The 67374-nt window shown below is 31.5% G+C and overlaps 2 protein-coding genes across 3 annotated transcripts; one reads left to right on the plus strand and one right to left on the minus strand.

The window, feature by feature from the left end:
• The first annotated feature begins 6934 nt into the window (after positions 1–6934).
• LOC145592496 (protein NLP4-like) lies at positions 6935–12929 on the plus strand. Of its 2 annotated transcripts, none has more exons than XM_081648964.1 (6): positions 6935–7446; positions 8272–9346; positions 9771–9821; positions 9903–10467; positions 10791–11150; positions 11945–12929. In XM_081648964.1, the coding sequence occupies exons 2-6, from the start codon at positions 8438–8440 to the stop codon at positions 12820–12822; spliced, it is 2763 nt and encodes a 920-aa protein (XP_081505090.1). In that variant the 5' UTR covers positions 6935–7446; positions 8272–8437; the 3' UTR covers positions 12823–12929. The 2 variants fall into 2 exon arrangements, with proteins under 2 accessions (XP_081505090.1, XP_081505091.1); XM_081648965.1 differs by having other exon boundaries at positions 8275–9346.
• A 1371-nt stretch (positions 12930–14300) lies between these two features.
• On the minus strand, positions 14301–41156 carry LOC145592497 (uncharacterized). Its single transcript, XM_081648967.1, has 39 exons — positions 40801–41156; positions 39380–39465; positions 38843–38942; positions 38491–38598; positions 37753–37869; positions 37003–37153; positions 35484–35731; positions 35157–35342; positions 34855–34931; positions 34618–34735; positions 33146–33229; positions 31976–32071; positions 31755–31856; positions 30135–30203; positions 29678–29773; positions 29493–29600; positions 27214–27327; positions 26983–27066; positions 26085–26213; positions 25057–25255; positions 24813–24953; positions 24671–24714; positions 24056–24139; positions 23769–23837; positions 23550–23626; positions 20221–20290; positions 19918–20067; positions 19638–19703; positions 19379–19523; positions 19154–19218; positions 18984–19049; positions 18649–18742; positions 17089–17125; positions 16918–16975; positions 16701–16811; positions 16540–16607; positions 15414–15480; positions 15258–15326; positions 14301–14710 (listed from the first exon to the last, which is right to left on the minus strand). Exons 1-39 carry the CDS (start codon positions 40843–40845, stop codon positions 14627–14629), a joined length of 3882 nt encoding a protein of 1293 aa, XP_081505093.1. The 5' UTR covers positions 40846–41156; the 3' UTR covers positions 14301–14626.
• Between the last annotated feature and the right edge of the window lie 26218 nt (positions 41157–67374).

Consider the following 67374-nt stretch of genomic DNA (forward strand, 5'->3'; position numbering starts at 1 on the left):
AGTTTTTGTTTTCATGTGCGCGCCAAGTAGCCAACGAACCCTCCGCGCATTCTACTTGGTTACGGGTTGTGCCGGATCACAAGTCGTACTCCTTCCGTGTTTTAATAAGTGTTATACTTATTAAAGTCGGCCGTATTTTATTAAGTGTTACACTTTCTTTTTGGCAAAAAAATACATTTAAATATTATATCTCTCCCCTCTCATGGTCTCCACCCAAATCCACTACTATTTTTTTATTATATCTTTCCTCTCGCATTCATTGTAAAACAACTACAACATGTACTTACATACTATCACCGTTTAAATTATTTGCAAAAATTTGATATGAATTGAGTAAAAACGACTAATCATTGTAAAACAAAAGTATACAAGTTATGTTAAATTATGTAAATTCGGTGAAGTCGGATTGTATCGGATCAAGTTCTATCCATTGACTATAAATATAACTAAGAAATTATATTGTAATGATACCTTTACATCGAGTATAGTATAAATAAAATTTGAAGGTTTTTTCAAGCAAAAAAAAAAAATTTTTAAAAATTACAATTTTTTTTTTATATACAGATATAAAACTCAAAAGTAATCACTGAGGGCTTGTTTGACATCGTTTTTTGTTTTTAATTTTCTGTTTTTTTTAAGCAAAAAGGCAAAATAGGAAACAAGAAAGAGGTGTTTATTTCCACTTTTTTTTTTTTTGTCAGTTTTCAAAATTATCATGATTTTAATAAGTTAAACTAATTTTTGTTTCATTATATGACATAAATCATATGGGTTTGAAAAACAAAAAAAAAAAAACAAAAAACAACAAACAGAAAATCACAGTGATACCAAAACGAACCATAAATAATACGAGTACTAAAATTTGAAAGTTAATATATTATAATAATACCATTTCCAGCGGATTGATATCAACACAATGTGGTTCGTGGAGGCGGATGTACATGCGCATGGTACATCCGTTCCAAAAAAAAAAAGTGAAAAGAACAATATATAGAGATTTAAAGAACATTTAGCTAAAATGAAAAGAACATTTAGTTAAAATGAAAAGAACATGTTATAGAATTGTAAAGATTAAAGAACATATATCTAAAGTTAAAAGAACATATTGTTAAAATGTAATGAACGTGATAATTTTTGAGCGTCTATTTTAAAAGATCATGAAGAATATAATAAAAGAACATAAGAGATATTGTTTCAAAAAAAAAAAAGAACATAAGAGATATAAAAAATTAACATAGAGCTATTAATAACAATGAACATAACACTATCTTATGAAGAACATCATCTTCAACCTTTGTCACAATATTCTCAAATTCAACATCCAGATTCATCAAATTTCAAAAAGGAAAATAAACAATGAATTTTATTATTACAAAATATTCTAATTCAAATCTAAAATAACACAATTAATGAAAAATAAATACAAAATTTCATTCAAAATTACCTTCGATCTTTGATTAACAGATCCACATATTCACCTTCATTAACAATCACTCCATTAACAAAACAATGATCAAAAGCACCATGAAACTCGATCTAAATGCGCAATCATAGTCTTCTATCAGTAGAATATCTTTTTCTCTATAAATTTTCTATTTCTCTCTCTAAGATTTTTATTCCTCTCTCTAAAGAATTCAAACAAGTGAAATCAAAATATGAAGAAATATACAAATTTCCAAATTGAGATTGGGAAATAATTACCAAAACTCTTCAATTATAGAACAAATAATTCATGTAAAGATTGAAAAGCTAGATGTTCTTTAAAAAAAAATACTATTATGTTCTTTATGTTTTTACTTGGTTGAATAAAAATAATATTCATTACATCATGTTCTTTATTAATATTACGAATGTTCTTTAGATATATATAGAGAACATGAAATCAGCTTTTTAAAAAATTAATATATTTAAGCCCCTGAAGTAAAATGACTAAAATCTATGATTTTTTTTAAATGCTTTTCTCTTATATATTAATGTTTTTACCACTTAACCCTTAAATCTTTGCCTCTGACAAACACTATTTAGGTGAAGACATTTTTTTTTTAAACAACGAAGGCGAAGACACTCTACTTTATGAATATGTTATCTCCTAGTTAAATCAAAATTAGTCAATCTTTGACAACTTTTAGAAGCCAACACAATCACAACCTCACAATAAACAAATAAAAATAGATTATCACTTTATTTAGAACGAATTATGTTTACCTATAGTGATCTAGTTATTTATTATGCTCCGGTATGGTTATCTAGTTAGTTGACATTGTTTTTCTAATCAACACTTCAAATTTTAAAAACCCAAATTGCATGCCATTATATACATGAACCTATGAGGAAATATAATTGTGTATATAAAAACAATGATATAAATTAAACCTAATATATATTATACATATGGTGGATTGACTCCCATCATGGATAAGCAAATCTCCCAAGGTTGACTTATAATTTGCTTTAAAACAATTTTTAATTAAGTTGTTTTTGAATTTTGTCTTGATTAAATCGTCATCCATAAAATTTTGAAAAAGCACAATCAAATGCACATTTAGTCACTATCCAATTTCTCATATATTCAATTAATGGCTAAGTTATCTAGTTATACATTCTTGTACCAAACGCAAAGGCAAAATATTAATCAATTTATAAAGAAGTAGTAGTAATTTGCATAACACTCACCATTTGTTACTATTGTTAGTGCTATGACGACAACCATTAATTCTTTTTTCTTTTGGCAACTTGCATGAGTTGCCATTATTTGACGTATTCGAGCATTAATATAAAATTTAAGCATCCCCTCAAAATAGTTAAATGATTAATTAATAAAACAACATAAAAAATAATACTAAATTTACTTGTTAAGTGCGTGGATGGTGATGGTAGGTGCAAGTGATACTTGAATATTCTATCACACCACACTTGGACTCCGTGTATCACACTTTCTGAGGTAATGAAATCATGCTCCTTATCTCCTAGTCTCTCTCGATTAGGGTATATCGAGTTGAGTTCTTTACGAGTAACTCGTACTCGTCTTGGTCAAAATTTATTTAAAACTACAATGAAATAAGGTGAGTGATCAAATAAAAAATGATTCTATAACATTTTTTTTTTAATTTTGAACAAGTTCTATAACATTATTTTAGATACCCTTTTAAACAAATCAAAATGAGTTAAGGAAATTACACTTTTAATAAAGACTTGTTATCTTCTTATTTCAAATTTATTACTTATTCTTGTGAGATTTGGACTAAATGTGATCAAACTAGATCATAAAAAATAAAATTAGAGTTATTATTTTTGTTCACTTAGGCACTTTTTTATGAACTGAAATTATTTTTACTGAAACAAAATTATATTTGCTGAACTTAAATTATTTTTTATGAATTGAAATTATTTTTATTGAAACAAAATTATATTTGCTGAACTTAAATTATTTTTACTGAACTTAAATTATTTTTGTTGAACTGAAATTATTTTACTGATTTTCTATTATGATTCTTCTTTAAGAAAACTGAATTTTACTGAATTATGATCAGCACTTTTTGTATTATAGTTATTGATAATTCAACATATTATTGGTTAAAGTTATGTATTGGCAAAAGTGTTGATCTAAGCATTAATTTTGAAACAAAACGAGTATTTTTAAAATGTGGTTAGAGTTCAGTCAAATTAGTACAACAGGCTAAACCACAAGAATTCATATCAAATCCTATATATTGAAGTTAAATCAAACATTTTATAACGAGCGAACAACGAAGAGACAAGTCTTAAAAACCACATGTATCATTATCCTATATAAAACCATACATTAAGTTTAATTACCAGAAAGAAAACATTTGTAACGATTCATTGAAATAAAAGAAGAGAGAAAACTAGAAAAGTGTATTCATAGCAAAGTTGCAAATATCAACACTTGGATTGAATAAAACGCGCGTGGAAGGGCTTTAGTGTTAGTAATTAGAGAGTACTTAGAAATTCTTAAACCACTAAATATTTATTTAATTATTATATTTATTAATTAATTAATAAAATTAATAGAATAAAAATGGAGACAGAGCATCTAAAAGAGGGGAAAAGGAAAGTGGTCACACCCCACTAATTCGTCTTTTAATGCAAATTGCCAAGCACATTGGCCCAGGCTTATGATTCCCTTTCATCCCCTCAATTTGCATAAATACTTTCTTTATTTTATTTTATTATTTCATTTTATTCACCAAAAAAAAAAAAAAAAAGTTGTTGTCAGATACTCGTCTAAAACGATACTTAAATATTCTATACTTGTAATTATATTCTTATTATTATATTTATACTATATGCTTCAATTATATGCTGACGTCGTGAGAGTTCTATATTATAGTCTTTTGATCTTCATTTCCTTTTAGGTTGTGTACCATGTATGTACATATAGAACTAAGAGCATGTTATTTAAATAGTTCAGATAATATTAGATGCGAAGAGTTCCGCTTATAAACAGAAAAATAAAGTTTTATTTTAGAAAAAAATAAAAATTAATTCATGATTTGACAACATTTTCCTTCATATTTTTTGGGTTTTTTTTTTTTTTTTTTTTTTTTTTTTTTTTTTTTTTTTGTGTGTTAAAATCCAAAAATTAGCATGGTAACTATATGCTATGAGTTCGAACAAGCACTCATAAAGCTAAATGTAAACTCCCTCTTCATGTTTCGTATTCTTTTTAATCAACTTATAAGAACCCATCCTATATTTGTAATAATCGTAAATATTAGTTGAGACCAAAAAATTGAGATCAAATTGGTATTTATCATTTATAAATATTAAAAAAAAAAAACAAAAAAACAAAATATAATTGACAAGACTAGCAAATCAAGTGGGCATGGACAAAATGTTTTAAAACTTTTTGCTCCCAAAGCAACGTCATCAATCACTCTTTTAAATCTTCAGATGCAAAATTCAATACCAAAATTAATTTTATATTACCACTATATTTTGATTTAATTTTATATTCACCTTTAATTAACAACTCTCATTACGTATACTATTAGAGTATTAGGAGTATATTTTTTTTGTCAGACCTTATTCTCTTCATCTGATTTTCACCGAACTTAACTTATTTTTGTTAAATTTAGGCCCTTTTCTTCACTTTATTCAATTAATATTTAGTAAAGACAATAAGTTCATTAATTAAAAAAAAAATTAAGTTCAATAAAAATCTTCAACTTTAAAGAATAAATATAATATAGAATCTATAAAAAAAAATAAGTTTTAATTAGTAAAATAATTTATGTTCTAAAAAATTGTAAATTTTGTAAAAATACATTAATTATAATAAAAATAGTACTATATCAGTTTAGTAAAAATAATTTCACTTAACAAAATAAGGTGAAGAGAATCATGCCTTTAATTATTTTTTCCTTGAATTAAATTATATTTATTGAGCTTAAGTTATTTTTACTAATTAAATTTACTTTGATTTATTTACACGCGTTATTAAGATTGTTCTTTGACGTTACCGATTTTAACTAATTGAAACTTATTTTTATTAAAGCTGAGCATGTATATATATATATATATATATATATATATATATATATATATATATATATATATATATATATATATATATAATTCTAATGACATATTGGCCTAGATGCTTGGTTGCTAAGATTGAAGGCTTGTGTACGATAGGTTGCCGTTTTAAATCCCCTACCCTATTTGTTGTTTATGTTGCTTTTTGATTCATTCAAACTCAAAACTTATTTTTTCTACAGAAGATTGGATTGCGCGAAAGACCGGAAATCAAAATTCAAGAACCAGAGATTGGGCTAGTTTTGCTTGGACAACATTCAAACTTAACAAGATTTAGAATTTTTTTTAATAATTTATATTACGTAATGGAAAAAAAGAAAAAATAAATATAAGGAAAATGATTGTTCATATAAACATGATTATTTAAATAACTATTTTAAACGTTTAATATTCCGTACAATTAAACAAAGGGACTGCGTACATAACACTCCCTCCATCCCATTATTTCGTATCTGTATTCCTTTTTAAGTGTCCTAAAATGTTGTGCTTATTTCTAAAAATAGCACATAATTATTACTTACTTTTTATATTTCACATACAAAATACACATATACCCAAAAAATCATTACTTACTTTTTCTCATTTTTCTCTTTTATTCTCTACTTTTTATTATTCATATACGGAGTACAATATTCTCTACTTTTTATCTTTCCAATGTAATATTTGACTACTTCCACCATTCTCTTTAATTACCGTGTTTTTTGAGAAATAGACACGAAATAATTGGACGGAAAGAGTACAAATTTAGTCGTAGCACATTAATTATAAAAAATAAACATCATGGAAATGTATTCAAAATTGTAAACAAGAAAACTGGTTCGATCATTAGATTTTTAAGGGTTTTGTACCAAACCGAATCAAAGACTGGTTAATTGATCAAAATCATCTTATGGGATAATAATTTTGGCACACTTTTAATTGATCTGGGCACATCGCTATGTGAGAGCACATTTTTCTATGCTCTTCTCACACGTAGTGTGCCAAAATCAATTTCCCATCTTAGGTATCGGATCATTTTTCTTTGGTTGGTCTATTTTTTAAACACCACTAAGGGCCTGTTCACATTTACTTAATTTCAATTCAGTTCAATTCAGCTCCAATCAGTTCAGTTCCATTCAGTTCAGTTAAGCTCCTAATTTCCCTCTCTCATAAAATATTCATTTCAGCTCAGTTCAGTTCAATTCAGTTCAGCTTAATTCAGTTCAGCTCCAATCAGTTCAGTTTAGTTCAGCTCAGTTCAATAAATATAAACAGGCCCTAAATATACGTGTAAAAGACAAATAAGACTTTTATATGGAGATGGATGGAAAGGCCATGATTCTCCCCTATCTCTTGCACAGTTGTACTTATACTTCCATTTGATTCATACAAACACACACCCCATATGGCATATGCACACATTCACACAAACACCAGTTGCACACCAGAGCAGTAGAGATACACCACAAAACTGAATTTTGTTTTCTGGTTGACTTTACAGCGTGAATCCCAAGAACCCCCCAAAAGGTGGGTCCCACCATCCTTCCCCATTGGAGCTTCTTCTACGGAGAATCTTCGCTCCTCCCAAACCAACCACACTTTCACAGGAATCATCTCTTCCTCCTTTTCTTTCCCTTCAAACAAACCACTTCACAAGAGATAGAAATTTTCTCTTTTTTTCACCTTTATTTACTCTTCATTTTGATTTGGCAAAAAGATAAAAAAGGGTCTTTAATTTTCTCTTTTTTTGGGTTGAAATTATAATTATTATACTCATTGTTGGGATTTTTTTAGTTATATAGCCAATATAGCTGGTGTTTTTGCCTCAACATATCTGACAATTTCTTGAGGCTACTTAAAAGAAAAGAAAGATTGTACCACATTTTTTTGGGCCTAGTTTTTTTTCAGGTATCTTTTCATTCCCTACTAATTTTAGTAACTTTTGCTGTTTGTATATTGCTTTTCGTTGAGCTCCTTTTGTTATGTTTTTCAACAACCTTAATTTGGGTCAAATTTGGTTTCATTGCCTATCTATTATGTTGTTGGATTGATATTTTCGGATGGTAACTAGCTTAGTTGGTCAAGTCATGTCATCGGAACAATACCCAAGAACTGAGATCAAATCCCGCTTGTCTTTGTTGATGGCTCTAAGTAACTCAAAATAAAAAGAAAAAAAAATGTGTTAATTTCTGATTCAATGATTTTAGCAAGATTGTAATGGGCTGCTACTTTTGTTAATACTTTTGTTCTTCTGCAAAGGCTTAACAAAGAAGCTGTCAAATAAAAAGTGTTGTTCATGCCAACCCAACTTTGAAAGATTCTGTAAAGATTGTATTTTTTTTTTTAAACTTATGTATCAGATTCTTGTGATATTTTTCCACCCTTAATTGTAAGTTGTTTTGGTCCAACTTGTTGGAAAATATTTCTGGGATTCTCAGATTTGGTGGGGTTTTTATTCCTTTGTGAATTTGATGGGTATTTTCATTTCTATTCTAAGTTATGTCATCAGCTAGCTTCTTTGACTGATGATGATATTGGATACAGAATGAACTTTTAAAGAAAGTTGTGACCAATCTCAAAGGAATGAATTGATTCTTGTTTTTTCTCAGTGGTTGAGTAATAACTAAGGATTTATTAATAAGTATTCGATTCCTATGATTGATTTTTATTTGATTCCTTTATGTGAAGTTCTTTAATTGGTAATAATTTTATTGGACAAATCTGGATTCTCAGCAGGCTAAGATAACATTATAATTTTCAAGGGACGACGAAATCTTGGAAATGCTTATCTCTTATTGAAGAACATCAGCTTCTGTTTCGAGTTAGTGAGTGGGGGTATATTTTGTTTGATAAGGCTTCTTGGAACTTTGTAGAAGAAGTGGGGTTTTTTTGCTGATAAATGGATGATGCAGTTTTTCATTCTAGTGTAGCAGTTGGAGCTCCATCAAGTTCTGCAATGGAACTTGATTATATGGATGAGCTCTTGTTAGAAGGATGTTGGTTTGAAGCATTTGATGGCTCTAATTTCTTTCAGCAAAATGCTTCGACTTCTAGTGCTATAATTGATTCTTCGTACCTATGGCCGATGCTGGAGGTGACAGATGAAAAATCGAGCATGAACTCATCACAGAAAAGTGGCCATCAAGTGAGGGAAACTTCCGAAATGGTTGATAATTCACCTCTAGTTGATACCCAAATGGGAGCTCTAGTCAGCATGTCCAATGGTCAGGGTTTAATTAATATTGCTAGTGATTCAAATCAGTTTGACAAGTTCTGTGATGAAGGTTCTGAGCTCAACAAACTGTTGTGGATCAAGCCAGGATTAAATAAAGCAGCATCTTCTGTAATGGAAAGGTTGTTTAAGGCTCTCGGCTACATAAAAGATTCAGCAAAAGGCAAGGATCTTCTCGTCCAAATATGGGTGCCGGTTGTTAGAGGAAGTACTCGTATTCTGACCACTGTTAATCAACCGTTCTCAATCAACTCCGGCAGCTCACAACTTGCTAGTTACAGAAACATTTCTACTAATTATGAGTTTGCTGCAGAGGAAGACTCCTGTGTGTCAGTGGGTTTGCCTGGCCGGGTTTTTTTGGGTAAAGTCCCTGAATGGACTCCTGATGTTCGATTCTTCAGGGTCGATGAGTACCCACGAGTTTCTTATGCTCAGCAGTGCGACGTGCGTGGGACACTTGCTCTCCCAGTTTTTGAGCAAGGTAGCAGGAACTGCTTGGGTGTTATTGAGGTTGTCATGACCACTCAGAAGGTCAACTATCGACCAGATCTTGAAAGTGTCTGCAGAGCTCTCGAGGTTTGTTGTCTCCATTTATCATCATTAATCTGCTGTTTCATTATGACTTTAATTTATTTGTGGCTTTTTAACCTGAGCAACTATGTTTTGGAAGGTGACTAGATTTCCTTATAAGAGTTGTCTTATAACTACTAGATACTATAATTTTTTTATTTTTCATCTTTTGTCAGAAATGTATCCTAAATTTGAGTAGTGTTCTGAATTGATTGTAAGCAACTTTTCAAAAGTTGATATAACTTGCAGTTTCTCTAAACCAGAAATTGTTGTTGTGAAATCAATATATTTTGTGATCTGTGTAAATAGTAACATAACCTGGATAATAAAAAGGTCACAAGTAGCTTAGCCTATTTCTTTCAACCCCTTCCCGGCCTCCCCCTTCTTGCTATGACGAATATGACTTTGACATTTTCCCTGTCCTTCTCAGGCTGTTGATCTTCGAAGTTGTTCCGAAATTCCAGGTCCTCAGAAATCAAAGGTAACTATTGTAAACTCTTTGGATGAAGTACAGTTGATTTTTGATAAATTATTTTAATGAGCAGAATTTTCTTCATATCAGGAGTTCTGCAGTTCATACCAAGCTGCCTTACCAGAGATCCTGGAGGTAATAAAATCTGCATGTAGTAGTCATGGGCTTCCCCTAGCCCAAACCTGGGTCCCATGCATCCAACAAGGCAAAGAGGGGTGCCGACACTCTGATGAGAACCTTTCCCGCTGTGTGTCCACTGTTGATTCAGCTTGCTTCGTTGCTAATCCTTATATGCAAGACTTCCATGAGGCTTGCTCGGAGCACCATTTATTTAAAGGCCAAGGTGTTGCTGGGAAGGCATTTATGACAAATCAACCATGCTTCTCAGAGGACATAACAACTTATTCTAAGACGGAGTATCCACTTTCACACCATGCTAGGATGTTTCGGCTTTGTGCTGCTGTTGCTATTCGTCTTAGGTGTATCTACACTGGCAATGCCGACTTTGTGGTGGAATTCTTCCTGCCAACTAATTGCAGGGATCCTGAAGAGCAAAAGAAAACACTTACTTCACTTTCAATCATAATACAGCGAGTTTGTAGGAGCTTGAGGGTTGTCAGTGACAAGGAGATAGAGCAAGAAACATCAATGCTGAGTAAGCCCATGTTTTTTAATTGATTTTTACGTGACTGAAATATGTTTTCTGATTAAGAAGGTTTTAATGTTTCAAACTGATATTTTTCTAGCCTTTAAAAAATTTTGCTGATTGTTGATTAAGCTGATCCTTTGACAAGCAATTTTTTTTGTTGATTCTCTAGTGTTTTGCAGTTTTCTAAATTTACTTCATATTAAATTAAATTTGACAATGAAAACATATTTTGTCGTTGAAAGTAATAGTTGACGTGAAAACTGACTTTTACTGAATTTATTGTCTGAAGGTGAAGAGAACACATCCTAACAAAGTAACTGTGATTTCAGATGATTCACTCCATAGGAATAAGGTGTTAAAGTTGGAAGATACTGTGTCAGCTTCGTCTCAGGAAGAGTCGTGTGGGACTGGTCTCCAGGAAAGAGAGAGAACTAGAAGTCTCTCAGTTCCTCAAGAAGATCAACAAAGGGAGGTTTTGGCTGGGAAAGTCTTGAATCAGCATCCGCCACAATCCTACATGAAGGGAAGTCCAGGCAGTCTAGATAATTCTGCAGTTGGTGATGGGAGTTTCTCAACTTCTGGAAAACCAGGGGACAAAAAGAGGGCCAAGGCAGAGAAAACTATTACATTGGAAGTTCTTCGTCAGCATTTTGCTGGCAGCCTAAAGGATGCTGCAAAGAGCATTGGAGGTATGCTGTTATTTCCTTCGAATTTGGATGGTTGAAACCCATTAATCGATTTTTCTAAAAATTTTGGCTGAAACAATCATGCATAAATATATTTATAATACAGGTTGATGAATTTGAATAACTAGGAGTACTATGTTGGGGGGAAATTCGAGCATTCTGAACACGAATTAGGCTCTTAGTGCTAGACTAGTTTTGAGGTGTAGGAGTGGACTCTAAGGATTAGGTCAGTCAGGTGTTGCATGCCTTGCTTGGGCAAAACGTTAGGATCTCTCCTGCATAGACAGATGATGTGGGCTTGTAAAGTAGTAAGCAAGAGGATGACAATTTGGCAATATTTCTAATTCTTAATAATTGACAAGAAAAAGATAAAAGAAGGAAATCAGATAAAAAATAAAACTATCAATTTGAAGAGTCAAATCACCATTGAAAGTACTTGAAGGATTAAACTATTAAGAAGCATACAGTCCTCCAACCTCTTCTTTCTCTTTTATTTACTCTCTTTGGATGAATTTCTAACAATCATAATATATACATAGAAACATGAGGGTTGGAAAATGTTTCTGCTAATTCTAAATGGAATTGTTTTATAAAAAATTCTTTGGATGTTGCAGAGTAGTGATGTTACAATGGTGTTTTTTTTCCCCATCAATCCATACTAGTTAGGGCTAAGAAATGGTATATTTGAATCTCCTTAAATCATGTTTGACGCTTGGATCCACCTTGAGGTCTTCATACATTGTCCGCTTAGAGCTTATATAAAATCTTAAAATCTAACTATTTTTCTTCTGTTGCAGTCTGTCCTACCACTTTGAAAAGGATATGTAGGCAGCATGGGATCAAGCGGTGGCCTTCCCGAAAGATAAAGAAGGTTGGTCACTCCTTACAGAAGCTTCAAGTTGTGATTGACTCAGTTCAGGGCACCTCTGGTGCTTTGCAAATTGGCTCATTCTATTCAAACTTCCCCGACTTGGCTTCCCCAAATTTCTCAAATACTAGCCCCTTTTCAAATTCTAAGCAAACTGATCCACCGCAACAAACAAAGGAGCTTGAGGGTACTGCTACATCAAAATCTCCCACGTCCTCCTGTAGCCAGAGTTCTAGCTCAAGCCAGTGCTGCTCATCCGGGACTCAGCAGCAGCCTTCTACAGGTAATAAAGCCTCTGGTAAGCAGGATCCTCAAGGAGGAATTACCTTACGTGAAGGTGCCTTAAAACGAACAAGAAGTGAAGCAGAGATTCTTCACACTCCTAGTCAAAATGCTGCAAACAATATATCAAGGTCCCTGAGCCAAAAATCTCTGATTGAGCTGCGTAATAATATTGATGATCGTCCGCCTCTTCCAAAATGCGGGGTCCAGATGATCCAAGTAGATGATTCTCTGAGGGTCAAAGTCACTTACGGAGAGGAGAAGATCAGATTTCGCATGCTTAGGAGTTGGGGGTTCAAATATTTAGTGCAGGAAGTAGTTAAGAGATTCCATATAGGTGACATGAGTGGTTATCAACTGAAATACTTAGATGATGACTCCGATTGGGTGTTGTTAACGTGTGATGCTGATTTGGAGGAATGTGTTGATATAAGTCAATCATCTCAGCGGCAAACTATCAGGCTCACTCTCCAAGTCTCTCATAGTCATTCAAGAAGTTCTGTTGCAAGCAACGGCCACTTATGACAGTTGCCACCCATGTAAGAAGTCGATGTATGTATTAGTGTTGAGGCTTTGGTAGCTTAATGTAGTTATTGGATGTCCAAAGAAACGAGATAAAAGCAAGACAAGCAGGGAAGGAAACCGTCTCATGAGAATTTTCGTTCTCAGGGTTGCTGCTGGAAGGAACGGCGAGTAGATGTTAAGCTGAATCACTATATTCTTGTAGCAATTTTTATCATTAGTCTGTAATATATGATACCTCATACATTCATAGCATAAGCATATAAAGCTTTATAGGTATGAAGGTCATACTTACCAAATTTGTTGTATCTTTGCCTGTATGTTTTTATTGAAGGCAATGAACCTTGATATGCTCTCAGCAAACTGTATCATAAGTTTCCTCAATTTTTCCCTATATTTTTTTTTTTATTTTTTTTTTATGAAAGTAGACTGTACCATATGTTTTATAGATTGTAAAGTAATGTTTGAAGTTTATGTAGAATGTATTCTATATACAAAATACATTACATTTTGTAGAATACTACAGTAAACAGCATGCATAATACTATAATAGTGATTGATATTATTAGTAAGGATGGAAAATAATTAGTGTATACTTATGGAGCATACACACATACGGAGTGTTTCATAGTACAATCTTTTATCTTACTCTTGTTTGAAAATCCTAGATCCGCCATTACCTTGAGTCCGTTAAGCTTATGGAGCATCACATGGCAACTATCATTATTAAGAATATAATTTCCTCTGTTCCAAATACCCACCTCCCAAGTTCCAACTCAAAAAGAGAATATCACTGATTAGTGATTAGTAGTAAGTGCCCAAGTGGGGGTAATTTAAGTGTTAATTAAGTGGTATGTTTAATTAGTGCTCTCATATGGCCACTTGATGTATAAAATTGTCACTGAACAACTGTTTTCGACATCAGTGATCTAGGGAACCTCTTTAATTATCATACTTTATGCTATCGTTACAAAATATCTAAGAAAATAAATTATTCTGAAAAGTTTATTTTGCAGCCGAAAGAGCCTCATTACCCCTAAGTGCAAAGCGTCACAAAAGGGTGGTAAGTGCACTATGTTAAAGATACTCAAAATTATTAAACCTCGCTATAACAAAATTACTCTTTCCTTTTCTTTTACAGAGTGTTATAACAACTAGTGCATGGCTCTGGCGACGCTAACTTTGAATATCAAATCGTATTATTTCTACTTTTTCTGAGCATTGTTCAATCATACTCCATTTGTTCCTTTTAATCTCTCTTTTGTCTGTTTTTAATGCATACATTTATTTGACTACGTTTCATACATTCATCTAATAAAATTGTGTGAATAATCAATGTTTCTCTTTTCAAATAAAAGATTCCAAATGAAAAAAATAAAAATAAATAAAAAATACTTCGTACAAAAGAATGAATGTTCAAAAAAACTTGTCTCGTTAGATCTATCAAATTAGGAAAGATAAAGTATAATATAACATTTGGATCTAACAACATATTCATTTCTTTAAATCAAGTCTTAGATAATTCCTGTACATTAACCTCATGTCAAAGGCAAATAATAGCCCATAAATTCATTGACAAACTAAAGAATGTGAGACAATACAAATAATGTGTCACTCTAGCCTATATACATAGATGAATCATAATCTATGCTCTCACTCCTCTATTCATCAAATTATGGTTCACTTTACAAGAAGCTGCTGTAAGGGTTAATGAAATCGCTGTATGGGTAAATGTGGTCTCAAAACTGATTTTCTTTTGTTCTATCAATTATTTTAGAGGGTAAAAAGAATGGGTTGAGTACTCAGCTTAGAACTGTGAAGATGTAGATGGCCGAGCATCTTCGTTCTCTAAGATGAGCCTTGAAGGCGGTCCAAACATGCTTAATAATACCTGCAAGCAATTTGCCAGTAGAAAATTCAAATAACTAGACTGTTGATATGAAAAATGCAAACTTAAGCCACTCTTTTGTGCAACAATCACATAGTTTTCAACTTTTTTGTTATATTATACCCAGCCACAAGATGATCCATTTAAACCTTCAAGATTATCAATGTAATTGACTCTTTTTCTACAGGAATTACTCTTTATGATTTTTAAAATGTGAAAAAGAGGCAAGCAGGCAAATTATCATGTAGACAGACAAGACTCTGAAAATTCAGAAAGGTTTTATGCTTAATAAGTCGCCATTGAACAATGTGTGATTTTGTTGTAAATTCCAACTTAATAAGAATATTTTATTACGATTATACTAAGCCCTTAGCAAAATCCTATATTCAACCCAGCCTCTAAGCAGTGATGATCTAAGGAAAATATTGTTGTGTATCTGATATTATTAAGCCAAGAATATAGATTTAATATCTAGCCATGTAGGAACAAGGACCATAAAACAGAAGAATATTGGCTTTTTAATAACAATATATTCAGGAAAACAACTCACAGGTAAAAATATTAGACCATGTAGAAAACCAAGGATGACTAGAGCAAGGTACATCTGAAAGTAATAGACCTGCAGAAATAGAAAGGTTTGTAGCATTAAAGCAAAGAGACTAAGCAAACTTTCATGATAAAGAGAAGCGAGTTCTGAAACAAATACCACAAAGACTTGTGATCTGGCGAATGCTAGAACAATAACACCAACTAACTTTGTTAATGTAATTCCACTGCAAGAATGAAAGCAAAACATTAGGAGATAGGACATTAGTTACTGTACTAAAGGAGATAAATCATAATACACATAATATCATAGCAAAACAAAGCAGAAAACAGAGTTTAACATGCTAGATTTTTTTCCCATCATATGGCATGGTTTTGCCAGGCAATGCAGGACCAGGAGCTAACTGATCTAAAGTTATCACCAGGGCTACCTAATACTTCAATCCCCGCTAAGGCGCTAACTACCCCTCCCCCCTTCCGCGGGAAATTTCATATTAGGAATGTGTGTATTATCGAACGCAAATACTCGTATGCTGGATCACGTTTGGGCTAACTTAACATAAGTAGTTAAGGTATTGCGATCTCATACTCATTTTACTTACCTAAGTGTGCTACGGATAACATATTAGACAGCCCAAGCTATTACTTATACACTATAGAAAGTAACGACATGTAAAAAATATTTACATTTCCCCCATGTAATTTTCTTATAGGAATGACCGAATGACAATTATATTATTTGCCAAAACTGTATGAAATAACCAATTTTCACAATTTAATCTTCACACTTTCCTTTTACATATGTCCCACTTTAATTGTCACACTTCGTTTATGGCATGGATCCACTGATATTTTACTATCTCCCTTTTCAAACTATCAAAAATTAAGGTCCCAAACTCTCATTCAATTGAAAAAATTCCTCCATTTTCTCTCATCAAATCTACTTTTCTATTAAAATATAGAGTGATAGACAAGACACCAACTTATTGCATAATATTAAGAGCAAAGCTTGGTATGACTATTGAATTGGGACAGAGAAAGTACCACTATATATCTTGTTATTCATGTTTTTTTTTTTTATTCATTTATTTTATTTAAATCAGCCATAACAGCCTCTCATTCACACAAACATGACCACCACGCCTGAAACATTCTAACATCATATACTTAGCAACAGCCAGTACTAACATATACGATATATGTCCCACCAAACCGCCATTGTATTCAAAGAACAGAAACAGTGAAAAATATGGGATCAAGGCAGCTTATATATTAGATGTAAAAACCTGAATACAGAAGCCCCCATTGTACCCAAAGCCTCCTTCATACGTTGATCCCTATCGCCACCGCTTACCTGTATGAAGAAGCAGCCAGAAGGGCCATCAGAAACTCCACATCAAGGAGACATTATAGATAATAAGATAATGAGAATGAAAGAGATATTAACCATGAAAGCGTGAGTTATGTGCACACAGAACTCAACAGCAATTCCAACTGACATTACGAGATTAACTACAGAAACTGCATTAAGTTGGATTTTCAAAATGGCCATAACCCCCTGCAAAGTATTAATCATGAATCTAATGTGAGTATAGTACACATGCTTATAAAAACAGTTCACAAGCATATTAGCCTGAACAGAAAATTGAAATTTAGAAAAATACCATTAAATCTACAACTATCATTGTTATAACAAGTAGAATAATCAGCGAGCTCCATATGCTACAATCATCAATACAAGAGAACAAGTAGAGTCAGCATCAATCTATTTACAGAAGTTGAGAAAAGAGAAAGGGGGGGGGGGGGGAAGCATATGTGTCACAACATATACAAACCTCCAAGTAATAATCAGGCACACAACGAAGACAGCCCCTGTTCAGTCACAAAAACAGCATTATTTGTCATGAGAAGGAAATCGATAAATTTTAGGCAGAACAATTTATGACAAGCAGAGAAGAAAGTAAATATAAGAAGACTATCAATATTCCTAGTTGAAACAATGCATTAGCAATATCCAAAATTAGGGAAGGAAATCAGTAAAATTTAGAAGACTAACAATATTTCTAGTTGAAATATTAGGCAAAACAACTTATGATTTTGAATACTTTTGCTGATCTTTATAGATTAAAAAAGTTTGACTTTCACGCTTGTCAACTTACTTTGACTTTTCATATTTTCAATTATTAATTAATAAAAAGTAAAAGAAGTTAGAAAATTTGGTTTAATAATCCCAACTTTAGGCCATTTGCTTTTAATTATTCCAACTTTGAGTTATTTTTCAATCATCGAAACTTTTTTTTTTTTGGTTGGGGGGGGGGGGGGGGGGGAAGGGGCGCATTTTCTTATTCAACAAGTTGCCAGGTACTTAAGTTGTGTAAATCTATTCCAACAAGTAACCACTAAAATACTTGGGTGGAAGTATCAGCATCTTAAATAGTAGTTCCTCTTTCCCAAAATACACGAGATGTTGGATTTTTTTCACTATTCATGTATTAGCTTTGACCATAATTTTTTACTAACATAATAAAAACATATTTTATCATAAAATATGTTGTTCGATAGGTATTAATAAAAAGTTTTATAATATAATTTTTATGATAATTTTCATTAATATTTATTTATATAAAATAAAGTTAAACTAATGCATTGGCATGTGTGCAATGTTGACTATATCATGTATGCTGGGACAGAGGAAGTATATAGTCTATTTACGAGAGAGAACTGAGTTAAAAAGTACCTTCAGCTCCGATAGGCTGGAAGGATGGGGGTTGGAGGCAAAGTTTAAGCTCTTGTTATTTATCCAACTTCTAGAAGTTTTTGGATAAAAAAACCCTCAAATTGTAAATACACCGTAGCAGTTGATGTCTTTTATATATTTATATGTTTATGTTTTTATTTAATAAATTCTATTTTTTTGAAAGAAGCGGTTAATTTCTAATAATAGCGATTTGGAACACCTGCAAAAGGAAATTTTCCTGTCTATCTGTCTTTGTTAATCTGTTACATCTTTGATAGAGAATTCTGCTACTTTTAGAGTATTAGGCTTGATCCAGGCAAGTTTTGGAAGGCCAGAAGATCGTCAGTAGGGGAAACCAATATGTGGTTCATGGGATAGAATAACTAGGCACTCTGATTCAGTTTAATGTTCTATACTGAGATAACATTAGAATAATAACATACCCACATAATAAAAATTAATCAGATTCAAAGAGCATAATTTTTAGTGTATAACGGTCAAAGCATATTTATGAAATAAGGAGAGAGTACAGGTGAGTTGATTTTTGTCTACATGCTGCAAGATCTAGATTGACAATATGAAGACCAGTTGATGAAAGATTTATTTTATCTGCATAATATATTGAAAATTATAGGAGCAAAAGCAACTAAAGACTAACCGATAGCAATTGCAAGGTTTACCAATGCTGTACTCCAAATATCCAGGTATTGCTCAAAGAACATGTAAAACACTGAATATGGAAATACTTCCATCTGCAATAAGGAAAAATAAGGAATAAATGATGAAAAGAACAAAAGACCCACAGTTCTAGTGCTCATGCAATCCATTGACATTTTGTAAGTACAAATTTTGCTTAATAGCAAAGTGAAGAGGGAGAATTAAATGAATTCAAGATTTGATTTCTGTAATAGATAGATCCTTATGCTTGATAATCTTTGAATACTGAATCCAACAAAAAATGACATAAGACTCAGTAGCACCAAAAGATATTACCTTTAACGATTTAGAAATCTTAGAGGTGAACTCGCGTGCTGCCCTCAGTGCATTGACAAAGTCAGTCTGCAAAGTATGAATGGCAAATATAAGAAAAACAGATATGCAGTTGCCAAGTGATTCGAGTCAAAATTACATCAATTGAAAATTCGAAACTATTATCTTCATACTTGTTTGTTGAGAGGGGTGTGGTAAGTTCGAAATTCTGAAGCCTGAATTACACCACTTTCATATCCTGGAAGTTAAAAAAAAAAAAAAAAAAGAAAAAGAAAAAGAAAAAGAAAGAAAGAAAAAAATGTTAGAGCAACCAATTTTAGCAGCTCCACATCTTATTAAGAGCATACATGCTTCCATACTTCAAAACTGATTTTTAGTACAATAATTTTAATGATCACCTTGCAAGTCTACACTGTTTGTATAGGCACCATGTCCTCCTTTGGCACAACTGGCAGAAGGTAAAGCTTTAAGGAACCATGGAAGCTTGTTTTGAAATTGTGAGGTAGTAGGGCGATCATCATCCAGATCTGAGTGAAGAAAGCACTGCATATAGCCAACATAAATAGTCGTCATACTCTTATCTTAGAAAATTAAGAAAGCTAGATGTGGTTAATTGGGCAAGGCATAATTTCATTTTCTCAAATTCAGATAAAGTACCGTAGTGCAATCTTTGCACAGTTCACTAACTCCACATGTAGCTTGGTCTGAAGAGCAGCAAGGAGGCTGCACACCAAAAAAAAAAAAAAAAAATCCAATTTAGCCTTTACATTTAGAAACATTAGACAAAAAGAGCATAGTACTCCGTAATACTTAGAGTCCAAGAAAGTATCTGAATTAAAATTTTAAAATTTTCGGATTTTGTATATGTTGATCTAATGCTCCACTTCTAGGATAACTTGCGTAACATCTAATTATATGAACAACAATAATAACGCACCTGGTCGTCAGGCGGACAGTAACTTCCATTTACAAATTTTCTGCAGCAACCAAAAGCTTCAGGAGACATCCATACTAGAAAATCATCAAGCCATGACGCTGCTGGCTTGGCTATGTAGCTTGACTCTGGACTTAAGGATAATCTGGTAATCTACACACAGAGGACAGGTCAAGTCACATAAGTGTAACCACTGACCTCGTGTAGAGACCAACCCCAAACAGAGATACATAATGTAAACAATTAAGCACAGATATAATAAAATTAAGCCAGTGCAGGATTACACTTTGCAACTCCAAGGCATACCTCGTTTACAAGAGAATTTGCGTCACAGTGGCTGATAGAGCACAATTGATTTGTTTGCCGTGACTCAGAGCTGTGAAGTTGGTAAAAATTAATTACATAAATTGAATCAAAACACGAAGCTAGAGGAACCCTCTCAACTTAGCAGATAATGCTTTAAAAGCTGCAATTGAACAATCATACACATTAGCAGCAAAATTACCTAAATATTTTTTTCTAACTCGACCTAGATAATTGTAATAGAATCTTACAAGTCATTCAATTAATTGTATCTTGTATTTCAAAAGATATTTAATTAACACCATTAACAGATACACTGTTTCCCCTGGAAACTAGGAAGGGGGGGGGGGGGGTAGAACTGATTTCACAGTTCAAGTGACTTCCCTTAATGGACTTAATCACACTTGCCTTCACTCCCCTCACACGACTCTAACTGACCTAAACATCAGAGTTTCCCTAGGCCTCTATAGTCCAAACTTTACACAATCTCCATGTTTGCTCAGAGTAACACTTTCTATGCTCATAAAAACTGTGGGCAGATCCTTTCATTAATCTCTACTGTATTCTACTGGACATATATGGATGGCATTATAAGATATCTCATTGGCATAAAACTAAATAAATTGTACTATACTTTTATGTAAGAGTAACCATTTGCATCTTATTCTTGATCACCCTTTCCCTCAGTATTATTTTATGGATAAGTAACCTGATGTATATAGTTACTACAAATATAGATGTCTCAATTGTTATTGTTCAAAGTGAATACAGAGAATAATCTCCATTTGATGGTATTCTCCCAGACTCGAGTATAACACTGTAATTCTATCAACCAAGATATAACTTTTTCACACAAGCACCTCAAAACTTTTCTGGACAATTTGCTAGGCCTTGTTGTCCTACTACCCATATGATGCAAACTTTCTTCAAAATTATTTCTTATAATTATGTTTAAATAAAACATCAAATTAAACAATTCATGGATTTACATATATTATCATTATTTCTTGATATCAACCCAACCCCCAAAACTCTCCTCCCTCCCTTTTTATGCATCTCACTTTAAAAATATCATTTTTTTCCACTCCCTGTCTCCTGTAGACTAATATTATCCTGTTTTCCTTCACTTGAATTATGTTACACAAAGGCAAACACACTCAATATGGAGCTTATGGCGACTTTTTCTGCTGCCTCTGTTTATCTTACAACATTCCTTTTTAGCATTTCTTGTATTTCTTCATTCCACCGCCATACCATGTTGCATGTCCTCTTGCTTAATCTAAATCACAAAATTTCCTGACCCATACTTTTTATCTATTTTGCAACCACTCCAATTTTACATTGCATCGCCATCCTATTTTCAAATGTCTGCAGTATCATTTCAGTCAGTCGAAATATTCCTTCAAGATTGTAAAACTTTATCTTGATGCAACTTGGTAACTTCTCATCTTACTCTTTAAAATTTGGTCTAGCCCTCAGTAGTGAAAAACTTTTAATTCTAAATATCCATTCTAGATTCCAGAACATTATCTTGACGCAATTTAGGAAACTTCTCTGCCTCCTCTTAATTTCATCGTCAAGCACTCACCAGGGATATCTTAGTAGTCCTTACATCTTGTGCCATATTGACTAAGAATGACATAATAAGATGTCAAGGAATCCAATACTGCATTCTTATTTAATATTATCATAACCAAATCTTCTAGGCACATTAGCATACCCATCTGCTCTCACTCCAATATAGCCATCAAACTCTCCTAGGCTACTATCAGCCCCGGCCCTGAGCATAGGCAAGAGGTGCGACAGCCTAGGGCCCAGGGCTGGTAGGGGCCCATAAATCTCAGATTATAAGCTCTATAACTAATAAAACATTCATAATTTTGAAAAATTTAATGTAGCGCAGCGGAATAAAGCAGGCAAGATAGTGCTACCCCTCAAAGAAGGTGCAGGGATCGAGCCCTCCTGCTAATCTCTTTTTTCTTTTTGCATTGACAACTTTTCCCCACTCCCATGTCATTCTTTATTTAATTCTTTGGTGACCTATATGTACCTTGTTTTGTTCATTTTATTTAATTTTATTTAATTGATATTTTCTTATACTCATCCCGTCATCCGTAAATAATATTGACATTTTTATTAGTTTTATATTTCATATTAAGAACTCTCCTTTTAGATTGTATTTTTCCACCAAAAAAAATTAAATTAGTTGTGAGATTATAGCTTATGAAGTATTACATAGTAATCATACTAATATTTCTCTTTTTTTTTTCAACAACAAACTAACTACCTATTTGGCTATTTGTGAAATTGAATTAAATTTATAAATATTACTCCCTTGTTTTTTAATAAGTGCTACATTAGTACTTTTGCACTATTCACTTGCTCTCTACTCTCTTTGACTAATGATTGTGAATTTGTGATACATATATATGATATACAAAATTCAAAAGTTGCATATAATACGAATTGAATCGTAGGTAATAGAACACTTATAAAAAGAATGGAGAAACTATTACGCTAAATTGCCAATTTTTTTTTTTATCATAAGGGCCCCTAATATCTTACTTTGCCTAGGGCCCATAAAATGTCAAGAACGGGCCTGGCTACTATCATAACTTTTCATCAATATGAATACCTTGAACCAGCTTGTTTAGAACACTTCCCAAAACTCTTCTTGATTTGATCCTCCAACCCTAGCTGCAGTAGAGTAACTAAATTGAATTTCTCAGCTATTATCACGAGCTCTGCAGACACCCAATAGTATGTATTTTTAAACTGCACCACATGATTACAACTGGCCCTTAATTGATTCAAATGCCAATATTATTGGACGCTACCTTTTCTTCTACCTACTCGATCAATTGAGTACATGCTATATTAATCCAATGTTTTTGTGAATACCTCTCATAAGAATTCCAATATTTCAAGATCCAACATGCAGCTTAATGGCATCTGTTCTTCCATGATTTCTAGAAGTCTAGAGAACAGGCTTTAGCATTTCCATTAGTGGACAAAGTCACCCCATGCCTCGAACTTATACGTGTAAAACTATGACAAAGCAGATAGTTTGAAAGGGAAGAAAAATGCAAGTAATCAAGCAAATAGAAAAATAACCATTAGAACACCTACTCAATGAAATAAACAGATAACTAGACAATAGGAGCACAAATAATCAGACAACATGGCACAAATTACTAACTTATGACAATTATCTTGCTTATATTGTTAGGGAGCAAAAACCAGTTAAATAAGATAATGCTAGAAGTCAAATATATAACATGCCCCAATAAAGTTATAAAGGGCCACAAGATGTGAGACCAGAGAAAAGGTACCTATAATTGTAGTCCTTCACCACAAAATATACGGGTGGTCCAATCCTGAGAAAGTCTGAAATATTTTTAAAATATCCCTGATAAAAAGAACCACCAGAAAAGAGTTAAAAAAAAAAAAAATTAAAAAAAAATTTGAGCCTATGGCACAGCCTCCATATTCCAAGTATTATTTTTTTTAAAAATATGCAAATCCTGGGCATATATAATTCAAAATTAGACCTGAAGATAGGAGTCTCTCGGAAGAACGATTTGTTGCTCCAGACCAGGTTCAATCCTGGTGCATAATGTCTGTAGTGCTCCAATGGTCAGAATCTTTAATAACCAAAGAACAAAGAAAACAACAAACCAAGTGTGCCAGTGGGGTTTGAATAGGTCAAGATATCTAGAGAATTTCTTAACCAATTCAAATTAAAGAAGAGGCTTAATAATGAATACAAATGGGACATGGGAAAACATAGAATCAAAGATAAAAATCAAAGCATATAGCCTAAACAAGAGCAACTTACAATACTGGACAATGCCAAAGCAACAAATACTGAAACAACCAATATTTTCACTCCCCAAAGGCTCAGAATTGGTGCATGGACATCCTAGTAATAATGAAAAAAATTCACATTATTAGTGCATAGACAAACAGGCAAAAGTATGTAATGTATATGAAGAGATACACTGAAAATGGCAAGGAGCATAGAGCTGCTAGAAATTGGAGTTTTATGCTTCATGGATTAGATTCATCATTCATGCTTGTCAATATCAAAGATTTCAGGATTTCCAATATATGAAGTTAATGAATTATTCCTAAAAGTTACATGATTTTTATCATTTCAATGGAATAAAGTATAGTCAACACTCAACTCATATTTTAAAAATTGACAGAGCCAAAAGAGAGGGAAGGATAAATCTCAGTTATTTTAAGGACAAAGATAGCACGAAACAGACATGTTCAAACTACAAGAATACAAGTTTTAACTAGAACAGATGCAAATTTAGAGTAAGTCAGTCCAGTATAGAATTCTCAATGTCCATTCAATACTAAATGTTTCTTCATCAATTGTTGAGCAATTATAAGTGTTATACAGCTTATACTAGCCTCAAGCTTCCATCAACATATATATGCGTACCTTCATATAACGAGCAAGTAATCCTGGATTTCTTTGACTAATCCCTGCATTTTCACAAATCCACACAATACAGTTTAATCAAAGAGGGTGCGAAAACAAAGTATGGAAATACAATACCTAGATACATATCAGCGGCATATACCATTGTCTGAGTCCTCAATGGAAGATGCCTTCTTGCAAGGAAAACAATCAACTCTATGCTTTTCAGTCCTCTTAAAGTCAAATACTATCAGTGCAACAAATGCAGTAACTTGTAGAAGGAAGTCCAGCAGAACAGCAAGAGCTTCAAAGAAACAAGAGAGGAAAATAACATTCAGCAACATAATCCACTAATGTTTACTAATAGAAGTCTTCAACAAAGATTGGAAGATAGAGGAGAGAGAAACCTGCAAACATGGAAAACACACGCACAGCTGGCATTGGAATGAAAGTTCCGACTGCAAATGCTAATACTTCGGAGAGGCTAGCCAGTGAAATAGATGGTCCGACTTCTACCAGTGCATTACTTATGCGTCCCTCTAAGGGCAAATCCTGTGGTTGTCTCTTAACAGCATTAACCAAAATGCACATGTTGTCCACCCCAACCTAGTAAATAAAAGGCAATTGTTGTCACAATGATAAACATACCCTAAGAGTGCACAAAGTTCATCGAACAGATGAACACATTAAGACATGAAGTTTACACCAAACCTAATACAAGTTCAGGAGATACATAAGGCATTAGCCTGGTACAACAGTACGATTTACTATGTGGGAAACTACCAATATGTTAAAAACTTTGGAATCAGCTACCTAAAACAACACCTACAGATTTTGACGCTTGAATAAGCAATGATAAATAAATTATATAATTAATTAATTAAATAAACAAACTAATAAATAAATAAAAATAATTAAGGGTAGGAGACAAACCAAAATGTGGTTGAATGTTAATAAATGGATAAAGAAGAAAATTAGAAAGACAAAAGTATAAGAATAGTGAGAGAAAAAGAGTTGCTGAGATCGACAGAAATAGAAAGACCCAAAGCACATTTAAAACCTCATAGACATGCAAATAGTCCCCAATCCCAATGTGAGTCTCACCCAACCACATGATTTAAATCTTGACTCAATAAGAAAAATCATAGGCTGATGGGATCCTCATGGATAGGGTATCTTGTATGTTCATGAGAAATTTGTCATTAGAGGGGAAAGTGACAGCATGTAATGAAACCATTTGTCAATGACTCAAGATACTTTCCTCCAGAAAAATCCAACAAGAATAATGTAAGACATCCTGTTGGAAACATCTTATTTTGGTGAGCAGAATAGCTTCAGTAAATATAAAAGTCAATGACAATATTATCCCCAAACATTGCCTAATTACAATATTGCTATAAGCAATTATACATCGAAAAAAAAAAGTAGAACTTACAGCCAAGACAAGGAAAGGAATGACTTCCATTATAATAAGAGTAGATTTTACTCCAATAGCACTGAAAAATCCAACTGATCCAAGAACAGAAAGCATGACCAGCATGACTCCAGAAAGCCCAAGCGATACCTGGAATCTCCCACATAATGCATTTTCAATAATCCAAGAAAGAAAATGAAAGATAAAAGGCAATATAAGTTCAATCTGCAGCTCAAGCAATACATGCCATTTAAACATAGCTAAACAATGGTTTGAAATTTCCCAAAAGAGAAACTAAAGAAGGAAGCTGCACATATTGCAATTAAGGCAAGTAAAACACGCACGGAGCGCGTACACAAACAAACAGAGATGAAAGATATGAGAGTAGATATCCCTGATACTGAGTTAGAAGAGGAGACTTTTCCTCATCATCCAGATCAAATTGTCACGTAGCCACAATTAGCAGCCAAAATATACTTCGCAGATCAACTGAAGCACATTTGATCAAAAGTAATAAGGGATATGGGAACTACAGGTAGGTGAAAGACAGCTTCACAAACCCTTAAAACCTTTGGCACATGGAGAGTATCGAAGCATAAAGAATTATCTAGTATTATCTGTTAAAACAACAACAACAACTTGGAAATGACCATGCAACTGAACAATTCGGAAATTCAATTTTCAAGAATAATCTTGTTGAAATTTTCATTGGGTTTCTAGGATTAAGGCTCTAAAACTGTCAGTGTTGTAAGAATTCTCTGATATACTCGCTGAAGGAATTATTTGTATCTGTTTTCACCATCTTCTTTTGGGAAAAATTAATCAAGACAATAGCAGCACAGCCTCACATGGTACTATGCAAATTAAATAAGCAATAGCCCAATTAAGTAAGAGAAAAGGTGCAATGGATGAATCGTACCTTAGACGAAATAAAAAAGGAAGATAATCGAGGTTTGTCCCCCAGCGTAAGTGATATATAAGCAAACATCACAAGATAGCTTATCTGAAAAGGATTTTAAAAGAAAAAAAAGTTCCAAGTCATTATAGACGTTACAGTATATTGGCTACTTTCTTGATGATACAATTGATAGTGTTTGTGACACCGCTTTGAAAGGAATCTTATATAATAGAGAGGAAAAGAAACACTTGCCACAATAGTTATGACGTCCGCAGTGCTCTCTCTCTTCAGTTCTTCTTCAATGGAACTTTCCGATGAAAAAGAGAGTGTTAGGTTTTTAGCTTGAACCATTTTCATTATCTCATCCTGTCAAAGCAAAAGAAAAAGGTTTATATAAAAGCAGGAGGGTCAAATTTGAGACATGAATAAGCTACACCAATTAGTTTCAATTTCTGTGATGCATGAGTAACATGACAGTGGTTATAATGTAAAGCCCGTTCTTAACATTTTTCATCATTTCTTAACAATTTAGCGGTTAGCCACATCAACATTTCAGCAAATTTGTGAAAAATAGTTTTTGGAAGGGATAGCCTTCTAGCCTCTTCTTAACGTAGCAAGAATTGTGATCTAAATCCAGGATATGCAATAAACTCTCCCTTAAAATCAAACACCCTTTCATGGTGATCAAGGGACTCACATATAGGGCAGAGAAATACCCTGAATATTGAAAATTTGAAGGGATGAGGAAATATTATTACAACGCGGAACCACCTCTAGATATACCCCCAAAAGGCTAACTCCCAGCTACATGACAATATTAGAGGACAGCAAAGTGATGATATCAGTGATATTAAATCCAGGGGCAGGCACAAGAAACAACTAACTCAATTGAACAACTTGACCACTCATTGTAGGTCAGCATAGATTGGGTATCCAGGCGTTCCAACCTATTTTAGTGGAAGGGTGCGCTTTGCAGGTGGGAGAAAAGATAAAACTGAAATTGATTCTTAATTAAATCAAAATGAAAGTTTGAAACTCATGTGATTAACCTCCGCAATAGTCAGGAATTCTTGACAGTATCGAGCTGGAACAACCTGTTCCTCCTGAGGCGTTCTTTTAATGGTTTCAGTACCCACGGGATTATTAACCGTTCCTTTTTTAGAAAATGTTAATAAATTCCAAAATCCATTTCGGCGTCCAGTAGCTACAACTGTCTCCTAAGTTTCCATTTGGAAAGCGAATAAGAAAAAAAGCAATTCAAAGGATCAAAGAATAAGTTCAATTGAAATTTTTAGATTCATCAACTAAGAACCCCCCTTTTTCTGGATCCATCTCATATCAATAACTCGGCCCCTATATAAATCCCCATAGGTAGACCAAATGACATCACTAAACGACCCTTTCTCAAGGAAGCTATCTGTCAAAGACTAATAAATGTGCCAACAGGAAAATAGCTATAGCACAACCCCCCCCCCCCGCCCCAACCCCCCACCCACCCACACACACACACAAACCCAAACCAAACCAATTACTTCCTACCTGATGCTCTTATAAACTATCGGGATAGTGTTCTTCTGACTAATCCAAGGTAAATTAAATGAATACGGAGAAACAACAAGAGCTATTTTATGACTTTGGTGCCCATTACCAATGTCATCTTGCTTCCAAAAACTTAAAAAGGTGATTTCTGAAGTCTCAAGTCCAGCCATGTAAACTTACGTTTGAAGCAAATTTCAATCTAGGTTCAAGTCAACTATAGAGCTCAGACAAATAGCAAAATATACCCAGGATTATATTTCCATAACATCCAAAGTTAACACAGAATTCTGAAGACCGCATCAAATCATAAGTATTGCATAACAGAAACAAAATCTTAATTATGCTTCTACTTATTACTATATCAAAATGAAATTGCCATTTATTATCTCTACTCACCCTTTTGGGTATTTAGGGTTTGTTCTATTCACCTTATTTTCACTTATTTAAGGTTTAATAAGTTCAGATAAGTTCGGTTCAAAAAAAATAAGTTCAGTCAGGAAAAATAAGTGTTGATAAGGGTTGTCAAAATTCAAATTACAACTAAAATAAGTTTTAATAAGTTTGGATTAGTTCAGATAAGTTAAGTACAGATTAGTTTAGATAAGTGAAAATCAGGTGAATAGAACATACAGAAACTTGCAATACGTTAACACACCCGCATGCTTGAAGTTATTCCACATACATGTGATAGGTGTAAATATTTGACACGCATAACCACTTAAGCAGATATGGTTGCATTTAACAACCCTTTTTTCGAGGAGAACTGTCCCAAAAGAGGCCTTGTTGCATTGATAAGAGGGCTGAACCAAATTTGAACTTGTCACATCTCTCATAAAAGACACAGACCCTCAACGTGGGATAAAACACACATGAATGATACATCTCCCGTTGAAATGAGCTATTGAGCTTCAATATTATTATTCAACAGTGATGAAATTAAAAAAGTTATAGTTAAACTCTACGATTATTTAGAGGAGTATTGCTATGCTAACCTTTGCTAGTTGAATGAAGGCCCTTTCCCAAGCCACTGCCCTTTTTGAATCATTGCTTTCTCTATCAATTGCATTGTTCACTGGATAGGTGACTGTAAACGCAGAAGCCTAAAACAAAAAAAAACAAAAAAAAATTATAATCCATTGCATGCAACAGGAGAAATGACTAGCACTGCAAGAAGTACCTCAGAGTAATTGTTTCCAGAATAACCACCCAGTGCGGTACTAGGATCTAGTGGAGCTTTGAATGCACTCCTACAATTGTCTGCAGTAGAATAATGCTGCATAAGGCAAATAAATGGTGTCAACCTATATGTTTTCCCAGTCAATCTTGAATTTCACTTCATAGGTGACAGCTAGAAAAGAGAAAATAAGTCAATGATGGAATTTCTCAAGCTTATTACAAGTTGTAATCCATTGATGTACAAATTTCTGTCATACTCCGTAAATATGGTTACCAAAGAAAAAACATAATTTTCTCAAACAGAGGTTGCTATAAGATTGTACTAGAATGTTCAATCATTAATTACTGTAGCTCAAATTTATACCTAAGAGAATACTTCAAGATGAAAGAAATTCTGCAAAAGCAAAATAATAGTATATAATTCTGAATAAACCAACTTTCAATGGGAAATTACACACCTCAAAACAGTACTGAATGTGATCCACTCCACCAAAGCTATCGAAATTGTCAGCATTCATTTTGAAGTACTGGCATCAAAAAGAAAAAGAAACAAAATATATGAGAATTAAAGTCAAAATAGCTATGAGATTCTAGATGAAATAGTTATAGGAAACCAGCCAATGGTCATAACCTTCACTGAGCATCAAATGCAGTTAGCATGAGTGTATGACTTCTTGCAGACAGCTAGGATTTATAGATCAGACGTCAATTTTATATGGAATACTATACACTAACCAGGTGAGTTGATGAAAAATATACTATTCGAAGTTTACAATAAATTAAAAAATCCATGCACAAAATTAAAACAGCTTCATATTGCATTTCGAATATATAGAACTTTGACAAGAAGACATGGCATTCAATAACATTATGTTTGTCAAAGAACATCACTATGCACAAGATACAGCCTATCCCATTATAATTTCCTAGATAGAGTATCGAGAAAATAGGAGAGCACATTCAATCAATCAATCAATCAATCAAAGCCTTAATCCCAAAAGTGGGGTCGGCTAACATGAACCAAATTTGATTATTCCGTGTAGTCATCAACATAAATCTTTCTCCTCCATCCCTTACGATCCAAAACTTCATCCTCACGTAAATCCATGCACTTCATATCCTTCCTCACTCCTTCCAACCAAGTCATCTTTGGTCTCCCTCTTCCTCGTTTAATCCCTCCATGGTCCCACTCTTCCACTCTTCGCACCGGTGCACCCTCGGGTCTCCGTCTTACATGTCCAAACCAACGCAGACGATTTTCCCTTAATTTATCTACAATGCCCGCCACACCTACTTTCTTGCACATTCTAAGTGCAATTAGAAGACAAAGAAAGAGAAGGGAAGAATATAAGAATTCATGGAGACTTGACCACAAAAATTGCAATCCAGTTGGCCCACATAACATTCTTTTTCTGTAGTTCCTAAATGACAAATGAAGACATCTCATTCTATGGTAAATTTTAATTATTGTCATCCAACACCCTTTTTGAATATATATATATATATATATATATATATATATATATATATATATATATATATATATATATATATATATATATATATATATATATATATATATATATATATATATATATACATATATAATATATATGTATATTATATATATATGTATATATTATATGTATATTAATATATATATTGTCATCCGACACCCTTTTTTATATATGTATATTATATATATATGTATATATTATATGTATACTAATATATATATTGTCATCCGACACCCTTTTTGAATATATATATATATATATATATATATATATATATATATATATATATATATATATTATATGTATATTATATGTATATTATAATATACATAATATATATACATATATATATAATATATATACATATATATATAATATATATACATATAATATATACATATATATACATATAATATATACATATATATATATATATATATATAGCGTCAAAATCATTCCTTAGCCTAAGCTTCTCAAGACACAGTACTAGAATAAATGGAAGTCCAGAAGTGAAGTTTGTCATCTGAGAGTGTGGATTGAGAAAAAGATAAACTGCTTTACCTGTAAAATGCTCTGAGTAGCACAATCTTGGCCAAGTGGTTTATAACAAATGTCAGTTAAAGATATTACTGAATCCGAAAAGTTGGCTTGAATTCCATCAACCTGTCACGAAGGGAACTATTAAAAGAAATAGAAAAAAATTTACCAAGTCTTAACTTTGTCCATAATAGTAAACTAGTCGACAGATTACTTCCTAGAAATAGCTAAAGCACCAGGCTTACCTTCTTCTGTATTTCAAAAAGTAATTTGATGTTATCCTCTGTCAAGATACTAGGTGCTTTCCCATGTCCTCCATCTGGAATTGTAGCAATTATAAGCTGCAGGACATACTAACAGATGTTATTCACACTTTTCAACATCATGTTTTGTATAATGATATATATCATAGACTCTAATGTGAAATCAAATTGATGAGGGGCCGTTTGGTTCGCATGATTCTGGTTTCGGGTATGACTTTAGAATGGTAAAAACCTAGACCTGTTGTTTGGTTAGAGATTTCTTCTATTTTGAAACCCATACCTCAAACACATAAGGTATGGGTTTTTAAAACCCTTGGGGGAAGCTGGGTATGACTCATACCAATCATGTAGGTGTCAAAATAAAAGATTGTGTTCATTACTAAACTTAAATTAAACACATGGAATTAGGAATCAAGTTCCAATCCCATACCATCCTAATTTCATTCCTCATTCCAAATTAATACCATAATGTAATTTCCAATTAAAGTAAGGCCTTTTAATAGCTCCATCAAGAATGATATTGGCAAGAACTATTAGATAACATTAAAAAGATTTCTCCGATTCAACTTATACAGAAAGGCAGAAACGATATTGGAGTACGCACAAGTTCTGTAAAATGTCCAAATTCCTCCACCATACAATGAAGAGAACATAAACTCACAACAATAATTTCTGATCATGGTCTTCATACATGCATTGGTGTATTCACAAATTAGTATTGCATATAGTTGCTGGTTTTTCCTTCTATTTAAGTGTTCTAATATTTGGTAAGAATATTGGTTGGATTTCTCAATACAAACAAAGGAATCAAAATAATAAAGCAAACTTTGATACATTCTTGATGATGAAGAAAGCATGTCAAGAATGCAGCAGTAGCAGCGAAAACACAGATCAACAACAACAACAAAAACAAAGACTTAGTCCCAAAGTGATTTGGAGAGTGAAAACAAAGATCACGTAGCAGAAACTCAGGCTGATTTCACTACATGTTATTAAATATTAGATGAAGAACCTGTTCTATATACAAGGTACTTAGTAAAAATGTTTGACACATGCTGTATAAAGAAAGGAAAACAAAATTTAAAAATAAATAATAAAAAAATAAAAATAAAACCACTTCGTCTACAAGTTATTAAATATTAGATGAAGAACCTGTTCAATTCTGTAAAAAGGTGCCAGATGGGTGTCAAAGAACTGTTTTTCTTTTGCAGCCCTGCTCCCAGGCCCGACCCAAAGCTGAAATTGAACACATATGTAAGATTCTACAAAATCAAAAAGCTGTAGTATATAATTAAATCAGTGAGAACATTCTACATAAATTCTCTGCAAACTTGGCCTGAAACGTGACCTTTGTCCTGAATGATTTTTCCCATTTTCATGTACAATCAGAAATCAGAATATGAATAAATCAAGTTTAACAAAGCCTCAAATCCAAAAGAAGAGAACCATTTTTTATTTTTTTAATGGTAAACACCATTTTAAAAACTTTACATTTCCATTAGACAAAATAAATTGATCATACCAACAAGATAGGCAATAAATTTTCCTAGAAAAATCAAGAATATTTTCTCACCGCATTCACTGAACCCTATATAAATTTTCAGCTGGATCGGGAAAGAATAAAAAAAAAACCCACATTTTCAACCACCCACATGCTCCCAACTGTTGATTGTCAAATCTCAACAAATTTGGCCTAGCCTATGATGGTCAATGTTTCAGCTTTTGATAATAGTAATGTATCAACCAAGTCCTTTTTCAATAAGGATGAAAATCAGCCCCTTTCATACTGTACAGGCAAGGTCGCCAGGAGCCTTTTGCAACATATGGATGAGGCTGCAGTCATCGATATCCCAAGCCCATAGTAGAGGCCGTTCACACATTGGACTTCCAACAATCAGGAACCATCCCCATCTTTCATGATTAAGAAATGTCAAAGCAATTCACCAGGACAATGCAGCTCAAATATCTTTCTATATGCATAAAAATTCACAATAGGAATAAGCACAAGATATCTCGCATAGTATAAATTCAAAGATCCCCATTTTAGCACTGCTGAACAGTAAAACCAGGCTTCAATGGCAACGAACCACAGTGTCGGGGTTTTGAAGCTAGCTCTGAGTTCCAGCGGCATTTCACCCCTTCCTGCTCTTCTTCTGTAATATCATGTCTCATGTGCAAAATTCCTAAGAGTGAGATTGATATCGCCTATCTTGCTTCTATGTTCATGAGGTAGGTGTGCCATCCAACCAGGCGTTTGCTTCTGTCTAATAATATTGTGTCTCTCTCCATTTGAGTAATCCTCTACGCTTCTAACTTATTTGTTCTTGGATTTTTGCTTAATTAATAGCTCCACTAGTCCACATAAAAGCACATTTGCACTTTATATCTCCCTTTATTTCCCAAGAAATATTTAATCACTTGATAGTGAAAAAATAAAAGAAATATATACATGTTGGGATTTATTTATTTTTTTTGGCCAGCAAATTGCATTGAATGAGTTTAGACACCTATATATTTTGCCTCTTCAATCAGAGCATGTTAAGCAACTACTAACAATTAAGACAGACATAACAGAACTGGAAGGAGCAGGATAGTAGATGAATAAAAACAGCACAGAAGGGTACCTTTTCTGGACGTGTCTCAACTCTTAAACGGACTAAACCTAAACAAAGAACAAGTACAATGGCCAATGATGAGAAAAGAACAAGAGCAGGTATCCTGGCTACCCATGCTCCATATATCCTGAAACCCATATGCCATAGAAGAAAAGAATTTTGGTAACCAACATAGACAACAATATATGTAACAATTTTCCTTGTCAGAATTTGGCCTCAAATGTATACAGGTAATTTTATACAAACCTATAGAAGTGTGACATGTATCCTTGAACCAATGAAAGTCTCGCCTCACCAGAGAGTCGAGCTCTGTCACGAAGAATCTGAAGAGAGAAAATAATTATACCTCTTAAACAAAAAGATATTGACAAGTGGAGTTTTCATGCTCACGTGTATAAGTAGAAAAAGGTTAAGCACATCAGAGGATTCAGAAACTTTCTCAACTGAGATAGAAACATAAACATAACAAAAACATTTGTCCTACAGAATAGACCATGGGGAAGGGGGTATATTAACAAATCAACAAAAGCTAGAACAATGGCACATACTGGCAGAGGAAGGTCCCCATCTTTCTGGTCTGTTGATTGCCTACCATCGCTACTAGTGGCACTAGCCAGTGGTTTTGTTCTCGAAACAGGGCTCATTTTTCTCTTCTGATGAACAAACCCCCATCCAAGAAAAACAGAAAGCGACACAACAAATACCACAGCTACCACAATATCACTGCAATTTGCCTACAGTCATCACAAGCAGTTCAAGATGAATAAGTGTTTTGCAGTGATCATAAGAACTTAATTCAACTGGCATATTTTTGTGCAGTTTGTGATATGAAATTCAATTGGTAGAAATTAATACAAATTTGTAAATAATTTCACCTTCACAGAACCCATTTTAATTGAACAAGTACCGCTCTTGCTGATGGACGGAGCTGCTGAATTAGAGCATGTAGGAGACGAAGGACAGTCACCACAAGAACAACCCAGCGAAGTGTCACTGCATGCATAAGTAGATACGTTCATGGGACTCATCCCTGAAGATTCAGGTACACTTGAAGTGAAATTTATAGCATATGGTGAGCCAGGAACATTAGGACCCACTTGTCTACCAACAAAAGCAAACCACCCTGCAGAGAACAGTCAAGTAATAAGCATTTTTTAAAAGAAAATTAGTACTTAAATCATAAATTTAAAGGGATACTAGAACCAAATAATGCAGCCAAGCACTACCTACCTTTCTCTGAGCAACAAGCTTATTTATATAACATGCTAATATGTTAGGGTTCTTCAACATAAACCATATTTACTTGGCCCCTTTTTATTTTGAAAAGAATAAAAACACCATATATTATCATATGGCCATGTAATTGACCATCCATCTGTATACTTTTACATGTACATACCTTAGGGTCCGTATGATGACATTTTTGTTAATAATCATTCAAAATAATTTATGGATCCAAAGACTGGATGGATAAAGGACAGTGGCAGAGTGGCTAGTGCAGGAAGCCAGGAAATAGAATTTTTTTTTTCCCAAATGGAAATGCAAGGTTAAGCCCATAATATCATACATTCATACTATCATAAAACTCACATGCCTTTCCTCTGAAGATTTCCAGCAAAATTCTGGAATTATTACCATCTAGATTTTTAGATACAAGGTGTTTTGAGATGCTCCTGTCTATCTATGCAACAGAGCAATGAAGCAATCTATAATAAAATTTCCAATGTTCATTCACTGATTTCCATTTAAAAGTAGTTCTTGTCTGCTTTACATTAAACGCTTTTCCAAGTGATTTTGAAAAAGGCTAACAGGATATCTAGCTAAGTTGAGAAAATCCACTCCAATGATCCCAAACTTCCATAAAGCCATTAGCGAATCTCAATGTTGAAAATTTTTCTTTAAATGCATGACAATTCAGTATTTCAGGCTGTAAAAAAGAAAAGGAAAGCAAAGACATATAATCCCATTTTCTTGAAACTATTTTACTAGAATTTCCTTTAGCACTACATTCTAGAAAGTTAACATGTACTCAAATCATCCCCTTTGTTTGCCCCATTGGGGTATAATTACTTTTAATAATTTTAATTGGGTATAGTTGAAGAGAGATAAAATTGATGGAACCAGATGTAGAGAATGTGAGACTGTGAAAGTAAAGAGATGGACTTTTGTGGTCGTTTATATTGGGGTATAAGATTCATACTGACATAACTCATGAATATAACTTAAATTTCCCCTTTGAACTCTTTACTGATTCCCAGCCATTCACACATCCAACTAATTAACCAACACTCCAGTATAATCATCACAATTGCATGAAACAATAACTATTATTAAGGAGAATAGACTATATAGAACAATTTATTTGTAAAAACTGTTTTAACAGGTAGAATCAACCTTTAAAATCTTTAGCACCACCAGCAACAAATTCTATGGCTCGTGTATTCATAGTACCAAATTTCACATCCTTGCACGAATTGTACAGCCCTTCACCAAAAGTGTCAGTTACATAAAATTCAATTGCGTCCACAGTCAAACTGTTATTAGCCTGAAATAGAAAAGATATAAGGCCCAGCTCTTTAAAAACAGACATTCTTGGATATGATTTGCAAAATAGCAAAAAAAAATTAAAAAAAAAAAAAAAAATTATATGTAGGAACATTACAATAGCTACATGAAATTTGTTATAAAAGTTATTTCCCTTCTCCACTCACACTCGCTATTTGCTAAAGTCCCAAACTCCACGATTGAAAATATATATATAAAAGTGCTGATCCATCAAACATTAAAGATCCATAATTCCACATGCACTTCTCCTCCCCCCCCCCCCCCCCACACACACACACACACACAATTGTACTATGTCTGTAGACTCTTGGTGCAAGGAGTTATGACGACATCAATTTTTCCCTCCTTAATAAAAAGGTGTATACTGGCAAAGCAAGCAAATGAAGTTGCTTACTTAGTAATTTTCTTTGATAATTAAGAATCTTTTGAGCGGATTAGCAGACTTTCTGCCAGCAGCATTTAGAATTTCTCTAAATTACTAGAAATGGATACAGAAGTTTTAATGTGAGAACTCTTTGAAAACATAATTGTAGCATTCTTATAAAGGATATAATTTTAAAAAGGTTGCAGAACTCTCACCTTTTTAGTAGAAGTAACATTGATGAATAAACTCTGATTAGGAGAACAGGACATTTCGCAAAAGAAATTCAAAAAATTCCTTAAGCACGCTGGACAGCCCACAAGCAGGGGAATTGCCTGACAAAGATGTCCACAAGTTATAAAAACCAAGTAAAAATGATATATTTAATTATTTAAAATCAAAAGGGCAAGAGATGATCTAAAAGTGAACTGGTTTGATTTGGCAGAATCATAGTTAAGCCAATATAGCAAGATTAAAGGAGTGGGTTAAGCTTCCCTCAAAAAAAAAAAAAAAGGAGTGGGTTAAGCTGAACATTGGTATAGTGACTTGCACATTGCGCTCAGCCCACCTTTAACACCCTGAGTCCCTGGCTACAAACAAAAAATTTGAGGACATCTTCGCATGTTGACAATTGACATGATCATAATTGCAGGCTAACAAGAAGACTAAAACGAGGCAAGTATTGGATGCATCACTTTAATTCAAAGTTAACAAAATCATGCAGCGGCAACATCTATCTGCCCAAGGGTTTGTGGAAAAGACCCAGGTTTGAATTTTCATGAAGATTTCTTGACTAATGTATTAGCAACCCCGGAGCTGTCTTTGAATCAAAAATCGAATTTGAGAAGCACACCCAACATACTAGAACTTGAAATTTTGCAAATATATATTATTCTACAAAGTGTAAATATGAAGATTTGAGATCATTTCATTAATAAAAGTTAAAGATATCTTACTTGCTGGACTTGACTCCGTAATGTATCAAATTGCTTCTCCGTACAGCAAACATTGCCAGTAATTGTGGGGCACAAACTTTGAATCTTTGAGGATAATAAGCCATCCGGCTGTGAATCATTCAGGAAAAGGTAAATATGATTATTAAGGAATCTCATAAATAATGACAATCAGCTGATAATATAAGTTAATTCTTCACACAGCTCCTATAATATGGAATGTCCCATACATGACCCTAATAGGTCATGGAGATATGAAAAAGAATTGCTCAATATGCAAGCTTCATTTTCAATAAAGCTGAACAAAGCTAAAAGAACAACCAAATGGCTTAGTGGCACTGTCAGGCCTCAGTACCTTCACAGCAGGAGCATTTAATGGACAATTTAAAACTCTTCCATCACTTCGTGCACCACATATGTCATACATCGCACATATACCTGGTGCATGCCTCACCCTGACAATCAGAAAGCATCAGAGTAAGTCTCATTTCTCATTGTATCAAATAAGAGTACAGCATTATGTAAGGGTGCAAACTGCAAAGCCAAAGCACATATTTCAACATATCATATATCAGTGTGTATCAGTTGTTTGGAAAGGGCATACAAAAATTGTTACTAACATGCAATGTAGTATATGTTTTAGATTAACCAATCACAGTGATTGAGACCATTATTACTACTACAAGACTTCCCTCGTAAATTCTTTCATACTAGCTGCATTACTAAAAGACATAACACAAGCCACACTTTCGTCGGGTGATAATAATAGCAATGTATAAGATGAACCAGCTTCCGGAGCAAAGTTGTTTATTAGGATCACAATTTACAAAAATTTCAGTCCCCTCATCATCAACTCGTACATTTCATGCTCATAAAAGCAACAAATTTATACCCATTTGTGTCATTAGACGTCAAAAGAAAACGCGTATTAGATGACTCTGCCTCCAATGCAGATGTTGCTACTCTTGCTAGTAAGACCTGCACAACAGAATTTATTGTGCTAATATTAATTATAGAACAAAACAGCTATATAAAAATAAAATTTAAAAAAATAATGAGTAAAGACGAGACTTTTTCTGAAAAATTATTAGAACATGCAAAAAGAACAGTAAAAGTTATTCAGGTCCACTTTAAACACACCAAAAGAGGAAACATTGTTGATAGCCTCCATAATACAGAAAAAATCATTTCAAATTTTTTTTTCATACTTCCTCCGTTTTTTTTTTTTTTTTTTTTTTCAATTTACACATTTCTTTATCACGTTTGTTAACACGCAAATTTAATAATTTATATGTCTGATCATTAACATTCTAAAATTATAAAAAGTGAATACTAATAAAATTAAAATTGAGAGATTCAAATAAGCTCCCAAATGACTATGTTATATCGTAGTTATAAATCACAAAAGTCAGCCAAAATATAATTTGTTCCAAAAACTAAAATGTGTCCATTAATAAAAATGAATGTAGTATTTTTTAGTAAAATGAAATCTAAGTTCAAAATTTATAACTCGAGACTCTGAGATTAGAAAATTCGTCGAATCTCTGAAATTGGACAACAGTTCTATAGTGTGAAATTCAACTGCCTTAGTCATTTTTTTCACACTATGACAATGAAATACTAGTACGTATGATTACAAATTTTTGTCACGCCCCACACTAGTGACTACTACCACTCAACATTACTATAAATACTTCTTTACCTTATACCATTATTTTCTGGGGAAAAAACAAATTGGACCAAATTTTCCAAAAGTTAAAATAGAATTTTAACAGCAGAATTTCGTAGTAATTTACACAAAATGACAATTTGTAACAAAAATTTATAAATTCAGCTCAACTACCTACTTAATTCAGTTAACAGCAATAGATTTTATATTAAAAAAAATAGTAAAAAAATTATTTACATAATTTCTAATTTTAGAACAAATTTGAAACAAAATAACAAAATCAAAATTAACAACAGTGAAAGGCATTGATAAACACTATAATTATTTATTTTTAAAAATAAAAGAAAAATCAGCAGATAAACATGAAAATTTATAAAAACTAAAAATAGAAAAATTCAACACCGCAAACGCAATCACAGCTAATTACCATAAATTGACAGAAAATCAAATTAAAAAAATTAAAAACATATCAACATTATACTAAAAAAACACAGCAAAAATAAAATTAAAAGTAAAATTAAACATTATGCTGAAAAATTTTCTGCAATCTTATAAAAAATCTGCATATAATTTAATTTCAAACGCATAATTCAACATCAACAACAAAAAAAAATGATAATAATAATAATAATAATAAATATTACCTGGAGAGAGAAAAGAAAGAAAAAGAATGTAGAACGAAACTCCATTAATTTCAAAATCTCTGAAAAACAGAGAAAGAAATTAAAGAGAGGAAGTAATGGCGGAATAAAATCAGAGACGACGTCGTTGAATTGTATGTATACTCTGAAGTTAAAGAAAGAGGAGAGAGAAAAGGAAGAAGAAGAGAATGGAGGAGAGAGAAAGTCAAAACGCCATTAACACAAGTGCTGTAATAGTTATATATAGACTATAGTAGTAGTATTATTCCAGTATGAATGAAGGAATGAAGAGAGTGGTGCTGTATTAATTAATGATGACTGTTAATTCTTTATTTTTCTCTCTCCTCTGAAATTGTTCGGAATTTGGTGCTGTTTTTTTTATAAAAAGAGCGTGCAGAGGGAGAACGAAATTGTTTTGAAGGGGTGATGATGATTTTACGATTATGCCCTTGCTTTCGGTTCATTTGTCGGGTGTCATTTCTTGTGATTATTTTGGGTTAATTTTGGATGGATGGTATATTGGTATGTATAGATATGTATGGTACAAGTGTATAGTTGTATGGGATAACGAATCGATATATAGTCTCAAGATTGAAGAATATAAGTATTTTTTGGCATGAATATTGATCGAGAATGGAGTGGAAAGGAAATAAATAAGACAGATGAAATGAATTATTTAACTCCTACTTTTCATTTGTTTGGTTTTATGAAATGAATCACCTAAACCTAACTCCTTTCTTTTAATTTGAGAAAGGTAAAGGTAATTATTATCTTAGGTTTTAGAGAAATAATAAATAGATGAAGGTCCTGTTTGGCAAAAGTAGCGGTAGTGGGTAGCTTTTAGCGGTCGAGTAGCGGGTAGCTGTTAAGGTATCGAGTAGCGGTCAATTAGTAGTGGATAGAGGTTAGCTGTCAAAGTAACGGTTGATAGTATGAGTGTTTGGCAAAAGTAGCAGTTACAATACTAAAATATATCAAAATTCATATGAATTTTGTTTAAAAAGTAATAAAAAGCTGTCAAATGCTACCCGCTACTTTCAAACGCTACTATTTTTAACGTTTGAGAAAAGTTACCTAAACGCTACCTTTATCGCTAACCGCTATTAGAATCGTTACCTTGCCAAACACTCTCAAATTTTTTCTGGTAGTGTTTTGACTAGTCAAAACGATGCTAACCGCTACCTCCAAACAGAGCCACTGTTACACAATCATTCTAAACAAACAATAGGTAACAATAATGGTTTAATTAAATTCGTTATCAATCCAATAATCACTCTTACCAAACATGATCTTAGATCAAAATGACTTCTTTTTTTTGGGGGGGGGGGGGGGGGAGGGGGTTTAGAAATTATGCATAAAGCCCTAAAAACTCATTTTTCTCCTTTACATGATATCAATTTTGGATCATCTTTATATTTACATGAATAATAAAATGTATTAAAATCCAAAATTAGGTATTGCAATATTCGCAAATGTGACAAATAATACATAAGGTATAACTAAAAATTTGATTAACACATTCCCTTCATTTCAAAATAATTCAATTGATTCACACAATTTGATCATGCATTTTTGCCAACGAATAATTAAGTTTGACCATCATCAATAATATATGAAAATATATATTAGTATAAATCGTATACAGCTCCTGTCAAAAGAAATAACATTATGAAAAGCTAAACATATTAATACTCTCTCCTTTTCTGAAACTTCGAATCATTTTGCATTTACGCAATTTTCAATGAACATTTTTTACCATGAATATCTTCGGCTATATATAAGTGAAAATTATAAAAAGTTGATATTTGATAATTATATAATAAGGGGAATCTAATAAGATCCCTCGTTCTAATTTATTTCTATTGTATAAATTGTAATATGTGGTCAAAGTTGTTTTATTTTGACCAGAGGAATAGTCAGTGGGTCGAACTTTCAGGATCGGAAATAATATTATTTTACCAACATTTTACATAACAACCTTTGAATTTTTATGTTAGCAAAAATAATACATGGTAAGATTGTAATTAAAATTTTGTACAAAAAGTCGTATTATGTCAAATTTTCAATTATTGTATAACAGAGGTAACAATTGTTAATTTGTTATTGGCAATTTCCTCAAAATATAAAATAACAAGATTTTTCTTTTTCTTTTTGTTACCAAAATTGACAATGCACTATTTGTTAATTAGCTGATAGTGATTGATATAGCTGGTTGTATTAGGTGGTTGTAAATAGCTGATTGTGTAAAACAGTTTGGTAAATATATAACTGTTAATTATTAACTATTTCAGTGTATTTTATATCCAACAAGCTAACTTTTCAATCAACTAACTTCAAAATGCTTTTATAATGAGTTTCTTTTAAAAGAGTTTTTTTTTAGCCCAAAAGGCTATTTAAACTAGTTACAAGTGGTGTAAAAAAAAAAATAGTTATCAAACATCCAAATCAACTTTTTAAAATAGTCAAACCTCTAATAGAACTCAATAACCTTAAAGCTTTCCAAAAAGTTTTTTATCAAACAAGGCAATAATTAACAAAAGCAAAAAAAAAAAAAAAAAAAAAAAAAACATTCAAAAAATAGTAATGGTTCAAAATCATTTAAAACGGTTAGATCAGACCCTAGACTCGTTACACTCTTTCGATTCAGGTTTTTGAGTCTCTATGCCTATATAGATTAGCCATATGTGTAGAGTTTGGGTGCACTACTTAAGAATTTTAAAATCTTACTAATTCTAAACCAAACAAGACCAACGTGTTAAATTTAATTGTATTCAAACCAAATCCATATAGACCAAGGCATTCTCATCGTACTCGCCTGTTCTGTTCATCTTAATTTTACTTCACTTCAATTTAGTTTAGTTCAATTCCTAATTTCCTTCTCTCATAAACAGTCCAGTTCAGCTCATTCCACTTCAATTCAGTTGTTTTAAGTAAATTAGAACAGACCCTTAGCTTGACAAGTTGGTTTTGGTGTTTTTGATTATAACTTTGTGAATTTTGTTATGTTTGTTTTTTTTTTTTTTTTTTTTTTTTGGAACAAAGATTTTTAATTTTTTAAAATAACACGTTAGATTATACCCCGTATTTTAATAAGTTTTTGGCACTTTCATATGAATAAAATGCATAAGTGTCCCTCAAAAAAAAATGCATAAGTGTATCAGAGTGCGTGGTGGATTGCATGTTATTTACTGTATATTGAAGTTTCCATACAATCTGCAGTGTTATCAAGTGGAGTATCAATCTACTACGTAGTTTTCAACACTTTTTTATGAAATGGCCAAATGTTTTCTATCTACAGCATCATTATTAATTTATTATGAAGGAAAATCATCAATGATAAGATCAATTATTGGTTGTCCAATAAATATAAATACATTAATCCGTATGTCAATAATAAATACGTACCAAGTATAAAGAATTATAAACTCAACTACATCAATTAGACCAGCTGACAAAAGATGCAGTGTATTCTCGGCAATAATAAGTTAATAACTCCTTTTTTTTTTTTATACCTCATTGTCAATATTTGAGTAAAATTTTGAGCATAAATTTTCCTTAATTTACGAGAGATAATATACATGTGAGATTTTGATGGAAATGAAGATACATCTAGGCCGTGTTAGGAGAAAAGCTGAAAGTTGAAGGTGATCGTGTTTGCTAATTTTAACTAGCTTTATCACGATATTTTTATTTTAGGAAAGTATTGTAACTATAAAGAAATAGTAGATTTATTTATTATCAAAATTTTCAATAAAGGTAATTGTACGATTTTCATTATAAAAACCTTCCTTTTATAGTAGTGTATTGCAATTATTGTGACATTTTTATTTTAGGGCAATGTTGTAACTATAAAGAAACAGTAGATTTATTTATTATCAAAATTTTCAATAGTTTACCATAAAGTCAAAATCAACACATATGTAAAAGATAAAAAATAAAATAAAAAATAGATGTACTACTCTGTTCTAGTAATATTGCAACAACTATACTTTTTTCACTATTCATCACGTTTGTTTGACTTCATATTATGATTAATACGTAAAGTAAAATATAGTTATGTGAGATCTTGTTAGATTCGTCTCGTAAATACTTTATTTCACAATATCAATTTTTTAAAATTTTTTACTCATATATAATTATAAATATTTAACATATAAAATGGGATTTGGGATGCGTAACTTCATCCTTGTTGCAATACATTATACATGTGGAACAAAGGAAGTATACAAGTAGAATTTTGTTAGATTTGCTTATATTAGAATACGGAGTATTATATTTTTAAGGAAAAATACACTTTAATAATCCCAACTATTGATGATTTACGTTTAATATATAATCCCAACTAAGGTTTATTATCTAATAATCCCAATGGTTGGTTCGTACACCCAGGTATATCATGCACATGGTACACCCGGATTAAAACGGAAAGAACATAGCATATAAATGTAAGGAACATCATTAAATTATATAAAAAAACACATCATCGAAATATAAATAACATGATAAGTTCTGAGAAACTAATTTTAAAAATAGATAAATCGATAGTCACTAATTGATTTTTACCACGCATTTAATGTCAAATCATTTCAAAATATTAAGTTCTCGAGAATTTCTCTATCTAAGATTATTTTCTACCAAATATAATTCAAAATTTCATCCTCAAATTTCAAAAATTCAAAATTTAAAATTTTATGTACAAAAATTAATCATATTTTTTCACTATTACCAAAAGAATATGGGATAAAACAAGAGAGCACAATGATATAAAATTAAAAAAATAAAAAATAAAAAATAATACCCAAAATAATATAGGTTTAAAGCAAACGCATATTAATATAGAAAACCATATTATCTAAGTTAATAGAACATAATTTGTATTATTGAAACCCAACAAAGAACATTTTTAATCTACATATATTAAAGTACATTGTTTATAATGTAAGGAACATATAGTTCATATACAAAGAACATATTAATCAGATTTAATGAACATATTCCATTCCAATTAAAAAAAAAAAAAGAATATGTATCCAATAAATGATAAAAGAACTTGTAGCATTATATGAACAACATCATCTTCAACCTCAGAAAAATAACACAAAAACTGGAAAAAAAATTAAAAAAAAAATACCTTTTCACTCAACAACGAATAAATCACTTACATACTATGGTCTCTCTATATAAATTCGATTTCTCTCTCTTAAAAAAAATGAAATTCTATTCACCAAAAGTATTTTATTGATGTATAAAATGTAAATAATAAATCAATTTCATGAATTAAGGTATATAAATAACAAATCAATCCCTTAAATCAAGGAAAAAATCTTTTGTTTTTTTTTGGCTCATGTACTTTAATGTGTATGCAATGTTCTTTTCGCTTTTTTTTTTTAATAACCTTAGTATTATGACTAGGTGTACCATACTCATGGTACACTAGGTGTATGGTGAAATTTTCAAACCGGTCGGCCGGAGACATCCTACCTCCCTAATCCCCGAAACACCTGCGTGTCAAATTACAGAACTAGAAGTTTTCTTTCCCATTTTCGACTTTTCGACATGGATAGGGGGGTTTTCGGGGCTAATGGTGGAGTTTTTGGGGTTGGAGTTGGGTTTTCAGGGTAGTTAGGTGGTTTTCCGGCGTAGGTAGGGTTTTACGGGGTTGAGGCTGGGATTTCAGGGTGGTTTGTCGGCGTGTCAACTGATAGAAGAGGCGAGAGAGAGGAATATAGGTCGGGAAGGGGGTCAGGGCGCCTGTCGTTTTCGAGGGTTAGGGGAGACGGTCGGCAGGCTGGGGGCTGGCTCTGGGCTTTGCGGTGGCGGGAGGGGAGGGTGGTGGCTGTGAGGATTTTTGTTTTTTTTTTCCTTTATTATTATTTTTTTTTTAAAATTTTACACCAATCACGTGCTGACACGTGAATTGGTTACCTGCTATAACAAATTGGGATTACGAAAGGCAAACTAACCCCATAGATGGGATTATTAGATAATAAACCTTAAATAGTTATTAGGATTATTAAAAGTAAATCGTCAATAATTGAGATTATTAAAGTAAATTTTTTTTTTTTAATCGTAACATATTTACTCATTTCTTATTGTATCTTCTCGGTCAAAAGTGTGCTTATAAGTTTAAAAGAAAAAAAAAATTAAAACCGAGGAAGTATCAATCATAATAAGAAATTAACAGAGATTGTTCATCCATCACACTTTTCATGTGATCAATTGTTCTTCATCTTAGTGATAGAGTATCTCAATTTTTAACTTTTGTAACATTTATCCTAAGATTTTAATTAATACTTGTAACGTGCATGCACATTAATATAAATATAATGACATCTTATTTGACAATTTTTTATCTTACGATTTAATAAGAAATAAGGTCAAAATATGATTAATTGAGAAAAAAATCAGAACAAATTAGATCATGTGAATTGAACAATATAGTGCTAAACTTACCCCTTTTTTACTGGAACTATTTGATGAGTCTATTAAAAGACCTCACATTTATTATTTTTATAGGTGTATTTAGCTTTTGCTTTTGAGTAGATTTTAATAATTTGTTTAAGTTAACTACGTATACTTTAATTTTACAAAAATTTAACGTTTAACAATATAGTGTGTGGGGTATCTTTTAGTAGTGGTGGAAGCTTTTAATTAAAATTTGTTTTCTATACCTTATAATTTTTGTTTTATTTATTTATTTATTTATTTTTAAAATGTAATAGGTAGCTTAGATAATAGCTACTTTATCGAACACTCATGCTCTAATTATTTATCTTCACATCTAACAACAACTACCACAAATACAAATACCTCCACAACTATATTTTAACTAGATGAAACTCGTGCGATGCACGGTTTATTTGTATTTTCTAATATAAATATTTTGTTTTGTATTTATGTGATAAAATTTGTTATTTTATTCGTTTTCGTAATAAATCATTTGATATTTTTATTTTAAAATAAAGTCATAATCTCAAAAGATAATACTTTATATTTAATTAATTTAAACTTTAAAATCTCATTCACCAATTTTACTTCCATGGCATTAGATCGAATTACTTAATTCTAAAAAAATGACAAATTTCTTATTTAATTGTATATAACTAAAATTTATAATCCTACATGGCGCTTTAAGAAAATTTAATCCTACTTGGCTCTCTAAAAACTCGAGAAAAAACTCATTGTTTGTATTTTTTAAAATAAATATTTTTTTGTATTTATGAGATAAAATTTGTTATTTTATTCATTTTTGTAGTATATCATTTAATATTTTTATATTAAATAAATTGTGAATTTCTTCTTATTCATTATATATTTAGATAAAAGTCATAATCTCAAAAGATAATATTTTATATTTAATTAATTTAAACTTTAAAATCTCATTCGCCAAACTCCCCTTTAGCATATCATATATATATATATATATATATATATATATATATATATATATATATATATATATATATATATATATTTGATTCAGTACTTGCAAGCCAAACACTTTAAAAGTGAGTGGAAGAGTGAAACTATGAAAGAATAAGGGATCCTCATCCTCAAAGTGTCTCCAATAAAAATTAAACCCCCAACTTTAACGTCAACATTTGAAGTGCAATCTTTCATGCTTAGCTTGGTGAGAGAAATACTCTTACAAATATTCATATTGGAAACTAAAGTACAAAAAGTATATTTAACTTAAGGAAAATTTGCAAATTGCAGTCATTTAAAAAAAAATTACAAACTGAAGCCCAAAAGTTCGTATAAATTGTCCAATTGTAAATTGCAGTCCGATTCAACTTTTTCATCGGTTTACATGTCGAAAAATTTTCGGTTAAGGTTTTAGGGGCCATTTTAGGGCTTAGGGAACCGAATTGAGCTCGGAATTAACAAAAAATTAACATAAGTGTCTCATTTTTACAATTTCCCACAAATCGATACATTTTTGTTGCGCAAAACGAGGCATTTACATTATTTAAGGGCTAAAATGACCCCTAAAACCTTAACCGAAGATTTTTCGACAGATAAACAAATGAAAAAGTTGAATCGGGCTGCAACTTACAATTTATACGAACTTTTGGGTTGCAATTTACAATTTTTTTTTTAAAAAGGGCTGCAATTTGTGAAATATGAATTTTAAATAGCTGCAATTTGCAAATTTCCCTTAATTTAATAATAACATACTAATGGTTAGAGGTTGAACAAATATCAAATGAAGCATAAAAATATAATAAACACGAATAGCAAGTTTGTATGTGGTGTTGTATTGTATCGCCCCAGCCACCATATGAAGCTTATTAATGTTATATAATCCCAGCCCCACTCACACTCACAATCACTGTGCGTCGGACATACGAAGTATTCAATTTCAATTGTAACTGTAATTGTAATTGTAATTGTAATTTAATATGTACATCAACAACATTTACCAAGTATACAACATTATTCACTATTCAACATTGATTCTGTCTCATACTCATGTCCATCTTGGTCGTTATGCCTTGTAGTATGGGGATCTTACCAACATTATTTATTGTATCATCAATGTAATTTACTCTATCTATGCTACATGTCATAATGCATTTCTACAACATTCTATTTAGGTGTGTATCCATTTTTACACAATGTTGCTTATTGTACTTAAGCTCGCTCTACATCACACACACTATCTAGCTAGCTACTATTTAGAGTATTGCAGTTAGGGATGCTAATCGAGCGAGTCTATCACGAGCATAGGGTTTTGCTCAACTCATTGATTCTCATTTTCGAAATTAATACATGCAAGATGCAACACGTTTATATAAGGCCTGGTATTAATATGCAGATATACGTTTATACGTACTACACTAAATGCATTTATTTTTTGTTTTTTTTTTATTTGAGAAAATACTCAAAAGGATTATAATAGGCATTATAATATAACTTATCTCAAATATTTAAGGGGAAAAAAAACTTAAAAGATATAGCCGTGATTTTGGAATGTAGTGATAAGAAAACATTAGAAAAACCAATTTACCAACCCACCTTGGCACAACAACAACCCAACTCACTATATATGGCAAAAAAAAGTGCACACATGTAAGTCACACCAATGTCAACAAACTATCACTAGCTTCATTCTTGAAGATGAGATGAAGTTGTTGGTGATTTATCTCCGTAATCCATGTGTATTATTAGTACTCCCGAATCTGATCTGCGTCAAGTGCTGATTTTTCTTATTCCGGAACCCCCACATTCACGACATCATACTTCCTCAGTTTTTATTTAATTGACACATTTCTATTATCACGCTTGTCAATCATATTTTTAACGATTAATATCTTTAATTATCAGTGTCGTAAAATTATAAAAAGTGGATATTAAGACGACTAAAACAAGATCTCATAGGATTATATTTTATTGTATTTATAAATCACAAAAACGAATTAAAATGTAATGTGCGAAGTGTAGAAGTCAAATAGTGTCAACTAAATAAAAGTGGAGGAAGTATAATTATTACACTAATCCCTCCGTTTTATTATCAAAACATGTCTCTTTGACACACGACATTTTAAGAAGGGGATTAGGACAAGTAAGGCCCTGTTCACTTCAACTTAAAAAAAATAATATTCAGTAAAATGATTGCAGTTTAGGAAACTAGTTAAAGTCCCGTGCAACGCACGGATTTTATAAAATTATTTAACAAACTATAACATTAATTTAACAATTTTATAAAATTATTTATCAAACTATGACATTAATTTAACAATTATATATAAACAAAGAATTATATTTATAAACTTAAAAAACAATAGCTACATTGACATTTTTTTTTTTTTGACAATGATTCATGTAAATTTCTAAGGCTATTGATGTGTTAGACTTTATAAATATGAAAAAAAAATATTAGAGTCTATTGATTATTTAGAACGAACCCATGCTACCCTATCTCGTCCTTATTTTGTTGACGTAGTTTGACATACACATTGGTTTATACAAGTTTAGTTAACTTTAACTTTAGTTTTCTATATGTAAAAAACAAGTTCTTAAAAATGAGTGAGTCATAGGTTTTTATTATAATATATAAGTAAGGTGAGGAAAATAATGAAACATCAAATACTAATATGAAAAAAAATATTAGCATAAGATTAATATAGAAGTAAGGCTTTCCCAAATTATAATATTAGCATGAGATTATTATAGAAATCTTAGCATGAGAATATTGTAGAAATCTTGGAGAATATTACAAAAATTACTTAATACTGTATAAAATATATACATATAAGAATATTTCATTAGGTGAATATTATAGGCAATAAATAATTTTCATGAAGAATTGACAAAATAGAAAAATAAAAAAAAGACAAAAAAATAAGAAAAGAAAAAATGGAGGGAACATTTTTAACCGGTGAATGACATGTGTCATCACTAATTTCGCTTTTAGTATTAAGTATTGATATTGATGATTGATGATAATTTCAGTTCAATAAAAATAAGTTTAATTCAGCAAAAATAATTTCATTACAGTAAAATAATTCCTGTTCAATAAACATTAGTAAATTTAAAGAGGAAATATAATAGAAAATCAATAAAAATAATTTCAATTTAGCAAAAATAATTTCAGTTCAGTAAAATTAATTTCAGTTTAGTAAAAATAATTTAAGTTCGGCAAAAATAATTTCAGTTCAACAAAAATAAGGTGAAGTGAACGGGGCCTAAATGACACAAATTACCTATTGATGAGCAAAATAAACTCAGCACTGATAAGAGGGATATATTAGGCATAATAGTTAATCGTTTGCTTAACATCTCAAATCTTCTCCTTAAAATAGCACTAGAATGATGTATTAAGCATAATAAACAGGCCCAAAAATTTACTCGTGTTGGCTATTTTCCCCATAATGACTCGAGTTTTCACTAACTTGCTAATTAATGACATCACACTCACGTTAGGAGTCTGATTCTTGTTTGTAACTTCATATTTTTAGCGTAGCTTTAAGTTGTATTTTGCAAAAATATAGACTTAAAAGATTGTAACTCGCAAAATTACCAATTTTGCTGGTTATATTTGGCAAATTATCTCGTGAAAAGTGCACTTTTCATGAGTTCGATTAACAAGCTAGCTCGTTAGATATCTAGATTAGTGATTACTGAATGACATGTGATATTGTAATTAACAAGATATCATTATCTTACGTACACTTCTATTAAATTTGTACTAACTAATAGCCTAATACAAGCAGTTCACAAAATTACAGCTCACTAAAACTTTATGATATCTACCCATTTGTTAAGTTATTTGTCTTTGTAGGGGAGGATAACATAACAAATACTCCCCCCGTCTCACAATACATGAGACGTTGGATTTTCTTTTTTCACAATTCATGCATTAGCTTTGACTATAATTTTTTTTACTAACATTATAAAAATATGTTTTATCACAAAATATGTTGTTTAATAGGTTTTAATATAAAGATTCATAATATAATTTTAAAAATAATTTTCATTAATATTTAATTATATAAATATAAAGTCAAATTAGTGCATTGATAATGTGTGTAATGTTTGACCGTGTCATGTATTATGGTACTAAAAAAGTAGCAAACAAAACACACTTCCAATATAGTGACACTCATCACTTTGTTTTGTGTACGAAAATGACCACGGAAAATGTCACTATAATTACTATGGATCTAGAGCATCCCCTAACTTAGGTAAACTCTCGTTTATAGGCAACAAAATAAAACAATCTTTACAATTACATGACTTGAAGAATAAAATAACAAAACATATAAGGAAAATACCTTTACCTCTTGCATGTCTTAGAAATTGATAGCACACATGCACATCACGTGGTGTGGGATATAGAATACCAAAAAATAGGACAAGGGTAAAATTGTAAATTTTAAGATACATACTACATGAAAAGGGAAAAGTTTTGTATGAGATAAAATAAAACAAAAGAAAAAAGTGGGAAAGTGTTTAGGCTTAAGATGCTAAAAGACATAGACAGGTGATTGGTAAGAAAATTAAAAAATGAATATGAAAGGAAGAATGTGGGATTAATGATGTTGGTTATGGGTGGTGGGACATTCATCTTACAAGGATTTCTAGATGAAGTGGACCATTTTTTAGATGAGTTATTGGATCCTAACTCATCAATCTAGGAATTATTAATTCATTGACAAATCCATTTCTACTTTAAATTTGATTTTTTTGGTAAATATTAATTTGAAATCCAAGTTTTAATCAGTTTGATGTTAGTCATATAGGTTGCAAAATCGAAGCTAGAAGAAAGGGTAGGTTTAATTTGAACAATACTCTTCCATGTTAAGTTAATTAAGAGCAATATTGTTAATTTTAAAAATGACACATTAAAAATATTGCAATACACTCAAGATAAATATGATACTTGTCAACTAAATAGAACAATAGTTCCCGTATTGAAAAATTTTGAAATGCGAATTTAATTAATATTTAACTGATTTTTATTTATGGACATTAATATTTTTTTTTTTTGGTGTTTCACCCGATTCACCCTTTGGGTTAATCCGAATTCGAGGATCAGTTATGGATGATTAGATTTCAATCTCCTCCCAATTGTTATTGCGAGAGATCACCCTATCAAGTGTAGTCCCAATCACCACTACACCAACAATCCATTGGTATTTATGGACACCGATATTTAACTGATAAATTAGGTGAATTGATACAAATACTCGGTATATACTTTGTATTATGAGCGAACAATCCTTAATGAAAAACAACCCAATTACCAAACTAACAAACCTTAGCTTTCTTGATAGTTTTCCCGGAGCACACAAGTTTGTTTTGAACAAAATATCGAATTAGGTTAAACAACTAACAACTTTATATCTTAGTAGTCGCCTTATTTCTCTCTTCATGCTAACTCCTCCTCCACTTTTTATTAACTTAAGTAATTAAATCAATTAATAAGTATTTAATTATCTTCTAGAGGTATATGTTATAAAGTTACTAGCTTACTTAGACAATTTTCAAAGGGATAAAATAAATGATGGAGTATAATAGGGATGCTAATAATTGAGTTAAGCAGCTCGCGAGCAACTCAAACTCAACTCTTTCAACACTCGGTCAAAATTCGACTCGAGATGTTAATGAGCACGAGTTGATCAATCTCTAACTCGACTCGACAAGCTCGTGAGTAACTCGATAATATATTTTATTAATATAGAATTTACAAACAAAGTTACCATATTTAAAGAAGTTTGATACTTAATTAGTGTTATTAGTTTATATTATCAAAGAATATATTAAAAAGGAAAACAATATAAAGTGAACAAAAATAAATAAAGGCATATAATTATAGAAGGGTCAAAACTTTAAGGAGCAGATCGTGAGGTACTCGACTCGATTCAAAACTTTAACGAGCACGAGTTAATTTTAAAATTTGCTCGAAATTTTAGCAAGCACGAGTTAAGCACATGTAAAAAGTTTTCGAGTCGAGTCAAGCACCCTTCAGCTCGTGACCCTCAGCTCGTGACCGACTCGCTTGATAAATACCTCTATATATATGTACAGGAGTAATTTTTTTGGTAGATAGAATAAAGAGTACATATCTTTATAGTATAAAATCTAAGCTAAGATGATTAGATAATAGCTAGGGTAGCCAAAGTTAGCTTTCTGATTAGATTAGAATGGAGCATAAGTCATGATGATTAATATTGATTGACGTTGTGATCATTGTGGCTGCCCATGCCTCGATCATGCAGAAAAATAAAAAGAAATAATTCCACCGTTTTAGGCCTCCTTTTTGTGTAAATTGTACAAACATCATCAATTAAGGATGAGCCTAATATGTACTATTGTTTTAGACTAACTACTCGACCAGTTTTTTTTTATAAGACCCAACCTTATACTGTAGTATTTTTATTTTTATTTTTATTTTTTTTATTTTTTTTTGACAAAAGATGAACGATTTGTCAATGTGGTGTTGAAAAATAAAGAAATTACTAGAATAATGTTTACCTAAAAATATTTCTCAATTTAGTGTTCATGTAGGTTCGGAAATTACGAACCTAGGTTATAGTTAAAAAATCATTGAAGAGAACTTTTTTCTAATAAAATCCTAATAAATATGTATACCATCAAATTATTTTTTTTTAATTTTTTTTGGGACGCGAAGAGGTTTTTTTTTTTTTTTTTTTTTAGTTACTCAAACCTTAATCTAGGAAAACATCAAAGATTACAATAGGTAAGATTTCTTCAAGCCAAACTTTCATTTATGCATATAAAAAATACTCCGTATCTTTATAAAGTCAAACATCAAATTTTTTATCTTAAATAATGCTTACGATATCGTTATTTAGCATTAAGCCTCATCATTAATGCTTTTGTATTTTATTAATAGTAAAAATGGATATAAGCACTATGGAGTATGAATATGATGTAGTAATATAAATGTTTAAAAATTTTCTAGCATTTTTTTTTCCTTTGACAGCAAGTAACTAAGAATATTATTAAGCTAAGCTAGAAATATCTAGCAAAATAGCAGAGCTAGTAACCAAGAATTTTATTAAGCTAAACTAGAAATATCTAGCAAAATGCAAAATAGCAGAGCTAATACAAGAAGGATAGTCTTCCACCCAAATTCTCAAAACCTCATAGTTTCAACTATTTTGAGCAAGTTTGGGGGCAACCACATTCCCATATCTGCTGACTTGCGAGTAATCAATAAAGGAGCACAAAACAGCTAGCTAAAGGATGTCCCTAACAATGATATGACCAAAGCTAGATATTTCATGCTTCCCCTGCTTCAAATAAGTGAATTGATTGCTAAAGTCCGTTTGTAGCAAATTTGTTATGGATATAAATTGTCAAAAAAAAAAAAATGTAACATGAAACATCAATGTTTGGAACAATGGTGAATTAAAACCCTTAGAGAATAGTATTGAGACTCCAATGATTTTTTATTTGAACTTTAAATACGAAGCGATAAAAATTAGGTTTAGAGTTTTCCAATCCTGCGTGAATACTATTTTGAGAAATATTTTAAAGTGAACAATATTTTAGTAATTTCTTTATTTTTTATCACCAGTTTAGCAAATCTTTCGACAAAAAATACTATTAAAGAAAAGCAGAATTACAACCTAATACTAACTAAAACAAGAACACTTAACAGCCTACGCACACTAATATACTGTAGTATATTAGTATATGTTTAGTTTTACCCTACCCATTTGATTCCCAGATGGGTTAGTAACTTAGTACTTGCACTTTGCATTATTATCATTCCTTCCCAACATATATAAATTTCCTCGGTCCCTCGGCTATGTCCTCTAAGATTGTCTCATTTTTGTTCGACATTTGAGTTCTATAATATGATTTTTATTTTTTTTACCGTTTTACTCTTACATACACTATTTGTTTATTTAGGTTAAACTCAAACCTTTTAGTATCATTAATTAAGTGAAAGATTGAGATATCTAAAGCTGCAGAATAAATAGAAATAAAACAACTCAAATTGCACTTACAGTGTCAGCCATGGCCACCAGCTAACACCAAATGAGGGATATTAAGAAATAAGGGTGTAATTGAATTTGGTTAATGCGGAACAAGTCAATGAAAAATAAGAACGAGAAAAGCAATAAAGAAGATAAACAAAGAACACAAGGATTTACGTGGTTCGGTCAAATTAGACTTACATCCACAGGTGGGGGATTCGAGAGCTTCTTCACTATAATGGAGAAAGAACGAGAGAATAACACAAGAAGTTCTAAATCTAATGGCTCAAAAGGTTGATCAATTAAGGCTCTGTTCACTTCACCTTAAAAAAATAATATTAAGTAAAAATAATTTCAGTTCAGTAAAAATAAGTTCAGTTCGGCAAAAATAATTTCAGTTCAGTAAAAAATAATTTCAATTTAGTAAAAATCAGTCAACTTAAAGGACAAGTATAATAAAAAATCAGTAAAAATAATTTCTGTTCAGCAAAAATAATTTCAGTTCAGGAAAGATAATTTAAGTTTAACAAAAATAATTTCAGTTTGGTAAAAATAATTTCAGTTCAGCAAAAATAAGGTGAAGTGAACGGGACCTAAAGGGTCCTTTTATAACACAAGGAAACCCTAACAAAAAACCCTAAATTGTTCCCCAATTATACTCAAATAGCCGTCATAGAAAAGATATAATTTTAGGAAATTATCCCTAAAACCATTAAGCTTAAACCGGACCAAAAAGCTGAATTTTCGACTTTTATAACACAAGGAAACCCTAAAAAAAAACCCTATCTTGTTCCCTAATTATACTCAAATAGCCGTCATAGAAAAGATATAATTTTAGGAAATTATCCCTAAAACCATTACCGGACCAAAAAGCTGATTTTTTGACTAGGCACTTTTAGGCACGGGCATGCTTCATCGAGTACCTCGTCAGCAAATATCCAGCATCGTTAGTTCTTCGTAAAATGGCCATAACTTTCTCGTTTCTTATCGGAATTGGACATATGACTTATTGTTGGAAAGTTATTGAACAAAGTTATCACCTCCAACTTGAATCGCCTCAGATCAATAAAAACACTTGTATTATGAGAAGTATTTACATTCAAAGTCAGCCCTACTAGATTTCAGGTCACAATTTAATAGTTATTCTTCTATGTTTTACAGAGAATAATTTAAAGAGCCAGTTAATAAAATGTACGTGAATATGTTGCCAATAAAACATGTCTTAGCCTATTGAAACTTATCTATTAACTATTACTAAAACAAAACAAAGCTGACATCATCAATCCTTAAATTATCCTACGTGTCATTCTAACAATAAAAATTTTTCCTCTATTTTCTGTGTGTGATGTCATCATTTTTTTTTTTACCTACACTATACATTTTTCTAACAAAAAAAAAAAAAACCACTTTTTTGTACACAAATGATAAAACTTTATTGTATATATGCGTAATAATAAAAATTAATTAAAGCGTGCAACGCACGAGTCTAATCTAGTTAAATTTATAAATGTAGTTGTGAACTGATTTTATTAAAATTTATCAAAACTCATTGGAACTTTATACTTGACTTAAATTGTTTGAACTTATATTATTTTAAAAGTCAAATAATTTAAACAAAACAACCTTAATTAAGTTGAATTCATCCATTAACATAGAATTTACGTTAGCCATATCAATATTAGTCACTCTTAATTAGCTCAAGTAATAAGTATATATATGTAAAAAAAATTATGAAAAGAAATGTTTTTAACAAACAATTATAAAACAATTATAAACTGGCATTAAATTACTCAACATATATTGAGAAGAAAATGATTATATTATTTGAGAAAATTACTCAATATATGATTTTCACAGCAATTAGCATCAAATCCACGAGTGAGAGCATCTTCTTGATCAAGTTTTATCTAGCATCATCAATCAAAGTTCTAATTGATTATCTTTCACATCATGAAATACTAGAATAACCTCTTCTATCCTAACCACGTGTTACTGTGTACCATGTAACTTCAACTATTGCAATTGCATTTGGGCCTACAAAAATTAATTCACCAATTTTGGTAGCTATTGGACTTCTAACCGAAAACGGTTAGAAACTTAGCACGTAGATAATTGATCATCCAAGTTGAAATCACAACTAAATTACAATGATTTTTTTTTGTGCTCCACCCCGATTTACCCTTTGGATAATCTGAATTTGAGGATTGTTTCTAGGTGGTTAGGTTCCAATCGCTTGAAAGATCGAACACGCGATCCTTCCTATCAGGTGTAGCCCTAATTTAATCACCACTACGCCAACAACTAATTGGTAACTAAATTACAATGTTACTTTTTATGCAACCTCGATGATTTTACAAGTGATATAACAGATAATTAATATATACGAAGTATATAATACTATATATTACTCCATATATCTATAATAATCTTAGACCTTGTTCTTTTGAATTGAATGAATTTGAACTTAATTAATGCTGCCAAATTGAATGAATTTGGATTGAGATAAATAGAACTAAAAATAAATGAAATTATATATTGAGAAAGAATTAGTTAAAAATTGAATTATTGAATAAAATTATATATTGAGGAAAAAAAAAAACTAATTGAATTGAAACTAAAATAAACTAAGACGAACTAAATGAGATTAAACTATAGTGAACTAACTTGAAAAAGTAAGTCTAAGAAAATTAAATTTAAATATTCCATACTTCCATTCTTTTGAAATCTTACACATCCTCCATCTAATCAACTTGAATGAAATCATAAAAACTAATCGATCAATTTGAGTTAAACTAAACAAAATAAGCCAAACTACATATAATTCAATTAAACTATGCTATATTGAAAAAAAAAAATAGGTCCAAAAGAATATGGCCTTAGTATTTGACCATCAAATTAAAAGACAACAATGTAGCAAAAATTAATAGTTCCATTCTTCGGAAATCTTACACATTTTTCACCTACTAATAAATCAACTTATCCATCCTTTCAACTTCCTTAAATAGAATAACCTAGGTAGCAAATTAGCAATCATATAAAGGCTCATAGCACAATATCTAGCTAATCTATGAACATACAGTTATATATATATATATATATATATATATATATATATATATATATATATATATATATATATATATATATATATATATATATATATATATATATATATATATATATATATATATATTTTGTGCAAACGAGAGGCTAGGCCCCGGAACATACAAATTAAATTACTACTTTTACTTCCTACATGTTTATTTATGAAGCTTAATAAAAAGAGCCGACCTTTTATATTTTAAAACATAATTGGCAAAAAAGAAAAAATGATTAGAATGAAAATTTAAATTTAAAAAAAAAAATGGAACAGAAAGAATAAAGTGCAAAAAGGAGTGATGATCAAACTAACAGAAAAGAAGAGGCTAGACAGTAACATACATATAGTCCCAGCTAGCTAAGTCAAAAGTGAGAGAAAGGAAGTGATCACTTACAAATCTCACCTTTTTTTTTTTTTTTTTTTTTATTTATTTTTTATTTATTTTTTAAGTAAAAGCTAAAACAACAAGGAGTGCTCTACTTAGATTTTTTATGCTCTTGCTATTCACGCTCTGTTCATGTTATTATTAGTGTTTCAAAACAAACAAAAAAAAATGTTCATGTTATTAGTATCATACCTCTAACATTATCCGTACTATTTTCCACCTTTTTTTAGTTTAATATTAAGGTCCTGTTCTTTTGAGTTTCTGAACAGAGTAAAGCAGATTAAATTTCAGCAGAGTAGAGCAAAGCAAAGCAGATTTCAGGATAGCAGAGCAGATTTCAACATTATTATTAATACTATTATTAATGTTATTATTATTAATGTTTTTATGGTCGTTATTATTATTATTATTATTATTATTATAACAAAACCTACAGAGTCAATCAATTTACAAGAAATTGGTAGGGAGCCGAGATACAATCTGGGCCCCCACCCCTCTAGCTATAGCGAACCCGATCCTACTGAAGATGTGAGCAGCTGCACGAGCACCAATATCCTGAGACTTAGCGAACGCCTAACCCGCTTCAGCAACGCAATAGCATCCTTGTCTAATTCCCCTAATGAAGAAAAGGAGAAAGGAAGAAAACCATAGCCAATAGCCCTACAACGTGCCCCATACTTGTCCCGCTTTCGCTGAGCCGCCGCCGACACAACACGACCAGGAACAAAGTCAGACAACCCCGAATGTGTCAAAGGAGAAGACCCCGTCAAGTCGACACATACATCACGACCTCTATCCCAGGAATAAAGCAACACATCTGCTGGTCGTAGCGCCCCCTCGTTCCCACCAGTCAACCCAACGTTAACCTCCTTTCGAGCAGAAATCCCAGACCGAAAACAAACATCAACAAGGGTGTCACGAACAACGTTGTGCCGATGTTTAATACCTACTATCCCAGCACAAGATACTGCATGATCCCCATAAATATCTCCATCAAAAACCCTTGAGCAAGTAGAACACGGTGCTGAAACGGAGAACAAAGGAACACCCAATCGATAGCAAAGAACACTACGGTAAGTCTTACCATTCATAGTCTGACCTAAACCCGATATCGGGACCATTCGCAACCAGGCCGAAGAGTGATTCCCCTATTGGGACTTCCATAAGGCAACCTGACGCGGAGATAAGGAGAAAGTGGAATCCACAGATGCAGTGACCTTCGTGAAATATATATCTGCCAATTTTTTCATTTGAGTCTGGGGACAGCGATCTCACTAGGGTTACTCAAAAGGTCAGTCTCCACAGTCCTGTTAAAAAGACTAAGAGCACCATCAAAGGCCGATCCCGAACCAACAATACCAGAATCGCGAAGAAGCGTAGCCTGAAGACCAGAAGCCTGGAGACGCAACGCAAGGAAAGCGTAATGCCGAACATCACCCGCCGAATAGACACCCAAACCACCATAAGAAAAAGGTAAGGTGGAAAGTCGCCATTGCCAATCACCAAAACCAGGCCCCGAAGCAGTTACAATACGTTCCAAAGAAGCTCGAAGGGCCACGTCAAATGAAACCTGCGCCGTTTCAAAAAGACGAGGAGGACAAGTGCGCATAGCAAAGTAGAGTTTTGAAACCCCAGTACACGCACGAAGAAGTAACAACTCGCATAAAAGACATACCATTGATTTAGGTGAGTGAAAACATAAATAAATGTGTACCATATTTAACATATGTTAATAGTAGAAAGATAAAAGACAACAGTTTACTCATATTAAGATAAAAGACAACAGTTTACTCATATTCATTTCACAAAAATTTTAAAATAAAATGATTAATGAGTAATAATGATTTTACTTATCAATATGTCTTAATCATATATTTTTAACCTCAAAATAATATACAAAGTACTACTTGAAAACAACCTCGTTTTTTTTAATTCATAAATTGTATGAAAAGATTTGAAAAATAATTCAACTCAATGAACTAACAATCAATACCCACATTAAATGTTTCTATACATTGTGATTCTAATATCAAATGTTTATAAAAAGAAATTGTTATTAATTGTTATTATTATTATTTATTTTTTTGAAAGAATTGTTATAATTATTAGAAATTATTAATTAATAATATTATTAAATATTTAAATATTAATTCTTAATAGTTTGAATTATTAAATACTAGATAAAGCCCGTGCGATGCACGGTTTTTTGAATTTTTAAAAATATATTTTTTTTATGTATGTGCTAAAATTTGTTATATATTTAGATAAAATTCATAATATCAAAAGATAATATTTTATATTTAATTAATTTAAACTTAAAAATCTCATTTGACAATTTTACTTACATGGCATTTGAATTATTTTATTTTAAAAGAAATTAACAATCTCTTATTTTATTGGCTACAATTAAAATTTATAATCCTACGTGGCGCGTTAAGAAAATAAATCCTATATGGCTTTTTAAAAACTCGGGAAAAAACTCCCCTTTATATATATATATTATATTATTATTGATAATTATTATTATTAATTATTATTATGATTAATAAATATTAATTTTTATTAATATTAATAATTATTATAATTATTTTTAATATTAATAATTATTATAATGATTTAAAATAATAAATTATTATCATCAATACAATATTAATTATTATTATTGAATATTAATTATTATTGTTATTATTAATTATTATTTGAAAATAGAGTAGAGCAAAGCAGATTTCTTTTGAGCAGAGCAGATTTGATCTGAGTAAAGCAGGGCTCATCAGAGCACAGCAAATCAAAGCAAAGCAGAGTAGCTCTAAAGAACGGGGCTTAATACTATGGTCTATATATGGACTATGGAGTAAATTAATTGGATATTAGTTGCTTTCAAATTAAAATTCACACTCCGTACCTCGTATGTATGTACTATATATGTAGTAATTGTAGAACATATATTCCTACTAGTATAGTTGTATAAAGAGGTTAGATATGGATGTTTCCTCGTTTTTTAAATTAACTATAGCCTTTTGATTTGTACATTATTCATACACCCACATTAATGTTACTCATATTAGATATTTCCTCATTTACATTAAAAAAAAAAAATCAATATGTGATTTTGTCATGTATAATAGAGGATATCATCCACCCACTAGAAATATCATCCAGCTAATAAATGATATCATATAACTAGCAGAGGATATCATCCAGCCAATAAAGAGTATCATCCAGCCAATAGAGGATATGATCCAACTAATTGACGATATTAAAATCCGCATTTCGTCAGTCCGGATTGACGCAATAGTTTGTGTATTAGTGTATATATAAAAACAAGTACTCCCTCCGTTTTTTTTAAATGCACCACTTTGATTTTTGCACTATTCACATACCATGGTTGACTTAATTTTTTTACCTTTATAAAATAAATAAATGTTATTGTATAATATATCATTAGATTTGTCATAATATCTAGTTTCATAAAACTCGTATAATTTTGTTATAATTTTTACTAATTAATAATTAAATATATTAATGGTCAAAGTTACATCTTGACAAATATGTCGATCAAAGTGATGTAAATAAAAAAAAAACAGTGGGAGTATTACCCAACAAATGAGTTACTAAAAATTTGATGTAGGGAATACACATGCACCACAATAATATGAAGCATGAAGGAGACAGTGCAATAATAAGAGTTGTTGGGAGTTTGGTGCTCTAAATTTGGAAAAATGTTATCCGTGCAAAACTTATCAAAATATAGAATGCAAATGATTTGCTTTATGCTATAGTGTAGATGCAACTTGGACCTCTTCATACCCAACACAAAATAATTTTTACTTTAAAATGACTAAATGAGGGGTTGGTGAGATTTGAACCTACCTGTGATATTTGTGTCATGTTATTGATCGATTATTCGTATATCATGTTAAAGAACAAATTTGACTAAAAAGTTAAGCCGATGGTTGAGATCAAAGATTATGTTTTATACTTTATCATATGGTGTTGCTTATTAGCTAGCTTCAGACTAGTTAGGGTCGTTGGGAAGACAAGGGCTAATTCCTTTTGTGAAAAAGCTAGAAGGCTGGCTAAACATGCATAAATAACTTAAGTTAGACTTTACATGTATGGAGACTACAATAAGTTTCCCTATTAATTATAAAAAAAAAAAAAAAAACCCCTATAAATGTCGAAGGACCAACAAAATCTAAATTTAAACGGATGGTTAAAGCATAAGATTTAATTTGTTTATTTATGTTATCACGTCCTCTCAAATTAAATCTTATGAATTAAAATATGGATGTAACATGGGTCTCCCCATAGCCTTTAATTGATATACTACTTTGATAGGAAAAGAATTAATTGAGTTGGTAATTGAAATTCATGATTGATTTTTATACTATATACTTCATATTATATATATCAATATACTTGGCTAGAAACCGATGGAATATCTATTATGCTTGTAAAAAAAATGAAGTCACACCGTGCGTCCGCTTGTAAAAAAATGAAGTAACCCATATAACACTGACAAAGTAACTCATATTATGCTAATAGAGTTAACCCCTATATTACTAATTAAGTAATTAACCCCTATAACACTAACCAAGTAACTTAGTTGTATAAAAGTTAGACTAACCAATACGATAAACTTTAATGATTTAACATATTATCTTACAAGTGCGTTGAGATGATCGATTGTTAAATATTAATTTGTGATGCCCTTTCAAATATTTTAGAAGTCTCCTTCCTATAAACTATTACTAAGGAGTACTAATTATTCATTAATGGTGTACCAAATTCTATAAGGTAGTCCTGTACTGAATTATTTGTAAAAAATCAATATAATAAATTCAGAAAATATACTAACTAATTCATGCTTTAATCAAACAAATCGAAGAAAATACGCAATTCAGTAAGTTTGGTGACATACATAAACACCAAATATTATAAATGGATGAATTGGGGGGGAGGGGTACCCCTCTACAACGTAAGAAAGTTTGGAAATCCTGGAAAGTTAGAGTGACATAAACATTTTACTCAATATTGGGAAACTTTTGGATACATGTGAAAACCATTATATAGTGTTGTAGTGAGAAATAATTGTGAGAATATAATGGCTTTAATCCTCGTCAAAAAAAAAAATAAAAATAAAATAAAAAATAAATAAAAAAAAATTAAATAAATAAAAAAAATAACGGCTTTAATCATATTAATTAGTGAATACTTGTATATACTAGCTAGATTTAGGACGAACTATGGAATAACATTTGACCAAAAAGTTGGAAGAACCCTAAATTCCAAACAATCAAATGCGGAGTAGACATTAATGTCAGTCAAGGAATTCTCTTCCATTACTAAAGCAGGCTAATGTACATAACAAGTGAAAATAATGACTTGTAAAGTAACATACTTGTATTAAAGTTGAGTGTATAAATATTTGAATTTGACTATTCCACTTTCAATATTATCCACATTTTTAATAATTTTTTGAGTTAAAGAATCACAACGGATCATCCAAGATCAAAAAAGAATACTTTATGTTTGTAACAATCATATACAAGTATATGATTATAATGATAATAAAATGATGAGTGGCATGCCTTACAAATTCATGCTTTCATTTCACGAGGAGCGAGCAACCTCACGGCTATCATACCACAGTGTCACACCTGCTATATATGCAAACTTAGGAATAATATATGTGGAGTACCATGTATTTACCAGCCTAAGCTAAACCACTCTATACTCGGCAGAGGCTAGCTAGACTATAATACGGTCATGTAGATCATGACTCGCGAACAGAGATGTTAATGAGTACAGCTACTTTGCATCCTCCGTTTTTTTAAAATTGCACCACTTATCTTTTAAATGTCCACGTGTCACGTAAGCTCCCCTCACTACGCCACGTCATCCATTCAAGTACTCATAACGCCACGTGACTCTCTCTTCCATTGATTTTCATTACATGTCATGCACTCAAAAAAAAAAAAAAAAAAAAAAAAAGCACTCCTAAGGATTTGAACTCACAACTTCTAATTCGAGAACTAAATATCTTACCACCAAACTATGTGATTCTTTATGTAATATTTTGAATACAAAATATTAATATCTAGCAAATGACAATATGAATAACAAATTTAATTACAAGAAAATTAAATCATAAATTACAATGTATAGTAATGATCAGTTAGTTTCATGTAATAACCCAGGGCATCGCCTGGGCCCAAAAACTAGTTATTATTATTAAACGGAGGTCACTAACTATCTCATTAAGTAGCTTAACCTAGGGTTTATGATTGACCTTCCTTTACATTCTTCATTGGCCTTTAATGAGTTAAACTTGTTATATCAGGTTAATAAATCTCATGTTAGTTGTTATAAAAAATTATTTTATCCATATCACAAATTAGAATTATATAAAATAGTCAAGGATAACTTATCTCATGTTAGTTGTCATAATAAATTATTTTATCTGTAGCACAAATTAGAATTACATAAAATAGTCAAGGTAACTTATCTCATGCAAAGAAGAGATTGTTATATACACCCGGGTGTACGGTACACCCATGAGTACTTTGTACTTATTTTGATGATTGTTTTTCATTTAATTATCAAATGAAGAGCAAAAACTAACCTTGAATTAGTTGGGTATATCGTGCACCCGAATGTATGTAACAAATTCTACATGCAAAGAAAGCAAAGAGCATAGGATTAGCATAAGAGCCATAACAGCCAATATCAGCATGCCTTAATATATTGTGTGTGTGAGAGATGATTAAAAAATGAAAATGTATGTAGGCCTAAATAAAAGGCTAATTAAGGAGCAGGCTTAATTGTGTAAATAGTAATTATGGTTGAAGGTATAAATGTTGTAGTTAGGCTGTCTTTGTCGCACTAATAAAGTAATTACGTGGTTTGTTTTCACGTGTAAGCATGGATTGAACGACAAATTACATGCTTATTGATTAAATCTTTACTCCTTTGGGTAATTGGTTTTATCAATATCGATATTCGATATGCAATGCCTAAGCCTATCTATCAGTTTTTAAATAGTGACTTCCAAGATAACATATATTGAACAAATTTTATCATGCATTGGTTTTGGAAGTAAGTACCATGATATGTTACTTTGACTCCTATGTCTATAGTATATAATCCGGTAAGGATTGGGAACTTGTATTTAAGTTTGGTAGTGTAATGGTATATGATCTAGTCTAATACATGCACAATCAACACAATTTAACTATTTTTTTGGGGTTCCTCTAAGAATAATCACCCTAATGATAAAGTTATTAAAAACGTACGAGATATTAGTATCAAAAATAATTAAAGTACTTGGGAATAGATAAAGTTGTATCTTGAAAATGTGAGATAATGGGGTTATTTATCAAATACCCATAACAAATGAATCGTCGGATACCACATGTCCACATGGAGACTTGTCAAGTGGCAACCCCCCTTGTCCATGTGGCCAAAGGTAACAGTCCACGTAGATGATGGATATAGGCTGGTAAGGATAAAGGCCAATACTGAAATAAAGCCCTTAGTTACTGATTTGGCCCATTATCTTGGTCATATTGGTGGCTAATAATACTTGTTAAAAGACCAACTCAACTAAAAATTTAACTTTATGGTTGAAGAACATA

Source organism: Chenopodium album, chromosome 18, assembly GCF_948465745.1.
Source record: "Chenopodium album chromosome 18, dcCheAlbu1.1, whole genome shotgun sequence".
Lineage (NCBI taxonomy): Eukaryota > Viridiplantae > Streptophyta > Magnoliopsida > Caryophyllales > Amaranthaceae > Chenopodium > Chenopodium album.

Bases quoted from the DNA above. Each gene is read 5' to 3' on its own strand.
- LOC145592496 (XM_081648964.1), top strand. From the start codon at position 8,438: ATGGATGATGCAGTTTTTCATTCTAGTGTAGCAGTTGGAGCTCCATCA. The intron at 9,347-9,770 runs GTTTGTTGTCTC...TGTCCTTCTCAG, and splicing joins GTGTCTGCAGAGCTCTCGAG to GCTGTTGATCTTCGAAGTTG. The intron at 11,151-11,944 runs GTATGCTGTTAT...CTTCTGTTGCAG, and splicing joins TGCTGCAAAGAGCATTGGAG to TCTGTCCTACCACTTTGAAA.
- LOC145592497 (XM_081648967.1), bottom strand. From the start codon at position 40,845: ATGGAGTTTCGTTCTACATTCTTTTTCTTTCTTTTCTCTCTCCAG. The intron at 27,067-27,213 runs GCAAGTGTTTCT...AATCCTTTTCAG, and splicing joins CGGACGTCATAACTATTGTG to ATAAGCTATCTTGTGATGTT. The intron at 19,704-19,917 runs GTGCGTTATTAT...TTTGGTGTGCAG, and splicing joins ACTGTCCGCCTGACGACCAG to CCTCCTTGCTGCTCTTCAGA.